This window comes from Centruroides vittatus, unplaced genomic scaffold (genome assembly GCF_030686945.1).
Source record: "Centruroides vittatus isolate TY-2023 unplaced genomic scaffold, ASM3068694v2 contig_885, whole genome shotgun sequence".
Taxonomy (NCBI): Eukaryota; Metazoa; Arthropoda; class Arachnida; order Scorpiones; family Buthidae; genus Centruroides; species Centruroides vittatus.
Window position 1 is genome coordinate 645,042 of NW_027122577.1, and position 57,654 is coordinate 702,695.

The 57,654-nt window shown below is 33.5% G+C and overlaps 1 protein-coding gene, 1 long non-coding RNA gene and 1 other non-coding gene across 4 annotated transcripts; all 3 read right to left on the reverse strand.

Annotated features, from left to right (window-relative positions):
* Window positions 1–9,368: 9,368 nt before the first annotated feature.
* Window positions 9,369–9,486, reverse strand: LOC136983787 (U5 spliceosomal RNA). Its single transcript, XR_010882093.1, has one exon. It is a non-coding gene; the product is annotated as a U5 spliceosomal RNA (small nuclear RNA).
* Window positions 9,487–18,331: 8,845 nt separating this feature from the next.
* On the reverse strand, window positions 18,332–36,428 carry LOC136983748 (uncharacterized). 2 transcript variants are annotated; one of them, XR_010882083.1, is made up of 3 exons: window positions 36,370–36,428; window positions 30,251–30,315; window positions 18,332–18,415 (listed from the first exon to the last, which is right to left on the reverse strand). It is a non-coding gene; the product is annotated as an uncharacterized lncRNA (long non-coding RNA). The 2 variants fall into 2 exon arrangements; XR_010882084.1 differs by lacking the exon at window positions 36,370–36,428 and adding an exon at window positions 30,442–30,519.
* A 700-nt stretch (window positions 36,429–37,128) lies between these two features.
* On the reverse strand, window positions 37,129–45,596 carry LOC136983749 (protein singed-like). Its single transcript, XM_067280589.1, has 5 exons — window positions 45,404–45,596; window positions 42,402–43,241; window positions 40,257–40,413; window positions 39,875–40,176; window positions 37,129–37,777 (listed from the first exon to the last, which is right to left on the reverse strand). The coding sequence occupies exons 2-5, from the start codon at window positions 43,234–43,236 to the stop codon at window positions 37,572–37,574; spliced, it is 1,500 nt and encodes a 499-aa protein (XP_067136690.1). The 5' UTR covers window positions 43,237–43,241; window positions 45,404–45,596; the 3' UTR covers window positions 37,129–37,571.
* Window positions 45,597–57,654: the final 12,058 nt, after the last annotated feature.

The window sequence follows — 57,654 nt, forward strand, 5'->3', positions numbered from 1 at the left end:
ATATATAGAAAACTTAATCATTTCAAATTATATGATTGAAATTCGTTAGCAAAAAATGCTAATAAAAATTGAAATTACTATACATTTTATAATAATGCTTGTTTTAATCAACAAACTGTCATAGAAATATACAATTGGTTTTATTGCTAAAATAATACTGCATTATTTTATGTCAACAAATTAGGAGAATGATAATTATGCAAAAAATAGTTAATGTCAAGTATAAACACAATTAAGCAACGAAGCTGGACTATTCACAAGTACGGTCCGGTGTTCTTAGATTAAAATGTGCTTATATTTGTCGGCATTATCGTAGCATTATGTATTTCTATGCTCGTTTTGATGTTTGTAGTAGTAGTCTATCAGTTGACATATCTATTGTTTATTTTTAAGCTTGACTCTTATGATAAATTTTTATAATTTTTTACATTTCAAAATAATTATAAAATAAACATATAAATTTGAAATGATTAAATTTTTACATAAAATGAACTACGATCTTTAAAATTATGGTCTGTTTAATGATGATAATGTGCCATGTTTGTTTTTGAATAATCAGCATCATTAAAAATTATTTTATAGTAATTGTGCAATATCATTTGTTGACTATTTGGATTCAAGAATGTTAAAAGGCAACCATATTTTACCCGATAGTTGTTTTATGTTTTAGATACTTGTATTATATTTGTTTAGTATTATTACAGAATACGTAAAATTTATTAAACATATTTTACAGTGCCTTTAATAGTAAATATCATGTAAAATAACAAATGCAATCTTATCTTAATTTGTTGCATAAATCCTATTTAATGTATAACATTGTATAGTTATTAGCAAATAAGTCATTGTATAGATTAATCATTTAAAATGAAGTCCTCAAATCCTGCATATGCACAAATTCTTTCTTTAACTCCTCTGATAGCTGTTACGTGTCTAGCATAATGTATGCTACCAACTGAAATTAATTAAAAAAGCAATGTTATAAATTTTAGTAATTGGTTAAAGTTAATGCTATATATTTTGTTTATTTATTACTTATTAAATCAATTATAAATTTTTTGTTCACCTTTAAACTTTTAAATTTCAAAATATAAATTTAATAATAATATTTTTTCAAGTGGAATAGAGGAAAAAAATTGTGATAAAGCAATCTGAAATTTTAATTATATGTATAAGTACAAATATGTCCTGAATTCCAATGCAATAATACTTTTCTATATTTTTTTCCTGATATTTTGAAGTGTAGCTATAAATTTATAAAGTGAAAGATATATGCAAAATAAAATATTTTCATTGGCGTGTGTTAAAATTCTTCCCTAAGTCTTGCAAAATTAAGAAGTTTAATGCGTGTTGTATGTCGAGGAGTTAACGAAAAGACAACAAACTTGTATAAACTACAAACTGTTTTCCTATTTGCAATTGCCAGAAAATTGTTAAAATATGTAAACTTTTAAATATTTTTGTTTCCAGTATATAATATTTTATATAGCGGAATAAATTATAAGTAATATATCCATTTTGTCTTAAACGTCGATTAACTGCTCATAAAGTCGACGCGTTTAATTACACGTTTTGTTTTTATGTTATAGAAAAATGTTAGATTATTGTTCATTTGTATTATCTATATAAGTACATTTAATAAAAGATATTAAAGAAATTTATTTTATTAATGAATAGAGAAAGTTAATGCTTACCAATTCATTTTTTATTACGTAATAATAGAATACGAGGTCTGTTCAAAAAATACGCGGACTGACGTCATAAAACAAAATGTGCTTTATGTAGAAGTTGCGTGTCTGGGTTCCCTTCAAAGTACTCGCCTTCCCAATGCACACACTTATCCCAATGGTGTTTTCACTTGTTGAAACAGTCCCGGTACGCTTCTTTTGTAATGTCCTTCGGTGCCTTCATCGCATTTGCTTTAGTCTCGGGAATCCTCTCAAATCTTCCTTTCAAGGGTCTTTTGAGTTTGGGAACAAGAAAAAGTCACAAGGAGCAAGATCGGGTGAGTGGGGGTAAGAACAGTGATCGAGTGTTTGACCAAAAACTCGCGAGTTCTGAGGGCCGAATGGGCTGGAGCATTGTCGTGATGGAGAAACCAGTCGCCACTCCTCCACATTTCTGGCCTTTTGCGACGGATGGCGTCCCTCAGAGGTTTTGGGACATCAATGTAGTAAGTCTGGTTCACCGTGGAGCCTTGGGGAGGTACTCATGATGAACAACACCCTTAGCATCAAAGAAAACTGTCGGCATCACCTTGACATTGGATCGAACTTGGCGAGCTTTTTTGAGTCTGGGGGACGTTTGACCCACCCACCGAGGCGATTAGACCTTCGTTTCCAAGTTTAACACAAATTTCACAGCAAGTCGTTGCTCCTTCGTGTCATTCATTCTGAAATCCGACAAACGAAAAAAATCGCACTTCACTAAAAACCGCGTAGCTAATCAATAAATAAAGATATCTGTAATCGGGAAACGGCTTTATCACCAGATGATCTGTACAAACCTAGCGACACCAATCGGATATCCCCGGAACCCACCGGAGCCGCGCAATTCAAACAGTCCGCGTATTTGTTGAACAGACCTCGTATATCAATTTTTAAATTCTTCTAAGAGTAAATTTTTAATAATTGGATTTTTTGAGGAAAGATCTCGGAAGAAAATTGTTAAATCGGTTTCTACTACTACTACTTTCCCGAAATAAAAATGTTTTTACTTATTTTAACAACCGAATTAACTATAACAATACGTTAGGAAATAGCGACAAAACTATACATCTTAATTAATAAATAAATTCGCAAACCTTTTTTTAAAATAGTTTTGCCGCTAAAATCAAAACCTAAAACACGTCATAATCGGTTTCTAAAATTTAATATTTATTGTTCCTTTTTTTAGTTTTGATAAATACAGCATAATTTCTTTAATGCAAAAACAGTTTTGTTGATATTCACATCATAAACGTTGTGGATCCAAAAACACAATGCATATTTGATAACCGTATTATAGTTACTATGTAGATAGTGTTTGCTGGAAATTTGTCTTATTAGCTGAAAAGTTTTTTAACATCAAAATAAAAAATACTTATCTTTATGTTTGGGAAGTTGAAGTGGGAAAAAAGTGTTCTTAAAAATGCGTAAAAAGATACATAGAACACACACAACTTGAGAAAATACAGAAAATTGGAATCTCGCCTATCGGTTTTGTAGTTTACAAACTGAAAAGCATTGTACTTGCAAACTCGGTCATTCGCCGAGAGCGTGAGGAAGCAGCTTATTTTATTTTCACTAGAAACTCCAGATTCTGTGACTGAGCAAAAATCCAGACGGTCAAAATATAATTTGAGTATTAGTTTCTCTAAAGCAGGTATGCCAAAGATGCGGCCCGCGACATCAATTCAATAATGCTATTTGTTTATTTTTTTATCATCTCGATACCAAAAAAATTGATATTTTGTACTTAAGCAAATAATACTTAATAAACAAAATTGTTGAACTCAATTATTACTATTATTGTTTTTGTTTTTATTTATTCATATTACTTAGATTTATTTTATTTGATTTATTTTTGTGTTTAATTTCTTGTTTACATTATGTTTTCTCTATTTCACCTTTTGAATTTCAAATTAAAGTGAGTCTCGTCGAGATCATTTATTGCATATACTCGTAAAATGAGTGTTTGCATATACTCGTAAAATGAGTGTTTTCGGCACACTGTATTTACTTGGAGATTCGGTATATCCGTTGGATACATTTTTAATTGTACTTTATAAAGAATATGGTAATCTTGCTGGTATGTCAAACAAAAAAGTTTTAACAGAAAACACAGTTCTATCAGAGTTGTGGTAAAACAAACCAAAGGGTCATTCCGTCGACTGAAATACCTGGATATGGAAAACATTTCATCAATGTCTAAAGTCATAATGACATCATGTACTGTACATTACACAATTTGTGTATTAATCAAGGTGACTTCGACTGTAGAGGTTTGGAATAAATTCAATTAAGGCTGTTGTATAGATGACTCCCGGCGGAATTTCGGGACTTTGAGTATATATGGACCGCGACGAGTTAAACGGTACCCTGCTTTTGGACCGGAGACGAAAAATAACAAAGTTATCATATTTACGATTTATAGGGACAATATGCATAAAGAATCAGAAAGCGCCACCTGGTAAAAAAATAAAATGGCATAGATTGCGTTGTGAAAGGCAAGAAATGGTAAATATGATAACTTTATTTTTCGTCTCCGGTCCAAAAGTAGGGTACCGTTTAACTCGTCACGGTCCCCTCGGTTCAGATATATATACTCAAAGTCCCGAAATTCCACCGGGAGTAATATTTGGTTGGGAAAAAAGAAATCCATTATTTTTACGTTTATTTCAAGACTTTATTTAACGTGGTTCGGATTGTCTGATTTGGGTCAAATATACACCGTTTTGTTTTATAATTTGTTGCCATTTTAAAGATAACTTCATAATGCCTCTCTCATAGAAGCCCTGGTCCCTATTGGTGAAAAACTCTAAGCAATTTTCACAATCTTCTCTTGATGCCAATTTTTTATCACTAAAGAAGTTTTGCAATGATAAAAAAAAGATGGTAATCGCTTGGTGCCAGGTCCGGACTATAAGGTGGATGCATCAAAATTTCCCAACCAAGCTCCCAGAGTTTGTGGAGTCACTATAGACGTGTGGCTTGGCATTGTCCTGATGAAAAACAACACCTCTCCTGTTGGCCAATTCTGGCCGCTTCTGGTCAATCGCTAGCTTCAAGCGTTCTAATTGTTGACAGTAGAGGTTCAAATTTAGTGTTTGACCATACGGAAGCAGCTCATAGTAGATGATTCCTTTCCAGTCCCACCAAATGCACAGCAAAACCTTCCTGGCCATTATTCCTGGTTCGACCACCGTTTGAGCCGCTTCGCCGCACTTTGACCACGATTGTTTTCGCACAATATTATCGTATGTGACCCATTTCTCATCCTTAGTCAAAATCCGTTTAAGAAATAGGTCGATTTCGTTCCGTTTGGCCAAGGCTTCACGGATGGAAATTCGATCCATCGTGTTTTTTTGCGTCAATTTGTGTGGCACCCAAACATCGAGCTTCTTTTTGAATCCAGCTTTATGCAGATGGTTTAAAAATGTTTTATTGTCAATCTTTAGCTCCTGGGTGATGCTACGACTGCTCACATGCCGGTCTACTTCAATCATTTCCATGATTTTATCGACATTTTTGATGACGGGCCTACCTATGTGAGGTGCATCTTTAACATCGAAATTATCAGAACAGAACTGACGAAACCAAAATTGTGCGTAATTGGCTGTGACAGTATCGGGACCGTAAACATCATTCACAATTTCAGCCGCCTGACTTGCATTTTTGCCTTTATCAAAGCAAAATTGTAAAACACACCGAATTTTCTCTTTGTTAACTTCCATCTTTTACACTCTATAACTCACAATTAAATCGACCAATCAAAAAACTGTAAAAGAATTTTTTTTTAGTACGGAATGTCGCTTTTCCAAGGAGCACAAGTCTGAACTTGTTTGATCAATAGTTTACGAGATATGTATCACTACAGCCATCTAGCGACAAAATAATGGATTTCTTTTTTTCCAACGTAATACGGTCAAGTCCGGATAACTCGACACCATCGGTTAAGTAGTCAGTTTTCTGTGGTCCCGTCCGACTTACATAGGCGTTAACGTTAAAAAACTCCGGTTTACTCGACACCGTTTAACTCGTCACCACTGGATAAGTCAACATATTTTTGCTGTCCCACACTCCGATAAGTCGTCACCCCTCCTGACAAAATGAATTCACTCGGCACGTGTAGTGCGAACTCATTTTTTTCAGGAGGGGAAGTCGATTTATTTATTAATATATAATTAATTTATTTAATAATATATTATTATTATTAATACATACATATATATATATATATATATATTACTAAAATGCCTTAACTTTTTATGTATAGAATAATAACAGATAAACAAAAAGAAAATATACAATCTACATCAACGTCCCACCAGAATCCAATTTTGCATTTTCTCATGCCAGAGGCATTAAAAGAATCCTTAGACGTTACTTGCCAATAATTGACAATTGCGAAGATGATGTTTTAAAGGCGTTCGTGATCGTTGAAAAAGAAAGTCGCGACAGTTAAGTACTCAAAACAGTGGCGTGCCGTGACATTTGATGATAGGGAAGCTGTGTTTATGTAAGAAGCCGAATTCCAGGGGTAATCAGTTAATTGCGCGTCAGTGATGGCCTGGGGTCCATTCGTACGTGCGTGGTGGCGGAAGAGACGTATCTGACAAAAACCGACAAAAAAGAAACAAAATAAACATATACTATGTACAAAATAGTTTGCTTTAGGACAATCAGCCGTTCAGGCATCCTGGGCGTCGATGTGCTTCTTCGATGGTCGATCGAAGGTGGCCCCGGGACAGTGGCGTTGACGAGTCTATAGGGCACGGGGAGACTTCCTCTGTTGGCGTCGGGGACACGGTCTAAGTCCGAAGTGGCGCGGGTTACGGGTTGGCACAATAGACAAGAAATTGTTTTTTTTTTTTTTTTTTTTTTTGCGCGTTGACACACGGCGTTTTGGTTATTCGGAACGTTAACCGTGTGCCAGGTGTCCTCGATTGTCGGGAATTATATCAATCTCCGTTCTTTCTTTCATCCATTTTGATTGGTCGTTCTCCCTCAACCACGCTTCCCGAGTGGTTGGTCCCTGGTTACTAAACGTCACGAGACTCTTACCTGAAGCGCGCGAAAAGTCAAAATCGAAGACGAATTCGATCTTCCACCGATCATAGGACGACTTCCTTCCGCGATTTATGGTTTCTGCTTCGCAGTTTGATATAAACAATGGGTGTCCGACTACGAACGACTTTTACCTATGCTTTTTTTAAACTAATAAATTTTTCTGTAAATTAACCGTTTTTTCGCGTCTTTGGTGACGAGTCAGACCTGTCCGGAACATCACATTTCCATAAAAGTTTTAAACAAATACTGGAAATGACAAAAATAAACAATTTATGTATTTTAGTTCTAAAATACAATTAATACGTACACAATACAAATTGACATGATACAAACAATGATAGAAAAACTTGTTTTTTTATATTTTTTATAAACTAATTCTATTCGGCGATTTTTTCCGCGAAGTCGTTAATTAGTTTATCATAAAAGTCGCTGGTCGTCGACTCCATCAAGTATTTAAAAGCTCTTTTTCTATCGAAAGCAACGCTAGCGACGACAATCTTTCCTCTGACTGAGTGAGTGTTCCTGCCCAATGTACGAATTTGCTTCGTGGTCGAAAAAATGCGCTCGACAGACCCACTAATAGATGGTCTCGTAAAAATTAATGATATTAAATCATATAATTCTTTTAGTACGTCTTTGTTCGGATCGACATTAATTATAATATGTTTTATGTCTAAGAGTTACTTGTCAATATAGTCCGGACACAAATATAAATGTTGCGATTCGCTACGTAATTTAGATAAATCAAAAAATTTCCCATAAAATATACTTAATTTAAAAAATTAAAACACGATTGGAAAAATTGTTTTTCATAATATTAAAATTATTAACATCTAAAAGTGATAAAAATTCTAAAGATTTTCTGTCAATATAATTACAGTATAATTAATTTAAAAAAAATATAATTAAATATAACTTTGCGAAGAAACGTACATAAAAATAACATTGAATACGCTTTACTTTTTAAATCTTAAACGATTCACGTAGTCAGACAGCTCCCTGCCAGTGGCTAAGGGATAGAATAGTTGGAAGTGTTACGCGTGTGTAGCTTCCACCAGCTAAACCGGTGAGGTTGGTGCTCTGTAAAGCGTATGCGCCAATGCCCTCTGGCTGCTTTACACCATTCAGTTATTCTTGTCGTGGAAGCTGTCTCGTAAGCGCTTCCATTCCGCCACTGATATTCGAATATACAATAGCAATCTTATCGTTTTCTTCACATGTAGTATAGAAATTTATAATAAGATACATAATGCGGTTATAATATAATATTAATTTTAATTAATTCAAACTACGTTAAAATATGAAAATTTATATTTTAGAAAATACAAGGGAAGGTCATTAGAAGGTGGAAGCGGTGGAAGCGCCGCTTCCAATGACGGCACGCCACTGGCTCAAAAGAAACAACACTAAACGAATTTTTCAGTTTTTCATCTACAGAGTAATTGTAAATGGAGGACACAATATATTGTAAGCCTATACTACTGTATAGCGCACTACTGCATTTTATTAATTGTAGCTTTGTGGTTTTTTTCCAACCGCTTTAGTCGTCACATCGGATAACTCGACACATTTCCACTTCCCCTTGGGGTGTCGACTTATGCGGAGTCGACTGTATATACAACAGCCTTCTTTAATGTTTGATGTATAGATGCATTTAGACCAGCGTTTAATTACTTACACGGTCTAAAATCTTCAACCAAATTAATGTAGTCCGGCATGCTTTGTTGTTGATTTTCAGCCTCCTGTGAATTTGATCCGGTGGCACTCAACAATGTGAAAGATGCAGAAATCGTAGTAGACGACGACGACGAAGAAGAAAGAGATTCATTTGATAGGCATGACCCGCTGCTCGGTCTTGAATCCCAGGTAATATTAATAGCACTAACATCTTAAAATAAAAAATACAACCTGATACATAACTGAAAAGCTTTATAAGGAGAGTAACTGTCTCTTTTATAAACAAGTCACATAACAAATAACACAACATTAATTTCTTTTACATAAAACAACGTATTAATATTGGTTTTAACAACAAAACAATTAATTACAGTAAGTCCTCTACTTACGAACTTAATCCGTTCGTAGCGGTCGTTCGCAAGTCGAAAAGACGATGTTTGGCGCAAAAACTCAAATACAACGTTGTTTGTACAATTATGTAATGTTTAGGCTACTTGAATAATGTTGAATTAAGATTGTTAAAGGAAAGTATAAATTCAAATCAATCACATGTACTGTACATTATTTATTAAAATTACTCATTTAAAACAACTACAAATGTACAGTATATATGTATGTACTGTAAATGTTTTAACGTTAAACTCCAAAAATAAACTTGACTATACATATAAAATAACTAACTGCCCTTTAACCCGCCATCTGTCGGCTTTGTTCGTAACTTGGAAAGTTTTTAAGTCGAATGTTCTTAAGTAGAGGACTGCCTGTATTGGAAAACCTAACACGGTGGCTCGGCAGAATTCATAGCCAGCTTGAAAAAAAACTCTGTGCCCTTAAGGGAAAAGAGTGTTAAGAAAAACAATTGTAACCCACAAGGCGGCGTTTTTAAAACAGTTAATCGAACTACTATTTATTAATTCAATCATCCCGCGTAAAGCGGGATTTCAAAAATTGCCTATAGGCTCATTGTAATGTTCCCCTCCACGGTAATCTTTAGTAAAAGGCGAAAGATTATCACGAGAATGAAGGGAAACCTGAGCTCGAGCTAACAGATTCTTGCCCAGGAGACTACTTGGGACGAATGCTTTCGTCTCTCTGGTGTCGTTGTAGTTACGTTTCTCTCTTCGCAAAAGTTTTAAACCATTTCTCGAATCGTAAAGCCATTCGAAATAATCCGTCGAGTTACCGAATATTTCTTACAGACGTCAAACAATAGGTATTTTATCTATTTTTTCCCGGCGTTAAGTAGGAATATTTTAGTAACTTCTTCACAGATGGCGCTAGTCGTCTATAAAACGGCGCGAAGGACGCTCAGTCGTTAAATTTGTAACGCTTTTGTATTTTATTTGAAAATTACAAGAGAACGATTAAAAAAATATTCTTCGAAACGTCCACAAAATATTTTTTAAATTTTTATCTTTATTTTTACGATTGCGTCGTTTCTACCGGTTTGATTTTATTTGGCCGAATTAATCAAATTCTCATAAAAACCTATGATAAATCGATGATCGGTTAACGAACAAATCGGATAACGAACACTTCCGCGAAAGATTTTTATGATCGGACAACGAACATATGTTCGGATAACGAACACTTCATTGAACAAACATAAAAAGAAACAATGGAAATAGCAAATACCGATTGATTTTTCCTTCTCTTCAGGCAACAATCCGAAACTTTTCGTAGCACGGGAGACTTCAACATCGACGCTCAATCCTATATATACTGATCGGATAGCATTCCTCGAACTTTGAAACACTCTCTTGTAATTCCAGCCTTTTATTTTTCTGACACAATTCTTTTATGGTATTTGCGAGACTGTCGGGCGGGCACTCGTTAAGTTTTGCGTGGGTTTTTATTTTCGAAAGGTGAGAGTATAATAGCAAAGGTAGAGGGCAGAATATGTCTAATGTTGCTGGGCATACGTATGCCTGGAAGAAATCTACAGTAGGGGCAGTTCAATCTTATCTAAGAAAGGTACTGTATAATCGAGAAGACTCGAGCAGCTAAAGGAGTAACAAAAATCACATCTGAGCAGGGCCGGATTATCGAATAGGCAAAGTAGGCAAATGTCTAGGGCCCGTAATTCGGAGGGGCCCGGCTTCAGTGCAGAAGATTTCTCTGTTTCAAAACGAGTTAAAAATTATGTAAGAAATTCGATAGGACAGAAAAGGCTGTATTTAACAATTCCTACTAAGCTCCGCTCGACTGGCCATTGCCTAAAAAGAAAAAAAAAGGGGTCAACAGCCACCCGAGCATCAGAAGTAATGTACGCCACAAGATCTTTCGTATCTATTTTTTTTTTTTAACTCTTTCCGCCCTGTGGGCACTAAGAGGGCCTCTTTTAGTAGGCCCATTATGGGTTCGGCCAGGCCCACAATGGGGCGACCGGGTGGTGAGGGACGGGGCCCGACATATCCGAACGGACCACCCCCCGAAAAATTCCTGGGGATTATTCGACCCGTTCGGATTCGATCCCGGGTCCCCCAGAGCGGTAGGCTGCCACCTTTACCGCTCGCCACAAGATCTCTCGCACCATCCAGAAATATTCCTAGGGCCGCCTCTCGTGGTAGTACTGATGTATGGTTATAATTTATTTTCTAAATCTAAACCTATTCGATATAGCGTTCAAATTGCTCGAGTGCGAAGATATTACAATTCAATAGTGTTTTATAAAAGAGTTAAAAAGAGTGACACTACGGTGTGACTTGGGGTGACACCACGATATCCGCACCGGGTGTCACCCATGCTAGCTACGCTAATGTCACATTATATAAGATTTGTTTAGAAGCAACTTATTTAAATGAGGCCCCAATTTAAATTTTGTCTAGGGCCCGCTAGAGGCTTAATCCGGCGCTGCATCTGAGAAATAAAAAACATTGGAGAGCTCATAATGGAACATGAAACGGATCTGACAACAGAAGAACGCCAAGAACTCTTGAATGAAGAACACCAAGAAACTCGGAGAGATATGTTTTATTCTGAAAAAGAGGCTTAATGCCGATATCTGCTATTAATTAAAGACCTTTTGAAGAAGTGGGGGATGTCAGATCAACGCTCTTAAAATGGCATACAAACCAGGTTGAGGTTAATAGGCTTGGAAATCTCTACAATTACATTGCTGTTAATTACTTCTGAAAATCCTGAAGAGAGAAAGCAATCGACATTAGACAGATTCTTTAACCCCAAACAACCTCTTGCATTTTTATTAGTCATGTGTTTTTCCGTTTGTTTGGGGTTAAAGAATCTGTCTAATGTCGATTGCTTTCTCTCTTCAGGATTTTCAGAAGTAATTAATAGCAATGTAATTGTAGAGATTTCCAAGCCTATTAACCTCAACCTGGTTTGTATGCCATTTTAAGTTAAATACATTTTTTAAAACTTGTAGTGGATGACACTTGATGTTAATAGTTTTTTTCAAATATTAATTCATCAATTAAATTTAATTATTGGTTAATATTACCTGTGGTATCGAAGATGGCGACGGGAAATTTTTTCCTAGATACTAGGCGGCGACAGGGGAATTTTTTTCCCTACGTTCGAGATGGCCGCGTTTCCGGTAATCTCGAATCAGATTATCGAGTGATAATCTGGAAGCAGATTAACAATGGATAATCTCGAAAGTAGAATACCGAGTGATCTAAACGTTAGGGAGCGTACCCGTACTATCTGTCGCATTATGCAAATTAATAAATTTTCCCGTCGCCGTCTAGTATCTAGGGAAAAACTTTCCCCGTCGCCATCTTCGATACCACGGGTAACATTAACCTTAATTATTAATACTTTAAATAGAGTTTTAGCAGTTTGTAATGAAAATTGAAATCAACAGGGCACAATTCTACGTGTGTGTGAAGGGGTTGGGACCTTAACAGGGCTGTAGAGCATATTAATAGGAACAAAAAAGTCCAATAAATCATGGCTGTACGGGCGACTCTTCGCGAGATACAGGCCCCCCAAAATGACTATATGTGAACTTTTCGAGACCCTCAAAAATGGGGTAAAATTTAAAAGTGATAATTTTCGCAAGTACAACTAAAAATTGCGCTTCGAACGCGCGACAATTTGGGGGGACCCTGTCCCCCTCACACCACCTAGAATCTTGCCATCAACAGCAGTTTCTCAATCGGTAAAATGCAAGGATTTCACTATTTTTCACGTGAAGGTGAGGAATGCGAGTTCAATTCTTGCAAAAATCGATAACTTTTTGCTTTAAGTAGACGTTTTATCCAAATGATTTTCGAGTGAGTTAGCAGTTGTGGCTTAGTGGTTAGAATGAAGGATTTTTCTCAAAAAATAACTCTTCTGCCACGATCCGTAGATCTCCCTTTCTGACTCCCTTTACGCTTAGCATCCCGTCGTGAATTTCGTTTCCGACAAAGTACAAAATTTTCCTACCTCTTCTCTGGTGTAAACTTGTACATTCCTCAAACCTTTGCGCCGTGCCAATTATCCACTCAGCTCAGTTGTCGATCAACTCTTCTTATTCTGGATCGTAATCACTCTTCACAGATCGAATCTTGTCGATCTGGCTTCACAATCCTGTCGGCAGCGCGAATGTAGGGAACCCGTTCTGAACCAGCAGATTCTGCCCCATCGGTTCGTCACACAAAATTAAAACAGTCAGATATTTCTACACAAAAAACTTTACTCTACACTCAGGGACCACCACTTCACCCTTCCTCTCTCTCCCGTGTCCAGAACTCCTCACTGTCCCTCTTCCCGCCTTTTTATTGTTCTGTTTATTCCTTTTTACAACCCTTTATTACCGCGTGCGGGTGAATTGCACCCGTTCCGACAAAGCCGCAAGTGAGGGAGGACGAGGAGGTCCGATATCACTACACTATCCGATCAGTATATACCGGCTTGAGTGTCGATGTCGACGTCTTCCACGCTTCGAAAAGTTTCGAATTGTTGCCTGAAGACAAGGGAAGACCAATCGGTATGCATTATTTGCGTGCTTCTTTTTCTGTATGTTCTGTGACGTGTTCCTTGCCCGAACATAAAATCTTTCGCAAAAGTGTTCGTTATCCGATCCCCCACTGTATTAGTAAATTACAGTTTATGCTCGTATTTTGATTCTAGCGATCCTTATTTTTGGATCAGTTTAGACCTGCTTCAGGCCTGTAAATTGGCCGAAATTGTTTCTTTTATGATTAGTTATTGCTGGAAAAGTACAAATATTGTTTTATTTTATTTTATTGCGAAATCTCGGGTTATTAAAAAGAATTTTTTGAGTCGGCTAGTTTTTAGAAAATTTTTGGCTACAAAAGCTTAAAACATCTGGCCTGATGTCGCACTCGAGACAAAAAATTGGCACTTAAGCAGTTTGAGTTTGACACCCCTGCTCTAAAGCAAATATATCCAACTGGCTTTTGCATGTTTAAAAATCTCATTTCTTTTTTCAGTAGCTAGACCATTTATTCAAGCTTAGAAACTGAACTGAACTGCACAGCTTCATTTTTCAACAGGCTCTTGAGTTTCGTTGCAGCTGCTGAAGACTTTTCATCTAGTTTATCAAAGAATGATCCTATGAATAATTTTCTGCATAAAAACAAGTCACTTGAATCCACATGACCCACCTGGTTATTACAGGATGTGGCAAACCAGCTATCTTGTTATATAGAATGTACTGTACTGTACATACATTCATAAATTTTAAATCAGTCTTTTTTCATTTCTAAAATGAAATTGCTGGTCTAAGAAAATTTTATTGTAATTGCTTCACATTACTTAAACAAGATAAGTGTTGTTTAGGATTTAAACTTTATTTTTGAGAATGTATGGTACCTGGGGCCATATTCTGGTCATTGTCTCAGGTCTCTGGTAAACCGGTCACTGATTGGCTAATCATTAGGCGATCGGCTTGTGAGAGACAAGAGACCAGAGACAGTGACCAGAATACGGCCCCCGGTCTGTTACAAATAACCACTTTTTCATATGGAATAAGTTTCAATTATTTATCAATTATTCTTTAATGTTTATTGAATTATGTGTTATCTTAATGAAGCTTTTAGCTATACATCCACAAGAGCCAAATTATCGGGCTAGAGTTGGCTATAATAAATAAATAATTAATAAGACAATTTGGCACTAGAGCTTGGCGTTAGGCGCCATCTCTTACCAAACTTGATAATTATAATTAAATTAAATAAATAATTTTAATAATTTGGAACTGGAGGAAAAGAAATCGGCCCGAAGCGGTACTCGAACCCGCAACTTCTGCTATCCGTGCAGACACGTTACCAGTTACGCTACCCGGACCTTCAGTCCGATCGCCTCCTCCAGTATATATAAGCTAACACGACGACCATCGACGGTCATTACAATGCCGGCTGGGGACACATCAAGTGCCTTTTTATTTATATTTATACGCCTTGCCGGGGTTGTGATGGCCGGTTGAGTGCCTTGGGAGGACGTGGGCACTTGATCTGTCCCCAGCCGGCATTGTAATGACCGTCGATGGTCGTCGTGTTAGCTTATATATACTGGAGGAGGCGATCGGACCGAAGGTCCGGGTAGCGTAACTGGTAACGTGTCTGCACGGATAGCAGAAGTTGCGGGTTCGAGTCCCGCTTCGGGCCGATTTCTTTTCCTCCAGTTCCAAATTATTAAAATTATTTAATTTAATTATAATTATCAAGTTTAGTAAAAGATGGCGCCTAACGCCAAGCTCTAGTGCCAAATTGTCTTATTAATTATTTATTTATTATAGCCAACTCTAGCCCGATAATTCGGCTCTTGTGGATGTATAGCTTTGTGACGGGTTAGCTTTTAGCTGTTATTGATATGAGATAATCTTGTTACAAATTATTTTATATCCTAAAATTTTATCAAAATATTTCTAGTGTAGAAAATTAAGATATTTTACTTTATAATAGAAATGTAATGAATAAATTAGGTTAGGTTATAACATTAGTTTCAATTTTTGTAATTATAAGCAATGCTTGAAATACAATAATTTTCAAAATTAATTACAAAAATTGCCATAAAAAATATGTTTTCTTAATATATACTGTATATAATAAAATATCAATATTTAATAACTGGATTACAAGTTTTAAAACTCTCTCTACTAAAAAATATTTTAATTGTTTGTCAGAGAAGATATTATCATCATATAATTTTTGCTTGCGGTTTAATAAAAAGTTTACAGAAAAACTAAAATTCAGAATAAAGGTGAACATGATTAATACGGCATTCTTTTTTAGTAGTAAGTACTGTTAAAACATTATTGGAAAACAAGTTTTGTCGACTTCCATTTGATAAAACAGTGTGGTTTTGTCAATAATTAGTAGATTTGTCCATTAAAATGTAAGTCAAGAAAATTAATAAACTAATATATATATATATATATCTACAGTAAGACCCCACTTAATGCTGATTTAATATAACATGGTGTGCTCAAAGCATAAAAAAAGCTCAAATTTACACTGATTTAAATTATCACAGCATTTTATTAATTCATATATAATACGATTATTTACAAACACGAACCAATCAGGAAAAGGGAGCAATTCGTTATAGCACTGTACTAAACATCAACCAAATGCCAAAATTCTATCGGGCTAGATTAAGGCTAATAACTAAATAAATTACGTAAGCAATTTGGCTCTAGAGGGAGGCGTTAGGCACCATCTCGTATTAACATTAATAATTATAATTTTTAATTAATTAATTTATCTAGCCCGATAAATTTCAGTATTTGGTTGATGTTTAGCTTTAATATATCAGGTTTAGAGATGTTGTTTATATATAGCATTGTACTTTCCAAAATTGCACCAAACAAATCTGTTTGTTTGGTGCAATTTTGGAAAAAATATAACATCATGGATGCTATAGGAAATATTGACTTGGCTTGGCAAGAATTAACCGATAAATGCATGAACAGTGTGTGAAAGAAGTTACGACTGGAGGTATCCAAGTATTCTCCACAAGAAGAGTCTATCACTGTATCGTTAAGTTGACCAAATTGTCAACCTAATCAATACAGCAGGACTAGATGTAGACATGCAGGATATTGAGGAGTTACTGCAGGTTTCTGGTGAGAGCCTTACCAACAATGACCTTCAAGAACTGGTAGAACAAGGAATTCACGTAGAACTTGGAAAATAGAGTTTGTGAAAACGGAAAACTCAAAGAATTTCTCTACAGATTTCCTTAGTAAAAATTTGGTAACAATAACCGAAATCGTTGATCAAATTGTAGCAAATGATCCAGATTTTGAAAGGAAAGCAAAAGCAAGACGAGGCATTTTGGATGCAATCTCTTGCTACCAATATTTGCTTAAGGAAAGAAAAAAATAACCGACAAATGAAACTGACGATTTCATTGCAAATAAATCAAGAATTTCAGAAGAGCTAGGACCTTCATCATGAAAGATGAACTTTACATATCTTTGTGCATATGTTTGTGTTATTTAACATATATTATTATGCAAATTAATATTAAAATAATTTAAAGTAAACTCTGTTTATTTTTGGTGGTGTGTTCCCCTTTCCCTATTTACTCTATGTTAAAATGACCTCATTTAACGCTGTTTCGTTTAGCGCGTCGTGTTGTCGTCTAGGAATGCATCCTTGCATTAAGCAGGGTCTTACTGTATGTATGTATGTGTGTGTATATATATATATATATATATATATATATATATATATACAGGTAAACCACCTACAACGCAGTAGATACGTTCCTTGAAAATACCGCATTGTGGGAAATCGCGTTATAGGAGACACGAACTTAATACAAAAATTGGGATTCGGTTCTAAAGAGAGAAAAACTGCCTTTTATGGTGTAACATTTTCATCATTTTTTAAATTTATGTACTGTACATAAAAAGCTTAAATAAAATTCAACATCATATAAAAACTAAAAAGATTATGATTTCAAGTCAAAATCAAAAAGAAACATAATGTTATGCTCATAAATTCGGTCCTCATCGTCACTTGTTATAGTTCAAGAATGTTTGACTGGCCTTATTTCAGAATCTGAGCTTGTTTCATCAAGTTCCACTGCATTTATGTGATCCGTTGGAATTTTTCTCTTACGTGAAAGACAATTCGTTTCTAAATACTCTAAACCACGTTGTCAGAAAATTTCCGCGTTTTTCCAACTGTGTTGGAGCGAAAACGCGTTGTAAAGGTACCGCGTTGTAGGAGGCCTACTTGTATATACAGTAGAAAATCAAAAATCGGAATCAATTGGGGACTAAGGTTGTTCAGATTAGTGATTTGTTCCGATTACCGATTATGTATGAAAAAATATATTAACCTGTCCGATATTCAAATTTTTCTCCGTTGTGTGTCGCTTCATGTTGAATTTTCATCGACTTTAAGCCTAACAAAAATTTTTATAATAATAATCGAGGCTATCGTATCGTTAAAAATTATTTCTTCATTTTGTACAAACAAAATAAATATATTGAAGAATATAAAAACACAAAAATTATACTTTAGAAGTAAATTTAGTATCAAAAACGTTCGATTCAGCACGACACAGTCCGACTGAAAATCGTTCCGATTACCGGGGTTTCGATTTACGAGTCTCTACTGTATTTTTAATGATATGAATATTTGTAATATAATTAGAATGTAACTTTTACGTAAATTAATGTCAGATGTTTAAATTTATATACCTAATTTTAATATCGAAATATTTCTTAATAAAGTAATTAGTTGTAAAGGAGTATATAACAGTTAAAAATTAAGTTATGATAATGTTAGTTAATCATGATACTACATAATTTTCAACACAATTTAAAATTTAAAGTTTAAATAATAGTCAAAATGGCTACTACTACTACTACATACTTTATATAGAGTAAAAACAATTTTCTGGTTTTTCTTTTTTCTAAACAATTTAAATTCTACAGATTTCACAAACCACACGACTCACTCATAAGTTAAATTTTTATTCATATTTTTTTAAAATAAATCTTGGTAACAAGTTTTTCTTCTTCCACAAAAATCTTTGACCTAAAAAAACAAAATTCATTTATTTTAAATGTAAATGTCAGAAAAAATTTAAGTTTAACATTTTAAATAAAGATAAGCAAAATTTACTTTATAACATAAAAATTTGAAGAAAGAATTATTATTAAATTAGTCAATTTAATTAAATAATTTTAACCAAAAAGTAAATATTAATTTTATGATAAGTTCATAATTTTTTTTTAAAAACCTCAAATTATTTTTGTATATTTTTTCAAAATAACTTAAAAAAATTTATCTACATGCAAAACACACTTATTATTATTTTGTACCAGTTAACACAGGTTTTACCAAATTAAATTATTCACAATCCTACTACAGCTGTTTGCATAATATAATTTTTTACTTTTGATCAATTAAATCATTACATCAATCAATGAAAGATATTTTTATATGGCATATTTTATTTTAATAACTACTTTATTAATATTATATATATAATATATTTTTCAATTTTAAATAATTAGATCAGTGATTCTCAACTGATCAGTGCCATAATATTTTTGAAGTGTGCTGCCAAACGTGCCCTTCCTAGGGCATGTTTGGAAATTGTAATCGGTGTTACCAAGGAGTTTAGAAAATGTTACCTAAATAACCAACTGCGTTTAAAAATCACTGCTATGATGTCACTGGTTGTTCTATGGCACTTACTGAAGTAACCATGTGCACCGCCAAATTTTTAAATTATTAATAGTGAACTGTGATGGAAAAAAGGTTGAGAATCACTGAATTAGAGTAATTGTATTTTATAAAATTGATTTGATAAAATACAAAGCCAAAAAATTTTTAAATTACTTAAATATTAAATATAAGATTTAGTATATAAGACAATGATATAATACAACAACAAAATAAATTACTGGGGTTTAAATATTTTTTTCTAATATAAATATTTGAAAATAACTGTTGTGAATATTAATATTTTAAAATAACATGATAAATTTTTTTGAACTGACTTTCCAAGTATTCCAAGGTTGTTATAAATCAGTTGTATCTACCCATCTTTCACTTGTTTTGAAATCGTGTAATCATTATTTTAAATTTTATATTTGAAAATATAAACAATAATTTACTGTATTTTCACACAGGTAACCTATGGGCTATCTATGCTTAAAAGACAATTTGAAAGGTAGTATTGGTTATGCAATAGATAGGTTATACAAAAATTTTGTGTTTGTTCTAGCAATTTTCTACAGATTGTATACATGAAAATAAAGTAGTAGTAGTTGTTATTATTTTTAATTTTTAAAAATTTTATATATAAATGAATAAACTTTTTAAAAGACTTCATTTCATACACTTAAAATATATTGTAAAAGATACCAAAACTTAGGGAAAGAAAAATGTATCACAAAATATCACTTTTATAAGTTGATACATTACATGAGAGGTCTCCAACCTTTTTCTGTGAAGAGCCAATTGAGTTGTAAAAGACAAGTATGGGAGCCAGGTACAAGAGATATAGTCAAAGATCAAGATTTTTTATATTTCCGAATAACAACAGACAAAAATCAATGTGAAATTTGCAACTGCTTTTTTTGGAAGAATAGCGAGGTTGTGGCCAACGATTTCAACACAAAAACATGTACATCAGAGGTTCAGCGCCACCTTCCTGTAAGCCTAGAAGTTTGACGATGGCATTTGGAACGTCAGTGGAATCCTGCTCGACATTCCAAATGCCATTGTCAAACTTCTAGGCTTCCAGGATGGAGGCGCTGAACGTCTGACATATACATTTTTACGTTGAAAACTTTAGCCACAACCTTGCTAATGTCATCAAAATTAGGAATAAATTTTGTGGCATTATTAAAATCTCCTTTAGATATTTATTGTACAGTGATGTTCATCACTTTTTTATACATTTTATTTTTGAACAGATGCATAAATTCAAAAACAGAAAATACCCCCCTGAAAACTTAAGACTTAAAATTGTCTTCTGGCATAATTTGTAAAAATTTAACAAACTCCCCTTTTTAAATGAGTTTTTATATTTGCAGCAAGGTATATTAATTAACAATAAGCAAAAGTTTATATGCTCAAATATTGATAAAACATGTCAGTGAAAACAACACATGTGGCTGGATTACTTATTCTTCAAAGATTGTATTTGGCCCATGGGATATTGGATGGAGATCCTTGCATTACACATACATAAGATTAAATGAAAGTCACTTTAACATTTGGTTCGTATCATTATAATTTCTGTATTAATAAAAAATTTTATTTTTATTAGATAAATTTATTAAAATTTACCATTATATTTCATTACATTAATCTTTATAACCTATTTTCAATCCCCCATTAATTTATTATGCATCCTAATGTTAAAATGTTATAGATTAACAAGTATCATTGTAACAAAAATTTCAGTTTAACAAAATAAGTTCATTTTGAATTCAAAATTCAAAATTTAATATTATTTTCAACTATACATCTCATTCATGTATCTAAACTTATTTTAATTATGGTAGAAACATTATCTACAAATATTTTGGATTTTTAATACCTTTTAAAAATTCTAATATTTTAAGTATAAATTGACTGATCAGTTATTGAGTTATTGTCGTCAATTAAATAACTAATAGGTTTTATTGTTATAAATTTAATTTATATATTAAAACAATGTTCAACAAAAACTATAGTTAACTCACATTAATATGAATTACTAGGGAAACAGTAGTTAGTTCATTTATCAAAGATCTGTATTAACAATTTTCAGTCAAGGTTATATAATTTATGGAGTTAAGGATTAATTGGCAATTGAAATCTCTAAATTATACTATTTTAAATTAATTTTCTAAGTAAACTTTAAAATAAAATTGAATTTATTTACAAAAATAAGTTAATGATCTAAATTATTTTCAAATCAAACAAAATGAGGAGGTAAAATGTGGAGCAGTATATCAGAATGGTTAAACAAAACAAAGCTAAAAGAAATCTGATATTTTTTTCTATTGAAGATTGTTTGAAAAATATAAAATATTTTTTGCTGCCAAAAGAGTGAAAAAAAGCAACCAAATTTGGTGCAAAGTAGCCAAACCTGGCATCACTGTATGCACTTCCATATATATGAATAAACTTTTTAAAATATATATCACTGTTTGCATGGGACCACATCCTTTTAAAGGAGTGGGGCATCATTAAACTTTAATACCTGTTTTCTGAGTACAGTAAATGATCCTCTAAACCAGATGTTTGAAATGCTTTACCATCAGAGGTTGAACCAGTCTTCCCTTACTAGAGGAAAATCTATTCAACTCAAAATAGAACATTTATTACAATACTACTTTCATTTTTACATTTTTCAATATGAATAATAAAATTATTACTGTAAATTGGGTTATTTCTTGGGAGTTATGAAGATAATTTATAGTTTGATTTAACAAATTCTGGTAAAATTCTTTTCTGTTTACTTTATCAGATGAAAATTAATGCTATAACAATGGCATTTTGCCAGAACAGTTAGAATTCACTTTATCAGTGTTCATTTTAAGGAGAGTGAACTGTAGTTCATTTAAATGTAATAAAACGCAATTATATATAATCCAAAAATTTATTATTAATAAATCAATTAGTTCATTTATATGTGTAAGCTATCCAAATTCATAACAAATTGAGAAAGTTTCTATTTATAAAAATGTATGTTGAGAGAAATGGAACACTTTTTATACAAAGTGTATCCAACCAAATCAACAAATTTATTTGGCACCTCTGCGACATCAGAAAATTTAACCTCTTCCAACGTATTGAAAGGTGCACAATAAAAAGTTATTTGAATTTATTATAGGAAACGTTTATTTCTTAATTAAATAACTTTACCCAACAATAAAAGTCATTTTAAAATTAAATTATAAAGTTACTTTCTAGTTTTGAATAGATTTAATAAGAAAAATACAAAAGTTAATTTTGTGTTTTCAAATTCCATTCTATAATAATAATAATAATAATAATATAAAAAATCAATCATTATTAAATATTTTTCTAAAAAATTGATTATTATTCTGAATTTTAATAAGACATTTCGAAAAGTTAAAAATGAAAATTATGTGATGAGATTTGATCTTTCAAAAATATATATTTTTTCATTAACACGTGTTTAGAAGTAAACTGTACTTCTAAAGTTTAAAAATTTTCATAGTTCAATTATACTTTAAACAATTTCATAGTTGCTAACTTTGTCTTTTGGGACAGAGAATCTGCCTATGGAAGCAGTTATCATCCAGAGCTAGAATCATCCTGCCTTTTTTTTTAGATAACATAACACCTTTAATGTATTATCTTCACAAATATGCATTTACAACCAATACCAAAAACCCAAATTTCGCTTGTATGGCAGATTTTTAGAAATTGTCCATTCTCTAACGTTAACATTTTCTTTGAGTTCGACATTGTCAGATGTGCAAGAATTTCAATGAAAGCTTTAAATTTCTAATTAAATTATGAAAAATTAATTTTTCTAAATTTCTGCATACAAAATTTTGTTTCAAAATGTGGTAGACAATTTGGCTTTCTCATACCAGAGTGGAAAAAATCTTGTAATTTTTCCACTCTGGTATGAGAAAGCCAAATTAAAAGTACTCATAAATATAAATCATAAGCCAAAATCATATTTTCTGGACTATATGCTACAAGGAATTTTTTCTATAGATACAGTACTTAACTTCTTATATAATACTTATTATAAACCAATTATTGAGATAAAGAGAATAAAATCTGAATAAATAGTTAAAAGTGCTGCAAGTTTTGCTAACATCTTTCTACAAATTGTTTTTTTTTTTTCTCTCAGCCTTTGTATTTTAGTCTAAAATCAACCTTTCCTAGTTATCAAGACACCCTCATTTAAAATGCACATTAATTTTGTTAAGTATACAGTTTTACAGTGTAGTTAAATTGTGATATTAATAATTATAATATTACAATTATAGAACAATATTTATCACAGTTTAATCAAAAGTACTTAGTTTTGATGTATTCTAGAATAATATTTTCATTTTTGTATAATTGACAACATTGTAATTTTCTAATTCTTGATAAGAAAATCAAAAGTAGAAAGTAATCTTGCAACATAAATAGATAATGATGATTCATTACATATGAAGAATTTCAAAATCTTTAATATAAAACAAAGCAGCCTAGCCACAAGTTTCCATAGAAGGTTCATGTATTTTCCCATACTGTAGCACTGCCATTAAGATACTACAAGAACTACAGAATTGAGAATACAATTGATTTTGAAATTAATAACAGAAATTGGTTCATAGCAACCCCTTTGTTAGTAATTGCAAGGGTTTTTATATTTTAAATTATAAAGAAAAAATTTTTAATCATTTTTACACAAGTTTAAATTATTTCTGATGTACAGAATAAAGCATACTAGATGCATCATGGGGAAACATCTTTTAAAACTGAAAAATTTAAAGTAAAATTAAGAAAACCTGAATCATATTTTTTTATTTCTAGAAAATAATTGCAAAATTGGCTTCTGTAATTTTACTAATATTCCATTGTTATTATCTATCAGGAAATATTTATATCACTATCATAGAATTAAGTCTACTGCAAAATTTTTGAATTTTGTAGTTTCATCTACAAACTTTTATTTTCTAATTTATTTTCATCAATTAGTACTATAAAATTGTGGAATAATGACGAGAGAATGCCACCTTCGGAATATCCAGCTATATTTGAATACCTTATTAAAAATAATCACCTAAAACACTGGGTTGAATCACTAACACCTCCAAAAACCTTTAATCAGTGAAAGTCTGTTATTAGCACCTTTGTATAGAAAAATTGCACAAAGGCAAGGGATGCGTATAGCTTACCAACATTGCCCATCTATGCTTCAACTCCTGCGGAATGATAAAGATAAACCGAACAGGGACAAATTACCAGGGGTTACGCAATCCCAGTAATAGATCATAGATGCAGCAGAGAATTATTATGCATAGGAGCCGCAAAGCGTGCAGTGGAAGTGAGATGGAAAAAACATCAGAAAGACATTTAGCATGGCAGAGCTAACACCTCGCTAGCAATATATGCATCGGATCTGGAAATCATCCCAGACTTTAAGGCCACTAAACTACTAGTCACCACAAAATGTGCAGACCACATTAGATGGTTGAAACAAACAGAAATTTATAAAGCTTTCCAGTCATCCCAGCCTATCAACACAAAAGATGAAGTAACTTTATTGCTAGCATGGCAGGCACTACTGCAGAAAGAGGGGACGGAATAAAGGAAGGGAAACGCAAAGAATATAAGGATAACGTAAGGCGTATGAGTAAGAGGGGTTCGGACACAGTTAGGTATGAATGGTTTGGCACCCTAGAGTAAGTTTTTGGGATCGTTTTATATTGGCATAGATCTGCTCACGTGATCGTTTTTTAAAGGAGAGGTGGAGCATTTTTAAGTGTTTCGGTTGAAGTTTTATTCGTTCGGAGTTTCTACAGAAGCTATTTGAATGTTTTGAATATTCGGTTGGCACGTGCATCGCGGAAATAGGTGTTCGATAATTTGAAAATCATTTTAAGAAGAGAAGCTTGAGAAAGGGCACAGTGAGGTGTCCGAAAACGTTTGCTGAGGGACTTTGAGCAGACTTTCACCGGTTAAAGGTTTTTGGAGGTGTTACCTTATTAAAAGTACCAAGAAAAGCTTAATTATAGGAGTCAATTCTTATAATTATTTTTCAAATGGTAAAGTAGGTAAAATTTTAATGAATTAATAAATTGTCGCACACTTGTGTCCTTAAGACAAATGTACAGCCATCACAAACACTATATGAAAGTAATCATTCTGTATGGACTTGTGTGTCTTACGATGGCAAAGTAATTTAGCTGGATGTACTGTACAAGCATGACTGGTTACCCATTCGCTTCTTGAATTTTCATTACGTGGAAATGAATGTAACTGGAACAGTTGAATACATGGACAATCTCAATGTATGCTTTTGTGTACAACTTCAAATCACTTATAAATACTCTGGCCATTATGATAGCCAACCACTGAACAATATCTACCTGAACTGGTTTTATAAGGCATGTCACCAATGAAAAACTAAAAATTGCAAACCTACACTAACAATTAGCAGTATCTTAATGGCTGCCAAGACATACACCCTCGTGTAGCAGAATTCAAAACCTTGTTCTGGAAACCTTGTTGTGGGTACCGTATATACAATATAAAGGAAATATCATAAATCTCTCAATAGACAAATTCTATTAAGGATGATTATGCATCTCTGTGGTCATCGTCATTGATTATGAATGCCATCTCCAGCAGGTGGTATTAAAAATGTAATGCTTTTTCTATGGCCATATTCAAAATCTCAGCATCAATCCAGTGAGATGCTGCTGGAAGTGATGTAAGTGCGAACATTTTCTGGAGAATACAAATGCTGACTGGTGGGAATTTCAGGAGAAAAAAACAAGAAAAATACTGGTATATTAAAATATTCTATTAATGTATTAACAGAATTTTAATTTATTCAGGGTTTATTCATCAACAAATAAATTAAATTCAAAATTGTCAATGCAAAATAGAGCTCTTACGAGCTTCATGGTGGCGGCCATCTTGTTTGCTGGTGTATAGAGCACCGAAAAGTTGCTTGCAGTTTGCTGGCAGCAATGTAAAGTTATCTAAAATTTTGAATAGAGGTACTGAGAGGTGCAGGCTGCATGCTGAGATTTTGAATACACCCCATGGAAAAACCCTTTTCCAAAAATTCTCAAAAACAGTAGATAGAAGAAGAAAAACTTTTTTCATAGATGTTTGTTTGTTTAGTTGTAGCAATGCAACACTTGGGTGATCTGCCTAGAGGGGGATGCCTTCCGGGAGGTCTTTTAAGGGAAACTGGCCCCTATTTAGGTATTACAGACGAGAAAACCCGGGAAACTCCACGTGATCAGCCCATCCGAGTTGGCACAAACCCACGACAGAACTTCCAGTGTTCAGGGAACGAAGACCACTTGGCCACTAAACCCCATTTACTTCTATTAATGCAGTTCAGAATTTTGAAAACTAAATTCATTAATTTCTTTGTTTTAAAAATCAGTAGAAAATTAACAAATTTTACACTCAAAATTCTGGAGAAATAAATAGAATTCAAATGCAAAACTGTTTGGTTCTACTTGCTTCTGTTTCAAGAACTTTTGGAAAAGGATTTTCCCATAGAGAAAGTATTATATTTTTATCATCATCTGCTGGAAATTGTGCATAACCAAAGAGTTACAATCAGACTTAAACACAAGGTTTTTCATCAAAGCCCTAACCAAATAAAGCATATACAGCATAATATTTTTTTATATATGTTTTGGCCTGATTAACTGATTCTTTATAATGTCACATACTTAATGTTAAGATATAGCTTATCCCATATCAGTTCAGGCAGGAGTTGATCCTCATGATGCCCAATTTTGATGATTTTCAGAGTGGATTTATTTTGCACTCATGAAGCTCCACCAAAGCATTTTGCAAAATTTTCATTTTTGATGATATTTTTTAGTTTCAAAGTTTTGAACTTTTTGGAAAAACCATTTACTAGAACATGTGTATCTTGAAAAGTATGTATGATATGGAGATGCAATTTGTTTCATTTTATAGGTAAAGGGACAAGGAACAATAGTTTGTAGTTTGTTTTTTGATTTGAGCATTTTTTTTGTATTAAGTTTTAAAATATTCAATATTCAAAGTTGAATAGCTCAAAACAGTCCCTTCAATTTCACTTATTTTAACATATTATTTACTCATACACTTGTTCTACTGAATGGCAAAGTTTGGTGGAGGTAACTTTTATTTAAGAAAGAAAAGTCAAAGCACACCATACACATTGTGCTATCATATTGGGTTGTTCGGAAAGTTCGTAGCGATTTTTGATAGCCGACAGTTGAGACACCGATTGACGCGAAAATGATTAGAATTGTACAAACCAATGAATATTACGATAAATGACCTTGAGACGCGTCCGTTACAAAAAAACCGTTAAGATTATTCAAATAGCGTTTAATTTGGCTCATTGCAAAAATGGATGCGAACAACGTGCATTATCGACACTTGTTTCTTTTCTTTTTTCGTAAAAGCAAAAATGCTGTACAAACAGCAAAAAAGATATGTGATGTTTATGGTGAGAGTGCTGTATCAGAATCAACTGTTCGAAAGTGGTTTGCAAAATTTAAAACGGGTAATTTCAGCCTTGAAGATGCTCCTCGCTCAGGAAGACCTCCTGTTATTGAAGAGGACCAAATCAAAGCATTATTGGATGAAAACCCTCATTACACAACTCGAGAGATTGCAGACATAGTGAAGTCATCAAACAGTACTGTATTTCAACATCTAAAGAAGCTCGGATACGTGAATCGTTATGACATTTGGATACCTCACGACCTAACGGAAAAAAACTTACTGGATCGCATCTCCATTTGTGATTCTCTTGAAAAACGAAATGAAAATGACCCTTTTTTGAAGCGTTTAGTGACAGGTGATGAAAAGTGGATCATTTATAACAACATCAGCCGAAAACGATCATGGGGTAAGAAAAATGAATCACCATTAAAAACTCCAAAGGCCAGTCTTCATCCAAAGAAGGTCATGCTCACTGTCTGGTGGGATTGGAAAGGAATCCTGTACTATGAGCTGCTTCCACAGAATCAAACAATTGATTCTGATAAGTATTGTTCCCAATTGGATAAGCTGAACATGGCAATTAAAGAAAAACGTCCGGAACTGGCCAATAGAAAAGGCATTGTGTTTCACCAAGATAATGCCAGACCTCACACGTCTTTACGAACACGCCAAAAATTATTGGAACTAGGCTGGGATGTTTTACCCCACCCCCCTTACTCACCCGACCTTGCCCCGTCGGACTACCATTTGTTCCGTTCTCTACAAAATTCCCTTCATGATAAAAACTTTGATAGTTTGGAAGCTTGCAAAAACCACGTGGATCAGTTTTTCGCGGAAAAAACTGGAAAGTTCTACGAAGAGGGTATCATGAAGCTGCCCCATAGATGGCAACACGTCATTAAAAACAATGGCGCATACATAGTGGAATAAAAGTATATTTTTAGTATTAAAACAATTTCTTTTATTTCTCTTAAAAATCGCTACGAACTTTCCGAACAACCCAATACAATGTGTATGGTGTGCTTGATGTCTCTTTAAAGGTCCAGGAGAAGGACACTGGGTCTGATATTGCATGTGTTGGTGTGTAATTGACAATGTATTCCTACTCCTTTTCAAATCTCCCACTCCTTCTGTTCCTATGCTGGGTTACCAACCTACCCCAGCTTGGTAACCCAGTCCATTGTTTGCTCCCTTGTTGCAGAAAAACACCAGATAACTACCCCAGTTTGTGTAACCTGAATAGTGTATCATTGTTCCACTGAATGACAAAAATTGTCATTCAGTAAAATAAGAGTGTGAGTAAAAAAAATATGTGAAAAAGGGAAAAATCAAAGGGGTCATTTTGAACTATTCAACTTTGAACACTGAACATTTGAAAATTTAGTAAAAAAAATGCTCAAATCAAAAAACAAACTATGAACTATTGTTCCTTGTCCTTTTACAGTGGAATCTCGTTTTAACGAACAGCTCGGGAAACAGAAAATTATCCATTACATCACAAACAACAGATTTCTTGCAAAGTGAGAAAAATATCCATTATTTGAAAAAATTTCCATTTTTTAACCTCCTACATATAAGAAATATTTGTACTTGAAATTACAGGTATACCTCGTCTTACGTCGGTAATTGGTTCCAGGAGAGGCGACATAAGTCGAAAAACGACGTAAGTCGAATTTACTTGTGTAGTTACGATGTAAGTCGTAGTTTTGACTTACGTCGTAACTAAACGCCAATAATGAGCACTTAAAGATCGCTAAATAAGACGACAACATAGGAACACAGATGTTTTCGTGTTGCGTTCTCTAAGATTTATGATGATTATACTAACATTTACTGTAAATATACATATTTTAATATGATTTTATGTGCTTTTAACGCTTTTCTAGTGATATTACGACTTCAATGTTTGTGGCGGACGGATTTAAAGTCGAATAAACTGATTTAAACTTGATTTTTATTTTTCCATATACTTTTTTGACAAACAACGTATAATCGGGAACGACGTAACTCGAGGTATACCTGTATTTAGTCTCTTAAGATCTCTATCCTTTATTCTGAAATACATGTTACAAGATCATATATTGTGCCATACGTACGTACAAGACGACAGAAACCGAAAAGTGCAAAACGAGGCACAGTAAGGTACGGCACCAATGCTAGTTAGCACTTCACTCGACAATTTGTTTAAAAAACTCATCCATCTCTTGTTTGTTTCAATGGCGCTTTTCTGCCCATCGAGTATAACAATCGGAAATAGCTTCCCGCCACCAATCAATGTGCGGCAGGAGGACACCGACACACGGCTGCAAAGTTAGCAATGGAAATCATGACAATTGCATGCATAATGGTATACCAAATCCGTTATTCCAAGTTACGAATGAGCTAAAAGGAGGTCTACCGTTTGGTGGGTTCCCCCTCCCCCGATTCTAGAATTTTACCACGAGATTCTATTGTATCTACAAAATGCACAAACTTCATCTCCGTGTCACGCTTACTTTTCGAGATACACGCATTCAATTAAACGGCTTTTGCAGAAGAAAATTTCAAAATTTGCAATCGTCAAAAACGAAAATACGAACACAATCCGTGAAAATCATCACAAATCAGACATCGTCAGGGTCAACTCCTTTTTGTAGAGATTATGATTTTTAAATATTTTAATTACGTTCTTCGATTAAAGACGATTAGAAATAAACTTACACGCTATATCACATCAACGGCGCCCTCGAGATTGAGATCCTTTCGGGAGAAGTTGCCAACCTCGCCTATTAAAATTATAGATCGGAAATATTTTTGAAATATTTATCAATTAACTCGTTATAATAATGTTAAATATTTAGAAATAAATATTTTAAAAATAAATATTTTCGCTTATTTATATTCATACATACAACTTGATCCGTCATCCGAAGGATTACGGATCAAGCGGACGGATCAATCCCAGCATGACTTCTTGCAAGCTGCTCGTACAAAGGGTTATTCCAAGTTTAAAATTATAATTGGAAAATGAAAATTTTTTTATTTCTTGTTTTTCTAGTTGTTCTTGTATAGTTAAGTATAATAACTATATAGAGCATTCATAAAAGAATTTAAATGAAATACTGTTATATCAATTTTTTTTTCAAATTTACATTTTTCTGGCATGCAGAATAAGACCATTTTCCTTGCCTATCATGAATACGACCAGATCAGGTAATTAAGGAAGGGCGCAACATATCTGCAATAGATTAGCCCGGAGACAGCCGATGTCCGAGTGGTTAGGATGGTAGCTTATCGCTCTGGGGGACCCGGAATTGAATCCGGACGGGTCGGAAAATCGCAGGAATTTTTCCTGGAGGTGGTCCGTACCGGATATGTCGGGCCCCGTCTCTCACCAACCTGCCCGCACCATTGTATGGCTAGCTGAACCCATGATGGGCTTGCTAAAAGGCCATCCAGTGCCCATAGAGCGGAAAGAATTAACGTATACAGTATATAACTGTAGTTGTTTTTTTTTTTTTTTTTTGTCCGAAATGGAAATCAGACTATCGCAGTGATTTTCAACCTTTTGAGCAACTCACATATTCCCAATTCTTGATGGAGGAGCAATAAGTCGGTTTGGCATGTGATATTTAAAAACCGCTTTTTACTGAAACCGGTTAATCAATTTCGAGAATTTCCGATGTTTGCAGCACTAATCGAGATATACAGGCATTGTATTGCTAACCTGCGACAGATCTGTCCATAGATGCTGCAACTGCTGCTCCAGTTTCTTAAGTTATGTTTATACGGTTGTTCTTTCTAGCCAAGCCAGCGATCGCAACCGTTCCTGTTGCAGTGCTATCACGGTTGCACAGATCGTAAGTGACGTCTAAAATATAAACCAATCATGTTAGGGTAATGACGTCAAATCGATTGTAACCTGTTTTGATCTCATATTACGTATTGCGGTAGAAAATGATAGAAGTTTTTGCTAAGTTCTTTAACTATCGTATTTTACGTCATATAAGACGCGACTTTTGTTCAAAAAGAAGACTCAAAATTTATTTTGCGACTTACATGTAAAGATACAATCTCCCATAGGCTAATGCTTCAATACACTGTAGATAACCTCTAACTAGCTCACTTCTAATTAAACAATGACATTTTTATTCAAAATATATTATTATTATTATTATTTTGCTATAGCTAAGCAGCTTTTGCACGTATTCATGTTGAATTAGTCAATAGTATTTTTAATTGTAAATGAATCCTTTTAAACTCTTGCTCTTCCCTGATAAATAAAAGTGAGCATTCTAACTTTACTCTTTGTTAATAAGAATACAGTCTTATATGTATTTCATTCACTTTGATGAAACGAGCTTCCAAATCAGTATTCCAACAGGCCGCCATCTTTCTACGTCACTATACTCGACTCTTCTCATTGTGTAGCACTTTCATCCGCGCGAAGAAAACAAACTACTTTGTTGCAAACTGCAGTTGCACTCGCGCATAGCTCTGAGGAGCTTACCAAATACCGTAACTGAAACAGGGAACTGGCTGCAGTTGCTGGAGCGGCTAAAAGGAACAACCGCGTAAGCATAAGCTTTACCCTCAGAGATGGAAAAGCTAGCTTTTCCATCTGATCCCACAACTGTTCGATGAGCGACAAATCCGGGCCAGAGAAGTATAGCAATGTGGGCCCACCAGTGGCCAAGCGTTTCCGTTCCCTGAACACTGGGAGTTCGGTCGCCTCGCCCGGACTGGCCATGTGCAGTTTTCTGGGTTTTCTCCACGTCTGTAACGTCTGAATAGGGGCCGGTTACCCTTAAAAGACCGACGGCCGGATGGCCGAGCGGTAAAGGTGGCAGCCTACCGCTCTGGGGACCCGGGATCGAATCCGAACGGGTCGAATAATCCCCAGGAACTTTTCGGGGGTGGTCCGTTCGGATATGTCAGGCCCCGTCCCTCACCACCCGGTCGCCCCATTGTGGGCCTGGCCGAACCCATAATGGGCCTACTAAAAGAGGCCTCTTAGTACCCACAGGGCGGAAAGAGTTAAAAAAAACCCTTAAAAGACCTCCCGGAAAGCATTATTCTCCGCTTAGCGACCATCACACACATATACAACTACTACCATATGATCAATCAGGGCCGGATTTTAGGCGATTGAAGCGATTGGTGCCAATCGGGCCCCGCGCTTGAAGGGGCCCCGCATCACGTCAAAATTTATATATTTAAAAATAGTACATGTTACAAAAATAAATATTTAGGTATATTATTATTAAAAATAAAACAACATATTTCAATATGTAAATTAACAGTTAATTAATTTTGTTATTTAAAGTTTGAGGGGCCCCGCAAAAAAATTCAATCGGGCCTCGCACCTATTGGATCCGGCGCTGTGATCAATTCGTCACACTTTACTACTGGGCGATATAGCCTAGAAGTTCATGCCCAACTAGTCGATACAAGATAAGACAAGATAGCAATGTGACAGACATTCCTGGGAAACCCTAGCTACGAGCATTATTTTGCTAGAAAATGGCTGTTGCATCCCTACTGTAAAAGACAACATATGAGAGCGCTGGATTTTCTGAACGTACTACTTTGCCGTTAATGTTCCTCGCAGCACTACAGTACCAGGGATAAATGACTGTCATACAAGATGCACTCTAGTCAAGCACGCCAGCAATGGGGGCAGTATGCCTCTCAACAGCATTTTGCTAGTCGTCTGTCAATGGTAGGGTTATGTAGCAATGCACCCATCATCCAGAAACAGGCTTACACCTGTCTCCGGATGGTGAACAAAGACGCCATTGCTTCTGTTAGTACTTGTGTCACAATCAGACAATCATCTCCTGGTGGTCTGACTAAGGCATCCAGAGTCTGCCTGTTGTGTTTTTGTGCGCCCTCATGTAGCCACTGTCTCAAAAACCTCTCCACAATCGCGTCAGAACGGCGATAATCCAGCAAAACGATTATCCAATATAAACCGCAGCGCCATGTACTGACTTTTAGAGCCAATCTCTGTTTTTATTTTACCTTCACTGCATGATGAAAACGTGATTCTAACCGTCCAATTCGTTACTTAATGTCAATTGATGGATTTCCCGACAAACCTACCAACAAAAAGAATAAAACTTTTCCGGCAACATTTAAACTGCGTATGGCGTCATCTGTTATGATATTATTTTAAAAACTTTTTATATTTTTTATTATTATAAAATAGCAAGAAGCTTAATTTTGCGGGTAGGAATGGGTTTTATAAAAAAAATTGTACTTTACAGTACATGCTGATAACGAGTAAAATCGTCATTTAACTTCGACCCCGCTCGAGATATGACACACGATCCCCTTTATCACCTAACCCTCTCGACCTTTTAACCACCAAAATTTAATAGCATCATTCCCTAATACGCAAACCTCCCTGCAAAATTTCAGAAATTTTCGACAAAAAGCACGAGTTATTAATTAAGATTCAAAGAGGGTGAACAAAACGTGCACCACACACACAAACATTCATACATATAGAAAAAACTGAATTTTTTGAATTTCTCGACGTTTCAAGGTCCCGAGTCCAAAAATGTAAAATCTTTGGGTAGTCATTTTTTGATCGATCACTATACTTTCTGTTATATATAACAGAGACGGGAAAGTATAAATATGTATATTAATATATTTTTTACATAATAAATGAGAATTTTTTAAATTAAGCTTCTGTTCCGTAGAAGCGGTGTCCGGGATCTGATCTGGACCCCCTTATGTCATGCATCTTTAAGCGTCGCTTAACCGCTCTTAGTAGTTACGTCACTGCGTTATTTATATAAATATTTATTATTGCGGTAGATATATTTTATTAGTGTGTAAATTTTTTTGAAAGTATAAATTATTTGTAACTAACAATTTGGTAGTTAATTTTATCAACTATTCATTCCGCTACTGTAACTGATCGGAACTGTTTAACCATGCGCCAACGCCGACTGGATGGCCAAGGCGTCAGCCTACTCTGAGGGTCCGAAATCAAATTCGGACGGTTGAAATACTCCAGGAATGTATCCGAATATGTCGGACCCCATTTCTCATTGCGTGCCTGTCCGATTCCACGATCTTAAAAAAGTTCTTAATTAATCTGGGGTGCATATTCTTTTCGTTTCAGATGGATCGATCTGGAAGATCGGATCAGTCTTTGTCACGTGATACAAATCGCTTCTGTGTTGCCGGAAAGTATACAAGGTCAATCGTATTTCCTCTGTGAATAAAACTGCTCACATAATGGCAAAATGGGAGAGTGCAAGCCATTCATTCTTACCACACAATCTCGGAAAACTCTTTTAATACTTATTTTTTCATCTCAGTTTATCGGATATTTTAATAATGTCTTTATTTACCATTTACTATACTAAGTTTTAAATATTTTTCATTGACAGTTAAACATATTTCTTTGTTGTCAACTATAATAAAAAAGATTAAAGATGACGAACTCCATGATTAAAGTCAGCTTGACTTTAATCATGGAGTTCGTCATCTTTAATCTTTTTTATTCGATCCAAGCGATCTTACCCTCCACTCGGATTAGTTTGATCGCGATCCAGTTGATTCTAGATGGCGTTTGTAAACGCGGATAGTGATCGATCGGATAATTCGTTTGTATAGGATCGCGATCAAACTAATCCGAGTGGAGGGTAGGATCGTTCGGTTCGGATAAAAAAGATGACGACCTCCATGACAGCTATAGTTCGTTTGTATACGGAATTTGAACGATCAGAGTAATCTTCGATCAGTTTGATTCCAAATGTAGCATCTAGCGTGCAGCAAAATGGCGTCAATTTGACGTCATTTTGGGCGGCTTGCGTATCTACCCAAAGCTTTGCATAGCGTAGATACGACATCAAATTGATTTGAATAATTATTTTTTTGCAACAAAATTCAATCTGAAAGTTTTGAAGCTTCACGAATTGATAGTACAAATATAAGCAACTCTCCATTTCAGTATATTCATTAAAAAAAAAAAAAAACGTTTAGAGTTTAATTAGACATAAAAGGTCTTTTTTTTTATACACAAAAATAATATAGTATATACTTAATTTTCCTATTTAAACTTCAAATTTATTTTAATTTTGTGATATTTGTCTGCCAAAATTGAAATGAAATAAATTATAAACATTTTCGATAAAAAAATTTATCGAATTTTTATACTGATATAGTGTATAAATTATGTACACCTGTATCTTTAATTAAATAAGTAATTATTGTTTAAAAAATTATGGAAAGTATTACAATAGCTTATATTTCAACGTTTTCCTCCATCTTACAGGAAATTTGTTTATTTAAACAATATAAATCTCTATTAATTAAAAATATTCCTCGTCACGTGGTTATAAAAATGAAATTGAACAATGTATTCTAATGATTAAAAAGTCGTTCGTTATTAACACTGTGCGAGTCTAAATTATTACGAAATGCGCCGAAGTACAATAAAAATTCCGTTACACAGTATTTGGAACATTAGCGAAGGCCACTACACAAATTGTTTTAATGATAAATCACATTTTTACCTAACCTTGTATCACTCTCGGACTCGTACGGCATTGTTCTCTCGTACGATACTACGATTAAACTACGCTATATAAACAATCTTCGATTCGAACTAAAATTAAAGAAAAAATTACTACTACCGAGTTAAGTATTAAGTAATTTGGTACGTGCGTGTGTCTAGCGTTAATGGTAATTACCAAATCATTATAAGCATAAAATGTGACGAAACGGCCATTACATACCGACGATCATAAATATAAAAATTAGAAAAAACGGTATAAGTATAAATCTATACGACTAAAAATTTAGTTGTAATTACATACAAGTTAAAAGGACTTGTTAAAAGCTCGGTCGAGTCTTGGAAATGAGGGGCAGACACACAAACGACAGAAGTATATCCGGTTTCGTCAGAAAACAATGACGATCAACGACGAGTTTGAACGGTCTCTCTATCTCGTAGCCGAATCAAATCGTAACATTTTTAAACTAGTTCGGCAAAAATCATTTTGTCCCGCTCGTTCGACGACTTAATACACTTTATATTTGCTCGGTAAAAGCGTAAATCGGGAGTTCATTAATGCATTTAGAATGCTTACAAATATCCAAACACGCGTTATATGAAAGAATCTAGTTACGTTTGAACTAAACACGCACGGGACGTTCAATATTTAAACACCAAACCCAGCTTTGAAGTTATTTCCAGGGTGATATTTTCTTAAAATATCACACTGAATTTATAAACCGTACTACTACTACATAATTTAACAAAAACATTACGAGATTATCTGAAGGAAAATGCTGGCATATAACTTATTTATGCTAGTAAAAAGCAAAACTAAAAAAGTACTTCAAAAAAATTTCCATTCAAATGTCTCAATTCTTTAAAAAATTCATTTTAATACTTTAAATAAATATTTGTCTAAATTTCCGGCGAGAAATATATAATATTTAACTAAATTTGTCTAAAAACAAGTAAAGAAATGTTAAATTTTTAGAAAAACCTACTCATAACCGCTAACGTTTTCTTATAAACTTATTACGAATAAATAATAAGGAAAACCCAAGTAAAAATGACTACAAAATGAAATATCACAAATGGACGTTTATTAATATTTGAACTCGTTACATGATATGTTTGAAATGCTATAGTAGAAAGAACGTTTCGTACAAAAAGCGTTTTTCGATCATCCATTGTTTTTTAAAAAATCAAGATTATTGTTAAATAGCAAAAATCCAAATTTTAAACAACTCTTAAAATACAAATATATTTCTCGAAGGGCAAAATGGAAAAATCGGTGCCTCCTATCCTATCCATTGCACATTTTCGGAGTATACGCTACAAGATGCATTTCTGTCATTTTTTGTTTTTTTTTAATATGGACCAATCGATCACCTATTGCCAGTCATCTACGGAAGACACCCTAAACAACCGAGCAGCACTTACATGGCGAGACTCCGGCATGACAAAAATATATATATTTATGTTTATATAAAAGCACCATAAACGTCAGGAACGACTCGCGTCTTAATATTCCCACAAAGTGGCTGTGGCCGAACCGTTTCCGTTCACTTTGAAGGCCCCGTTTTTATCTGCCACAACGTAATTGCCGTGGATGGTCTTGATGCAGAGCTTCGACGGTTCTCTCAGCTCGATGGAGAAGCCTTGCTTCGTATCCGAATCTACTGTGATTGTACCGTCTTCCGAAGCATTCCAGTATTTATTATTGGTCCCTAAAAAAAATAATAAAAAAAGTCATAATACGTATATAACAATCTTAATTATATATACAGATTCTAATATAATTTGGATAAATGCTGTAATTATGACAGTACGATCATAAACGAGTAGAGCCGGTCTTACATTGTAATTAGTCACGAATCTATCCTTAGATTTGGACATTTGTTAAATTCTCTGGTATCCTCACACTTAAGATAAACGACAACAAAAATTCCTATTCTATAATTATATGCTCTTCATTTTATTTAGATCATTATAAAGCTAACAAGATCAATTGAGAAGTTCTGTGGAATAAAAAGGTATCAAAGTATACTTATCTAAGTGTTTCAGTGTGTATATCGAATAGTGTTTTATGGATATGGATATCCACTTGTTATATTACACTTCCTTGCTATAATATGCACTTTACTCGAGTGTATTTAACATATACACTTTATTCACTTCATAACAATCAACACGAAAGAAGGAAACACCAAAATTTAACTTAACAGGTACCTTTTTCTATAGGAACTCCTCAATTATAAGATTTGGATCCACAAAAAAGATTGTACTGACGAAATAGTGCTTATTGCATTTCACCCAGCATGAAAACTTGACGAATAAGGAGTAACGAATGAAAGACAATATTCGCGTATATAATTAATTAATTATATATTTTAATTGTGAAATATTTAAAAAATTCTTTATAAATTTTAAAAAAAGCAAAAAAAAAAATGTTCACCGAGGCATTAAAGTATTGTTTGGCTCACTTCACTCGCCATACATAATACTTGTCAATATTATTGTAATTTAAGTTATTTGATAATTATACATTCTGCTATTTGCATAAGTTAACAAAGCTTGAATAAATTTTGCGCTTTAATTACCATTTCTAATTATTTTAATTTATAAAACTTTTGCCTTTTTTTTTCAAATTACGCACGATCTATTTTTAAAAATTTTTTCAGCTATTATTTAACTATTCAAATAGAATTTTTAACCAAAAGAAGAATCTAAAATACATTTTAGAAGTATCGAGAGAAAAATTTAAATAAATTAAATCATTTTACGGACTAAATTAAAATTTGTTTGACTTTGTTTTTAATTTTAGACCACATCCCAATGCTTTGATGATCTTCAAGATCGCTAATAAGCAAAGAACAAGCCATGCGAGAACCATACCGAAATGCATCAGTGAGCACACTTGGGTGTTATATTTTGCTACTAAATTCGTGTCATTCTAACTGTAGATATTATTTTACTGTAGATTGGAAAGAACAGCCCTATCTCAGATAATTGTCTGTTCGGCTACGGGAAAATCGCTGAAAAATTCGATTTAATACAGGAAGAGAAATGTGCAATTTTATATTTAATGAACCTCGTTAGTTTCAACGATTTGAAACAGTATATGTACGCAGTTTTTTTTCCTGTATTACGAAGTGTAATTTGTATTGAGTTGTTTCTTCTTCCGTCCCAAATGCCGAGTAATTATAAAAACAATTAAAATAAATTTGCATATTATAAAAACAATTCTACGTTTGGGATGATGATAAATTTATTTTTTCCTCTTGTCAATAATCTAGATAATAAACATCGAAATGATCATTGATCCGATTTCTCTTGCTACGGCTAACGTTCAGTTCTAATTATTCGATTAAATTAAGATTAATTTCGCCTTTCAAAAATTTAATTAATGTTACATTTTAAGATTAAATGATATTTAAAATATTTTTTTAAGATAAAATTAAATCGAATAAACTTAAAAAAAACACAAGAATAAGATTTAAATTTTCGAGTCAATTGTAAACTTATCTCGTTAATCCGAATATAAGAATGAAGAATTCATCTTCTTAAAAGCATTAATTTCTATTTAGACTATGAAAATTTAGGAATTTATAACGAAAAAGTATGCTATTCTTTACCATAAATTAAATATTATGAAAACATTAAGTTTAAAACAATAGCAATGTATTTCGTTAGTACTAACAGCATCGGAACTTAAGATAATTTTAGTGAACAGAGCGTATATCTATTCTTTCGATAGGTTTTAAAAGAAATGATAATTAGCTTTATTATGTAAAATACAAATCAACAATATTTAAAAAGCATACCTTTGAAATAATAAATGCCTTTTTTGTCATCTCTTTCGATGAATGTTGTTTCGTAAGAAGCTTTGTTGCATTCCAGCTTCATGGAAGAACTACTCTTATAACCGACAAACCCTTGTTCACACTTCAATATCAGTGTGACTCTGTTCATTAAGAAAAAGTGAAATTTTTCCATATCTTCCATTTTGTCGCTATTTGCAAATAGATGACCGCTCTTCTTGATGGCAACGTATTTGCCATTATTGGCTATGAAGCCCACTGTGCCATCTTCTTGCCACATTAGATTAAAAAGGCTATTGGAAGAACTATTAAAAAATAAATAAATAAATTTTACATTAATAAAAACTGAAAAGAAACGAAGGGAGTTGAATTAAAATAAACATACCCTTTATCTGCATTAGCCTGAATACCGCCACTGCTTTGCAACGTCCAATACTTATCCTGCATGGTGCGTATGTACCATCTTTTGGTGCCATAATCGAATTCTAATTGGAATGTTTCGTGATCCGAGATTTCTTCTTGATTTGCAGTTAAATCGACTCCTGAAAGTGGAACGAAGTCTATGAAATTATAATTCGTTAAAAAGATAAGAAAATAACTCGTTCGGCATGTAATATGTATTGTATCAATTCTATTTGTATGAATTTTATATTCAAGTTATTTCACTATCACGTGGCTCGTATTACTGAATGTCGCTGATGAAGATAAAAAAAACCATTGTATATATACTTCTATTGTTAAGCCGACGTTACTCATTCTATTATCTGAGAAAAATTCACGTACATTGCATTATGTAATTTCAATAGGCAAATTAATATTTTTCTAACGCATCATTTATGATTAATCTACACTTCCTATCCGACATTTTTAACGTTCATTAAATAGCAAGTTGAATCGTAATTTGAAAAAAAACAGGTCATTTATATCCTGTTAATTCCTTATAATTCTGCGAGTTGTTGTAAAGCCATTAAAAAAAAAGTGTGTGTGTAGGGAGGTGATAAAACACTGTATAATAAGCTAGAGGACAAATTCTTTCGTCAACCAGTCTAGTTTCTTAAGAAGTGCCTCTTTATACGACGTTCTCAAAAATATTGACAGTTCGAGTGTCGGAATTTAACAGGAAAAAGAAAAAAAAGGGAGGGCCTCTATTCAATCACGTGTCACTTAACAATGGTGCGGTGTCTACGGAAACGCAACTGACCAACTTTTGAAATTTAGAGTTCAACGATTCGTCTTTGAAATTTTTCTAAACATAAAAATTATTGCCCTTCGATTTTTCGATTATATTGGAATTACTCAAGCGAATTATAAAACTTCCTGTCTAGAACTTATTTGTCGGATTTCTTTTTTTATATAAATTACCCGAAGATGAATGATACTCGACAGGTTAATGGGACACCCGACGTGTAACCTGCTATGTGATAAGTACAAGAGCAGTCAATATTATTTTTGCTTTTGCTTTTTTTTTTTTTATAAAACTTGTTTACATCCATCCTCGTTCGCATTCGACATTTAAAAATATCTCGACCTATACGAAGATACTTTTCATTTGATTTTATAAAAATGTAATTAAATCGAACGTAACATTTGCAATCGATTAAACAGCAGGAAATAAACACAAGAGTTTAAGTCACGTGACAAACTCGTCTACGAACAACGAAAATAAATTTAACACGAGAGCGCGCAACACCTAACGGGCACAATAACTAGTTTATTTGTGAATTAAATCAATATACACTCAACTAACTACAGACAATAGTAAATAGATTTTCTTTAGCAATGCTACATAAAACCGCGGGCTTTTTTTTTAACACAGACGGGAAGCAGTTTTCTAAGAACCTAAATGAAACTGTATTCTCATAGAAAAGTCTAAGCGAAGCGTGCAAACGCTGACGCATAGACCAATTGCACAATATTTTCTTTGACAAAAGGTGACACTCGACAAAAGAACGAATGCGGTGTAACGACCATACTGGCAACTATTTTCTCATTATTCCAACTAATCTAAACTGCTAGTGCTTTCTCGAAAGGATATCCGCTCTTCCTTCCAGGAATAGATTAGATATAGTTCAACTTCCGCCTATAAATGTTAAATTTAAATATATTTTTTTCTTCTTAAAAATTTTGTTATATATATTAATTTGTATGTAAGAAACCATACTTAAATTTCTAAACAAATATCACCTTACTCACTTATATATAGCAATTAAATTCAATCGCTTTAATAGCTTTTATGCACCGAAACATCCATCAATCGTCCATTGTAGAAACAAAAGATGTATTGTGAAGAAGTGTCATGTTGGAATTTTTATTTAAAAATACAGTATTTAGTGTGATATAAAGTTACTGGCGATAACGTATAACCGGAAGGAAATACAAGAGAAAAAAAAGTGTCTTAAACAATTTAAAATGACAAGATTTAATTTACTACATTTTTGGAGGCAATTAACTTACTGGATTTCTTTAATTAAAAGCATTTATAATTTTATTTTAGTATTTAGATTTATAAATGAAGTAACGACGTTCTTACCTTGTTTAACAGAAACAAATTTTCCGTTAAAAGCAACGAAAGCGGCTTGTGGAATGGAATCTTCCAAAGAGAACATTTCGTCTTTGCTAACAGTCTGAGATCTTGTACGTAGAACCGCCTTGCTACCAATAGGTGCCAAATACCTTCTTTGGCTATCTCTGAGAGCCAGAAAGCCGCTATGAAATTCCAGGCTGAAAAGGCATTCGGAATTACAACCCTCTACTAATTTTCCATCGGCCTGAAGGTAACGGTTGGTGCAGGTATGTATTGCATACTTTCCATCGTGAAACTCTAAAGTAAATAAAGTATCCTCTCCCCAAGGTGTGTTGGCGTCCACCTGAATCTCGTCCATATCGGTCGATAATCGCGCGTAACGTCGTCTTCCCACGGATCGAAGATTGACTTGAGGCCTGGCTGCCAGGTGGACGGTCCATAATTCTGCCGGACCGGGTGCTTTGGCGGAACAAACTAATTTATCATTACTGGCACCTAAGAAGTATCCTCGGACGGCATTCCTCAAGCCCCAGCGACCGTCGTCAGAAACGGTGATGGAAAATTTGGTACCTTGATCTTTCTCTTCCGAATCGCAGGTAACGTTCCCGAATTGATCTACGGCTAAATACTTGCCAAGATGACTTTTCAAACTGATGGCTTCGTCTTCTCCGTGCATCTCCAAGGTCCATAGTTGTTTTTTCTTCAGAGCCGTTCCGTTCGAGTTCACTTTGAAACCGAATGACTCTGCTGTTAGGTATTTATACTGACCATTGACCAACCCAACTTGCCATAACTGGCCCGGTTCCCCAACTCCATTGGTACTGTTATGATTTATAGACATGCTCACTGAAAAGAAAAATCATATCTATTATCTCCAATAAATACGTTCTATATATAAACAAACAATTATGAACCAGATAAAGAGTATTAAGTCGTCGTATTCGGTATGGAATATTCTATGCTAAATATAAAAATTTACTTTAAAAACACCAATAATTGACAATTAACACCGTCAAAAAGAAGCAATGCTATTTCAACTATTCCTTTTATCATAAACCGAAAATGGGGAGATAAAACTGTTTACATAGGCTTATCTTCAGTTATCCGTCTCAATCATACAATCTTTTGTTTCCTTGTCTGGTTCAGACATTCAAGATATTAGAGAAGTGAAGCTTCTATCGATCGCATTCGTCTTTCACACTCGGCAAACGAAAGAATAGCTATTCATCTACTTCTCTTAATACACACCGGGCAAAAAACGTCTGAAAGGCAAGACGTAAAGTAACTTTTTAATATAAAAAGAAATTTCTTTTAACAGAAATAGATGGCTAAATTTGAATTATGCACGGCACATCCATCGGGAAAATTTCCTAATCGATTTTCTAATCCCACTATTCAGTCTTTCGTCATGTTCGATACTCGTTACACAGGAATATTTCCAAATTACTCCCTTTCATAACACGAAGATCTTTTTTTTTTACTAAAACAGGATATCCTTAAATAAGTCGAAAACTTATTATTTTAATCGTAAAGTTAAATTTTCCTACTCAAATATATTCAAAAAATACTTAATAAAATTTCTCTTATGTAAGTTGCATTGTTTTAAAATACGAATGAATCATCGGTTATAATGAATCTACACATTTTTACAGAAAAAAACAAATTTCTATAAAAATGAATAGAAATAAACATGGCGAAGGATGACCCATCACTTCTTAGAAAATACAACACGGTGCATACCAATGTAACACGATATTTTTAGCACATCCAAATGGCTAGTACAGCCGAAAATGCTTGTCAACATTTGCCCAATGGTTACAATACCAATAATTTATGACCCCCAAATTTTTTAAGAGAACGAGTATCCCTTATTTAACACACTGGATGGGACTTTTTTTTATAGCCACAAAAAAGAAATGAAAAAAAAACCATGCTTACTGGAACAATCGAAAGACTTCAAAAGAAAAAAAAAAGGCTTTTTTTCCCCTTACAATTTTGTAAAGTAGAAAAGTAGAAACTTTAATTAAGAAACAAACATTCAGAGGGGGTACGAATTTCCGGCCGGGAAACAACAACAATAAAAATGTAAGAGAATCCTTAGTCTAAATCTGGACTCGCTCTCTCCCCTCTTTCATAAACAGATTACTGTAATTATCAAATAAAACAACTGCCGAGCAGCCTTAAAAAAAATAATAATAATAATAAAGGTTAGATTTAGACGCCAATAAATATAAACTGCACGCTCAATAAACTCAAAACTTGACCTTAAACTTTCGACGACGGCATTCAAATTTTCGAAAAATAAAAACTAGTTTAGAGTTACATTTAAAAATAATAATTCATAATTCAAAATGTAACGACAAAGATCAAATTCTCGAGTTACTCGATAAATCTTGATATGCCAAGAGAGCCGAAGTCTAACTTATTAATACGAAATAATAATTAAATAGATGGAGCGTGTTAATAACGAGAATATTGGCAAGTTTGAAAAGCGCCAGTGACTAAGTTACTGTCACGAACACACACACACACAATCGGAAGAAGTGGGAACGAGGAAAAAGTTTTGATTAATAAATGCAAAAGAATTAAAATAATTTAAGATTAAAACAACGCTTTATAACGAACAGAAGCGAGAAACCAGATTAATAACCGATTGATGTGGAAGAACAGGTGGTGGCGAGATCACACTATTAGTGCAGCTGTGTCACAAAGCGAATATTTGCTACGAATTTCGAGGAATTCTTCTAACACGTGGAATATTACGAATTTAATCAACGCTTTGTTCCAAAACTGACAGTCAGCAGGGACACAAATCAATAACCCCCGAACTACAGGTCGGTAGCCGGCCTTGTAACCTCTATAGTTCGACGCAAATACGGAAAAACGGGATATTCTAAAAAAATTTCTAGAAACTAGACACTAACGTAACACTATAGAATATAATACACACACACACGGGAATAGAAAACAGAAATCTTTTAGGAATAAGTAAAATATTATAGACTCACCGGTATCTCTTGTTCACAATCGAGCGAGGAGTGCTGTTCTAACTAGAGTCGCATAAACTTTTATCTCAGTTGACAGATTGGCACCCTTTTTTACCCTGGTGTGTTGGGTGGTTGTCCCCAATTCGCACACCGCTAGTTCATAAAATCTCGTTCTACGGCTCGGCTAAATGGTGGATGCTTCACTTGACTGGGAAAATGCTCCAATCACGTGACGGACCGGCGACCAATGGAATAAGCCACCGGCACGTGACCGGGATAGATTGTAACTAAGACCCTAAGGAGACTTGTTCTGGTTCATGCGATTCCGAATACTTTGCGAAATGCTTAAAAGATAATGGAATCGGTTAATAATCGGATTGCATGCGCAATTCTCTTTAATATATTACAGGATTCCTCGTCTCGTTCGTCCACTTTTTTTCTTTCCGTCTTCGTCTCTTCTTGTTTGTATCCCTAGCACGACGTTGTTATTGACCTAATTAAATCCATTCTAGTTTTTTTTTTTACGAATAAAAATCGCTCGATTCTTTTATTTTATTAACCATTCTTAACGAACACGAGTTTGACATGCAAATAAATCTCTAAAAAATAGTTACGAGCGCGATTCGTAATGGTAACACGTGGTGATTTTTAACCGGAATCCTACTTAAATTTATTTCAAAAATATCACTAATTTTCGATAAATGAAATGTTTAAACGAGTTAACGAACTTAAACTTAATTCAGACACGTTACACGCCATCTTAATTAAGCCGGCACCTTCTCAGCGTGAACATTTACAATCTAATAGTATCCCGCTGTTTCCTTTTATCGTATTCGACATCAATTAAAATGCCGAACGGAACTTCTTCCACCATAACTAAAACTGGAATTCGTCGTCGCAACTTTAAACGCTTCTTCACACCGTGCACGACTGTAATTTGTACGATGCCACTTAACGCAATTTCTCTCCAACTGGCAATGACTGAGATTCTAGAATTAAATGTGGTTATCTTGTGGGTAGAATCGACACGAGCCTTCATCCAGTTTCTTTTACTCCCCCCTTCTTTTTTTTTGTGTTTGTGTGTGTGTGCGTGTGCAGTCTGGGATCCGACCAATTTTACATCCCGGAAGGGGTGGTGGCCTCTTTGGGTGGGTGAATGACTCACTCTCATTGATGGAGATCTCGGTTGATATTCTGAGTAGAGGGATGTGGTTTCGGCTGTTCGTTCCTATCCATCGCGTATTGTTGGAAATAATCGTAACTACTACTATTTATCGCCGCTATAATATCCTCTATTGTAAAAATAAAATGAAATCTGTTTGAGTTTATTATATTAATTTACGATTGAAAGCAAATGCGATGTTAAAATCTTCGCAATTTCCAATTTATTTCAGCGATTTGTACGAAATATTTTACTCGTTTCTTTCGAAACATTGCGTATAAATCACGTAATTAAAATAATCGGTTAATGTTTCCTATGGTTCCAAAATGGCGGCTCGTCTCCGATTCCAGCAAATAGAAGAAAGGAAACACGTTCTAACCTAACCTAACCTAACCTATTCTAATAAATGACCACGATTATTACCAACCAAATTATTAGAATAGGTTAGGTTAGAACGTGCGTCCCCACTGTTTCCCTTCTTCTGTTTGCTGGAATCAGAGACGAGCCGCCATTTTGGAACCATAGGTAACATTAACCAAATAATCTATACACTTAAATTTTGTATTAGACAATAGAGAATTTGAGGTGATCGGAGATAGGATATTTCATCGCCATTCGACTGTCGAATTTAAAATAATCTTTGCGTCTTAGCGATTTATTTATATTTCACACAATCTGTAAATATCTATTTATATACCATAAATATTACTCTAATAATAAAGTAATTATTTTATATTTTTTCCGGTCGTGACAATAAAAATCATTGAACTTTCTTAATTTAAATGAATCTTATTTATTTCTTTTTCGCTGTAATTTTAAACGTTATAGTTACAAATGATGATTGTATCGTCATTAAGAAGTCGCGTGGATCCACCCTAAATTCCAAGTTGTCAGACGTCAGTAGGATATTGAATTTCGAACAGAAATGACACGGAAATCGTACGAATATAATTATCGGTGGCGAAACGTTCCCGCTTATTCGTACGTTAATAATATAACGAATAAAATATATATATATATATTGTTACTTCTGTTTATAGGGAGTGTTTTCGGAACCCAAAGATTGCATTCGAAGGCGTAAAACTTTTCAGCACTCTTTCTAAATTTAGTTTAGGTTGGGAGAGATGGAATTTTTATCTTTCTAGAGAAAAACTAACTTATCTCCCACTTAGAATGCTTTACGTGTTCCAAATGGAAACAGAACAGTTACAAAAGATGATGAATTGTTTTAACGTTCTAACTCGAACGTTTGACAAGACGAAAGAAACATTCAAAGGCTGTTCAAATAAAATAACGTAGTTATTTTTAGAAATTTTAAATTATACGCCGTAAAAACAATTGGATAAATCATTATAATTTCAGAATAAAGTTAAATATAACGATGATAGGGTTCTATCGGAATACGAAGATCTCGCGATTTATGCCAGCTCCACCTTATCAGTTAAATGACACAGAATCATCAATTATCTCGGTATCTGTACTGAATAAAGTAACCATAAATAAGAAAGCCAACGGTTACAATAAAATATATAGTGTATAGAAAGGAAGGAACGAATTAATTTATAGTCGAATGTGAAAGGCAATATTGGACGAATTACGGTCGAAAATCCCGAATGGAATGTTTATCTGGTCCTGGGTGGCTACTGCCGCGAACGTAAGCATTAATCAATAAGTGATATAAAGTCACCGTGGTAGAAAGCGGCTATCGGGCGACCGTGCAGGTACCAATCAATAGAAGATTCAAACGATTTCTTCTTCTTTTTTTTTTTTTATTACTTTATAAAAATTTACATTTTAATATCTTTAAACGTTACAGTTATTTAATACGACTTTTATAGATCGGCGAACAATTAACGAGGAAGTAATTCGTTTTACGTTTAACACGAATTATTTCACTATAATATATATATATATATATAAATGGATTTATTTTTCAATTTATTTTCGTCTAAAGTTAGCTAACAAAATGCGCCATCTTGTTAATTATCCTTAGCATATCAAATAGAAGTTTACCGGGGATAAGGAAATGATTATTAAGAATTATGGAGAAACCATGCGTGTGTATTTCATAAAGAATTCGGTATCGAGTAGCATTTTCTTTTCTTCAGATGAAATTTCCGAGCACTTTTAATTGATACCCGAGAACTCTTCTAATCAAGCGTGCAATTATAAAAATAAAAATATCAATGAAATAAATTATATTTCTATTATTAACAATGACTGAATACACGATACTGTAATAAATTATTTGGATCGAACTTCGTGCAGTTAAAATTTATTTTTTATAGGAGATTTTAAAGAAATGGTTTAAACCTTTTCTGTATATTTCTATAACAATGTAGGCAATTCGTATCTTAACGAGACAATGCTTTATATTCCTGAAGTTTTGAAAATTAATAATTTATTATAAGCATATTACAATCGTATTCTATATATTTACTTGTGAAGAAATTAATGCCGTCGTAATACGTTTTAGAGGCCCCTTTCGGGTCGGACATCACCCAAGACACATTCCAGAGTGAAAAAAAGGTGAAAATGTACAATTGCCTCGTATTATTTAATTAATAAATTTGCATAGGATGGGTTTAATTCGCCGAGAATATTGGTTTTTGATTATTAATGAATATTTCACGTTTTAAAGATGCTATAGTAAGCTGTGTATATAACGTCGTCGTATATGACTAACGGGTATTCATTAATGGAATGACAATGCTAAACTTACGCAGCAAAAATATTCACTCGTCATTTATTTCCCGAAATGATGAAATTTCTTACTACACACACACACGAAATTTTTGGAATTTATTTTTTTCATTCGGCAGTTTGTTTTCCTCCAAATTTAATACTCCATAACGTACTTATGTCAACTGGCAAAAGACAGAACGACCCACATAGCTCGAAATTAGGGATAAACAGACGTATACTAAATACGAAATCCAAAATAATCGATGACCCGTACTCTTTTGACTGCGACAACGAAACAAGAGAAATAAACAACTCAAAGTCTTGATATCGCACTTCCTGAGTGCGCGAATTACAGTTGAAATTAACATTATAGATTCAAACATATCACAAAAAGAAAAACAATAAGAGAGATATAATATAAGATAAATAAAAAATAAAACAAGAAAAAAATAAATAATATAACACACAAAAATGAGAGAAGAAGAAATTAAAGAATATATAAACAACACATTAATTAATATAAACATATAATAATAAAAAAAACAACACAACGATACAATATATATAAATAGAACAATATATAACAAAAAAAAAGAGAAAAATATAAAGATAGCAAATATAAAAAATATAGAGTTAATAAAATATAAAAAAAAAAGAATAAGAGTAAATAATATAAAAAATATAAATAAATTAAAAAAAGATAGTCAAAAAATACTCACACACACACACCTCCACATCACACACTGCACTCTCTCTCTGCTCTCATTTTATTCAATATCCCACTTTACACACTACGCAACCCCCCCACTCGCGCCTCCCCACACACTCCACCTTCTCATAACTCAACCTCACTCTCCACTCGCGCGCGCCCTTAGCACACCGCTCTCTCCACCTCTCCCCCCCCCCATCACGAGCACACCACCACACCGCTTCACACTTACGCGCAACCCTCATCCAACTCTCTTCCCCACACACTCTCTCTCACCTCACTCTCTTCAAGTCTCTCACGCTCCCTCCCCCCCCCCCCGCGACCACCTCCCACCAACCTCACACACACACACGCACACACACTGCCTCCCACCCTCTCACACACCCCACGCTCTCTAACTCCACCCCACCACTCACTCTCCGCATACCCACCCCTCTCACGCTCACTGCCTCTCTCCCTCCCCCGATCCTCTAGGCCCGGCCACATCCACGCGTCCACACCCCCCCCCCATCCCGACCACTGCCTCCCTCCAGCCACATCGCCGCTCCTCTTCCTTCCCTCATTCACCCTCCTCATCCTCTCTTAACGTCCCACTCTCCCAGCGTGAATAACCACATAATCCACTCCTCACTCTCGTCTCTATCCCTATCCTTACCTTCTATCTCAATAGAATCGTTTTCCCCCTTCTTCTTGCATTGAACTTTATCGACAGTTAAAAATATCTAATATCGGAAGCCAAACAGATCATAATCTGAATTATTTTTGGATTCTTCCTTCTTTTATGCCAATTGCTCTTCAATTAGCAATTTTTGAAATTTTTCTCGAAAATTAACATAAAATACATTAACGACACTCGTTAAAATTAATCCATCCGCTAGATTACTAATTCGGAACCTAATCTAAGAATTTCTATCATTAATAGAGCGACTAAAAAATAATTGCATCATTAATTATTAAAATACAACGTACGGAATACGCTTCGGTACACGACACTAATATAAATTTATAGGCCTTTTTATTAAAAAAAAAAAAAAAAATTACGGCCAGATTTACTCTAAGAATTATTTCGACTTAATGGATATTGTCGACTTTATAATCATTCCAACAGAGCGGATCATCGGCATAAAAACTTGTAGAACTTAAATCGGGAAGTGCAAAAAACAAGTTTATTCTCTTAAATGATATATATTTTTTTCAAAAATGCAATATTTAAAATTACAAATTCTGCTTCAATTTGAATGGCATAAAAAAAAAAGGAATTGGTTAGTAAAGAGCCGAAAACCCTATAACCCAGTTGTTTAAGAAGATAAATCATCAATAAAGCCTAATTTAGTATTTTTGACGGAAAAAGGATACGAAACAGATTTACTTTATTCAGGAAGATCTCCGGATCCTAAAAACAAGTGGAGCGTATTTTGCATCCTGAAATTCATAGCCATCAATTACGCTTTCCATCTTCATTAATAATGCAGTTTAACTAAAGTATGACGAAAGAACTTCTAAAAATGTCCTTTACCGCTCGAATTTTTAGTTCAAATCTAAATTATTTGTAGGCATTAACTTTACATTTGCGGATGCAATTTCGCACGAAAAAATCGATTATTTTTTCAATAAAATAACGATTCGATACCTAAAAATAGATTTAAATTTCGATTATTAAATTCTGAATATTTAAGTAGAAATGTTCGGAATTTCTGTACTTAAAAGACACGCCAAATATTCGATTATTGATATTAAACACCCTTACAATTTTATCTGTCTTAATATTCTAATATTATTTCGAGTGACAAAGTAGAATCGATGGAGTTAATGTACAGTACATTGAGATCAATACCTAAATAACTAATACATTTTTAATTAATGAAAAAGTTACAAATATACAGTAACATGATAATTTATTAAACTAAATTTGCTATCACTCTATATATTATAACACACCTAGACTATTTAAAATCAAAGTTTGGAGTCCTTTCAAAAAAATTTTTTTTAACATTATTTAATCAAATCAGTCGTGTATAGTATTTGGTTGATATGTATTTTTAAAATGACACCATTGATAAACTACAACACGCATCAATTGTTGTTGTGGATTAACATTGCAAAGATGTATGTGACAACTGACATTTGAATTTATTACTGTGAATAAATTCTTGAAGAACAGTTGAAAAAATGAATAGTAAAACCATTGAAAAGATGAATGAAGTTCAAGATGGAACAGCATCTCTGAAACATCACAAATCTATAAGAAAACTAATAAAGCTGCATTCCTCTCACTCAATATTCAGCATCAAGAACAGCAAACTATGAAATGTTTTGGTTTATTTCCCATTTAATATAAACTTGCAAATAAAGCAAAGTAATGAAAAATTCATTAGTCAGTAACTTTTAATTTTACTGAGATGTCTGTTAATATTTTCCCAACATTTTATAATCAGAATTATATAGTAATTATCTGCATTTGAATAGAATAATGTACAATGGAGTAATTTCTTATATCTTTTAATATATCAAACAAGAAATTACATTTATAAATTAAACAATACAGTTCCATTTTTGATAAAAATAAATTAATTTCGTGAGTATTATAACTATGTATATATACATACATATATATATATATATATAAATAAAAATTCACTTGACCTTATCATTATCTTGTAAGCAAATGGATATTTATATTTTACTAAAGAAGATGAAATAAAGGGATGAAAGTCTGTTTCGCAGATGTGAAATTAATCTTTTCAAAACTAAAATTATGTATTGGGTGGTCCAATTTTCTTCTAGGCTTTTTGAAGCCAATTTTTGATGGCTTGAATAAAATCAAAATGATGTTATATTAGGATAAGTTATAGCTGATTCAAAGATAAGAGAATCCTAAGAACTATGATTAAAAATTATTTTGAATTTAATAATGCATTTTTTATTCTCTTTTAGTCACTAAAAAGTGACTAAAAGAAAATAAAAAATGCATTATTAATGTTGTTTGTTTCTCATTTGAGAGAAAATGTTGCAGAAGCTATTATAAAAAGCTGTACAGTTTATGGAGAAAATGCTTTAACAGAAAACCTGGCAGTTTTAAAAATGTTAAGGATGAGAAACCAGATGTAAAAATGAGTCTTAATCAGGAATATCCTTGACTGAGGATCTAACAAGAATTAATATTAAAAATTACTCTAAAATGACTATAAAAGAGCTGCAGAAGACTTCCCAGACCCTATTAGTTTTTAAAGAACCTAATAGAATTAGGCTAAGTGAAGTTCTTGAATGCCTCATCAGCTCTGTGAAAAAATTTGTTCAATTAAGATATCTAGTAGGATGCTATTTTGACATATATATATCCATTTTGAACCGTGCGATAATGGGAGATGAAAAATTAGTAGTATACAATATTATACTAGGATTAGCATTAACCACCTATAGCTAATGCTAATCAGAAGATATCTGTTTGGTGGAATTGGAAAAAAATCATTTGTAATGAACTATTGATATATAATGAAATGATAATGATAAGTACTGCCAACAACTCAGAAATCTAAAAGAAACAATAGTCCAAAAGCACCAAGCATTAAGCTATAAATGAGGAATCATAATCCATGGAGACAAGCTTTTTGGGCTGCAATTTGAAAAAATTGTAGACTTATAAATTCCCATTCATCTGTCCTTCCTTCCTTAATCTTGAGAATGGAGTTAGATAGATGAAAGTCAAAACCAGATATGGAAAGCCTAGGAGCGGGAGGCCTCGATTAACTATATATGAACCGACGAAAACCGGAAGTCACGTTATTTCAATTCAAAACTTTCCCCCGAAAGGTGTCGGATAGTTGTCCACCGGCACGGCTAATAGAAAAGTACGACGTACAGAGGCAAGACACTATAGTACTAATTTGAGACGCAGAGCATATATTTTAAAGTAAATAAATTAAATATTGCAGTCTTGTATTGTGATGATGTTACAATAAATAATTGCTCATTCCTTACGAAGATTAAATAATCTTCAGATAGCCAATCAATTCGAACGAGAAACAATCGAGTAACCATCATATTCACCAGATCTTTTGTCTTCTGATTTTCACTTCTTATGGGTGGGTTCTACAAAATCCTGTGTAAGAAAAATACATTCCAAAACCATGATGTAAAAAGGCACCTGGAGGGATATTTCAAAATTAGGATCCAGATTTATACTTCAGAGATCTATAAATTAGATAGATAGATGGCAAAAAAGAATGATTGATTTTAATGATAAATATATCATTGATTAAATAAAGTAGTTTTTAGGAATATAAACCTTTAAATCTTTTTTCAAACACCTATAAAACTTTCTGGTAATCCAACATTTGAAACATTGAAAGACATAACTAAAACAATGTTTTCAATATTCTTAAATAGAGTTTTGAAAATTTTTGCTGATTATTATACTATACATGACTAGAACTTTTATAAGAGAGCAATCTTATGCATTCCTGATTGTATTTTTAATGTTAAATTATATACAAATAATCTACATTTAGAGTATTTTTTGTAATTCTTAATCTTCATTTTTTCTAACTTTAGAGACTAGAGGACTATATAGGTTGGAATGAATTTTAGGTGAATATAATGATTTGTGGTGATAAATACAAAACAATAAAATATAATATTGAAAATTACACTTTAAAGAAAACATTCTAATCTAGATTTTAAATTGATTCCAGTCTAATCCATCTGGTTTTCCAATCAAATAATCTTCTTCCAGACTCAAGGCAATTGTAATAATTAAAATATATTCAGATTAGAAAATTTGTGTATGAGAGCATACCATTTTTCCATGCTTATAAATGCAACCTTGCATAATGTAAGAGCATGCACTTATTTGTACCAGCTTGTTTTGGCTGTACTGCTGTGTCAATCAAAATACAAATGTATTGATAACAGAAACTATTCATTGCCATCTCTGTAATAACCATCAACTACATGATACTGGGATTTTTCCTTTTCAGCACCATTTTATGCAAGTAAGTCAACACGACGAATGCATCATGTTTCTTATGGGATGACACTACACGAATCATTTAATAGTGAGTGCAAGATCAAATAAATTCTACATTCTCAAAGCCTCAAACTTGCGGCTATGCAGCACATAGAAAGTATTCATACATCTGACCAAATTATTGTGTTAACATCTCTGCATGACTTAATTTCTGAACATAGCTACAGTGTCATAGTGTCACTTGTCTCTACTGGTGTCGTATCAACAGGCCACTCTACTGAAACTGCAACAGTGACTATTTGCAGAAGTATGGATTGAAGGGAAAGGAAACTACCGAGACAGAAGAGTTATAATTAAGCTTCACAATCAGACCAAACCATTAAATGAAATATCAAAGCTGGCTGGGTGGCCTCAATCAACCATTAAAGGCATTATTGATTAAGACAGAGATAGACATTGAAAAATAAATCCAGAAGTGGTCGTCCCAAAATCCTGACCGAACCAGATAAATCTCTAATAATTCATTGTATTGAGAAAGACCCTAAGATTAGTGCTCCAATCATAGCTGCCGACTTGGGTAAGAGGGGTGAGAGTATCGGTCAGTACAGTGCACAATGTGTGCAAACAAGGCTTTATTGGTCAAGATGCAAGAAATTCTGGAAATTTCAAATATTACGAAAACCAGAAGAAATGCCTTCATTTTGCTTTACAATATGAAAATAAGGACAAAGACTTTCTGGAAATTTGTGGTATTCACTGACAAAAGCAAATTCAATACTTTTTGCTCCAATGGCAAAAGGGTGATTTGAGAAAAAAGAATGTAGAGAACTCACATCATTTGATTTCTACAGTGAAACATGGAGATGGATGTCCTTGTATTAGGCTGTGTGAATGCTGCAGGCAGTGCCGTAACTAGGCAGCTGCAACATGTGCACCCGCACAGGGCCCACTTGGAAGGGGGCCCAAAATGAAGGTATTTGTTTTATTAATTTCCCAAACCTAATTAAGTTAAGGAGCCTAAATGCAAATTCTTGCACAGGGCACAGAAATGGCTAGTTACGGCACTGACTGCAGAGGTTGGAAAATTTGCACAATGAGGGAATCATTGTCCACAAGCATTACATAAACATTCTATGGTCTAACCTTTCTAGTAGTGTGAATAAAATAAACTTCCAAGACAACCAAATCTTTATGCAGAACAATGATCCAAAGCATACTGTTTATAATATCTTCTCTGTTACTGGTTTATAATATCAATGTGGCTAGCATATAAATTCCTGCACAACTCTACTCTCTTCCCAATCTACAAAAATTAATCCAATAGAACATACAGTATTTGGAAAATTCTTGTTGAAAACACCAGAAAAAAAAAAGTGCCTCCAAAAAGATGTCAAGAATGCTATAATAGCAGAATGGAACTCTGTACCACCCTCTGTAACACATGTTGGTGATGTCAATGCTTGCTTCTCTGTGCAGTCATAAATGCTAAGGGAATCCCTATAAACTACTGATTTCAGCAAGAAACCACCTTATTTTTGGAAATATTTACAGATGTATAAATATTTATTATACTTGGAAAAAATTGACATTTTTTATTTTTATCTAACAAGAGTACTATCTTTTTTTGATCTCAAATCATTTCTATATAAAGTTTGCTTAATGTTTTATTCCATTGTCAAAACACCGCTTAATCTTCATGTAACTATCATTAAATGTACAGAGTAAAAGCTGTGTGAATACTCTTTGCACTTGCTGTAGTTGGCTCTACAATAGATTGGAATGCAAAAACAAATGATGCTACTATAATCAATGATTGTGTAGGTTGGTTTGTGTGTTTTGACACAAAAGTCATACAGGCTATGCTGTGCCATGACAAAATAATTGTGTAACATTTTGTGAAAATTCATTTGTAACTGTGTTTGAAGTGTATTTCACTTGTTTTAACTTTTGTGTTGTTCTTCATTAATGCATTATGGTTTCAAGAGACTGTGTTAATAAGCCCAGAGTTATCTTATGTATGAAGTAGTTTTGTAGTGAAGTCAGTACAATATAACAGATTTTGTCAAAAAAACATATGTATTTTGGAATCAAACTCAGAAGACTAGGACAAGAAATGGCCTCCACAGCTTTTCACATGTTGAACAACTGAGAAACGAATTTAAAGCTAGAAAAACTCTTTCATTTGCTGTTTCAATGGTATGGCAAGTCAGACTCATGAGAATGTTATTTTTGTTTGATACTTTAACAACAGCAGTAGAGCTACAATAAAAAAATGAAAGTATAGTTTATTTTCTGCTGTCAGACGTACTGCACAGTCCTGATTTTCTGTACTATCGCCTCGTACCTCATGAAATCTCTCATCAAAATCCCAAATTTAGTTATATTGCAGTGAAAAGTCTTAAACATTTGTTTAAAGAAACAAAAATTCTTTAAGACTAATTTTGTTTAATATTTTTATTCATTAGCTGCATTTTCTTTTCACACAATATTTTAGAAAATTTTATCACTATTCAATTACTCTTGGATTGTATATTATCTTTAAGAACATTAAACTTTATTAATTTCACAATTGTGAAAATTCCTTACATTGTGAACAAAAGTAATTTTATTTTTCAAATTAGCATACTAATTTAATCTAAATTGTTTGAGTCAAATTTAATTAGACCAAGTCAAAAAGATAAATTCTGTAGATATGTTATTAAAAACAGTTTTTCGGTACTTTGCATAAATTATTTTGCCCAGTCTATAAA

Excerpts from the sequence above, each read along its gene's own strand:
- LOC136983749 (XM_067280589.1), bottom strand. The coding sequence starts at position 43,236 with ATGTCTATAAATCATAACAGTACCAATGGAGTTGGGGAACCGGGCCAG. Across the intron at positions 40,177-40,256 it reads CAGGCTAATGCAGATAAAGG|TTCTTCCAATAGCCTTTTTA; the intron begins GTATGTTTATTT and ends ATTTTTTAATAG. Across the intron at positions 37,778-39,874 it reads AGGCATTTATTATTTCAAAG|GGACCAATAATAAATACTGG; the intron begins GTATGCTTTTTA and ends TATTTTTTTTAG.